This window comes from Cajanus cajan, chromosome 11, assembly GCF_000230855.2.
Source record: "Cajanus cajan strain Asha chromosome 11, NIPB_CcT2T_4, whole genome shotgun sequence".
NCBI classification, from domain to species: Eukaryota; Viridiplantae; Streptophyta; class Magnoliopsida; order Fabales; family Fabaceae; genus Cajanus; species Cajanus cajan.
Genome location: NC_138527.1, coordinates 46984362 through 47054949, shown reverse-complemented (window position 1 = coordinate 47054949; position 70588 = coordinate 46984362). Strand labels below are relative to the sequence as shown.

The 70588-nt window shown below is 30.3% G+C and overlaps 9 protein-coding genes, 1 long non-coding RNA gene and 2 other non-coding genes across 16 annotated transcripts in view; 3 read left to right on the top strand and 9 right to left on the bottom strand.

Moving 5' to 3' along the window:
• The window catches only part of LOC109797532 (cathecol O-methyltransferase 1), a 9945-nt gene extending 8140 nt beyond the window's left edge, over positions 1 to 1805 (top strand). The window contains exon 5 of the mRNA XM_083066639.1: positions 1 to 1805. This exon is cut by the window's left edge and continues 1965 nt beyond it. The gene's annotated coding sequence lies outside the window, so the exon portion shown is untranslated.
• A 6385-nt stretch (positions 1806 to 8190) lies between these two features.
• LOC109797150 (cathecol O-methyltransferase 1) lies at positions 8191 to 10064 on the bottom strand. Its single transcript, XM_020357084.3, has 4 exons — positions 9603 to 10064; positions 9218 to 9528; positions 9067 to 9131; positions 8191 to 8806 (listed from the first exon to the last, which is right to left on the bottom strand). Exons 1-4 carry the CDS (start codon positions 10028 to 10030, stop codon positions 8510 to 8512), a joined length of 1101 nt encoding a protein of 366 aa, XP_020212673.1. The 5' UTR covers positions 10031 to 10064; the 3' UTR covers positions 8191 to 8509.
• Positions 10065 to 15949: 5885 nt separating this feature from the next.
• Positions 15950 to 17474, bottom strand: LOC109797581 (protein CURVATURE THYLAKOID 1B, chloroplastic). Its single transcript, XM_020357661.3, has 6 exons — positions 17180 to 17474; positions 16979 to 17103; positions 16789 to 16875; positions 16584 to 16646; positions 16288 to 16325; positions 15950 to 16208 (listed from the first exon to the last, which is right to left on the bottom strand). The coding sequence occupies exons 1-6, from the start codon at positions 17346 to 17348 to the stop codon at positions 16151 to 16153; spliced, it is 540 nt and encodes a 179-aa protein (XP_020213250.1). The 5' UTR covers positions 17349 to 17474; the 3' UTR covers positions 15950 to 16150.
• Positions 17475 to 21119: 3645 nt separating this feature from the next.
• LOC109797565 (basic helix-loop-helix (bHLH) DNA-binding superfamily protein) lies at positions 21120 to 24653 on the bottom strand. Of its 2 annotated transcripts, none has more exons than XM_020357638.3 (4): positions 24489 to 24653; positions 22483 to 23013; positions 21854 to 22210; positions 21120 to 21590 (listed from the first exon to the last, which is right to left on the bottom strand). In XM_020357638.3, exons 2-4 carry the CDS (start codon positions 22912 to 22914, stop codon positions 21507 to 21509), a joined length of 873 nt encoding a protein of 290 aa, XP_020213227.1. In that variant the 5' UTR covers positions 22915 to 23013; positions 24489 to 24653; the 3' UTR covers positions 21120 to 21506. The 2 variants fall into 2 exon arrangements, with proteins under 2 accessions (XP_020213227.1, XP_020213226.1); XM_020357637.3 differs by lacking the exon at positions 24489 to 24653 and adding an exon at positions 23283 to 23527.
• Positions 24654 to 25290: 637 nt separating this feature from the next.
• LOC114916689 (uncharacterized) lies at positions 25291 to 31721 on the bottom strand. Of its 2 annotated transcripts, none has more exons than XR_014430854.1 (5): positions 29866 to 31721; positions 27812 to 27943; positions 27591 to 27664; positions 27383 to 27441; positions 25291 to 27146 (listed from the first exon to the last, which is right to left on the bottom strand). It is a non-coding gene; the product is annotated as an uncharacterized LOC114916689 (long non-coding RNA). The 2 variants fall into 2 exon arrangements; XR_014430853.1 differs by having other exon boundaries at positions 25291 to 27095.
• A 1212-nt stretch (positions 31722 to 32933) lies between these two features.
• Positions 32934 to 34299, bottom strand: LOC109797280 (NDR1/HIN1-like protein 12). The gene has a single exon (XM_020357265.3). The coding sequence runs from the start codon at positions 33950 to 33952 to the stop codon at positions 33359 to 33361; it is 594 nt and encodes a 197-aa protein (XP_020212854.1). The 5' UTR covers positions 33953 to 34299; the 3' UTR covers positions 32934 to 33358.
• Positions 34300 to 35478: 1179 nt separating this feature from the next.
• LOC109797049 (two-component response regulator-like APRR9) lies at positions 35479 to 40718 on the bottom strand. 2 transcript variants are annotated; one of them, XM_020356947.3, is made up of 9 exons: positions 40571 to 40718; positions 40292 to 40483; positions 39017 to 39178; positions 38791 to 38921; positions 38517 to 38663; positions 38023 to 38134; positions 37548 to 37941; positions 36221 to 36974; positions 35479 to 35928 (listed from the first exon to the last, which is right to left on the bottom strand). In XM_020356947.3, the coding sequence occupies exons 2-9, from the start codon at positions 40452 to 40454 to the stop codon at positions 35815 to 35817; spliced, it is 1977 nt and encodes a 658-aa protein (XP_020212536.1). In that variant the 5' UTR covers positions 40455 to 40483; positions 40571 to 40718; the 3' UTR covers positions 35479 to 35814. The 2 variants fall into 2 exon arrangements, with proteins under 2 accessions (XP_020212536.1, XP_020212535.1); XM_020356946.3 differs by having other exon boundaries at positions 40292 to 40486; positions 40571 to 40712.
• A 5364-nt stretch (positions 40719 to 46082) lies between these two features.
• LOC109797377 (conserved oligomeric Golgi complex subunit 4) lies at positions 46083 to 58204 on the top strand. Of its 2 annotated transcripts, none has more exons than XM_020357399.3 (5): positions 46083 to 47537; positions 52175 to 52183; positions 54297 to 54902; positions 55227 to 56193; positions 57239 to 58204. In XM_020357399.3, the coding sequence occupies exons 1-5, from the start codon at positions 46153 to 46155 to the stop codon at positions 57866 to 57868; spliced, it is 3597 nt and encodes a 1198-aa protein (XP_020212988.1). In that variant the 5' UTR covers positions 46083 to 46152; the 3' UTR covers positions 57869 to 58204. The 2 variants fall into 2 exon arrangements, with proteins under 2 accessions (XP_020212988.1, XP_082922761.1); XM_083066635.1 differs by lacking the exon at positions 52175 to 52183 and adding an exon at positions 53883 to 53889 and having other exon boundaries at positions 46084 to 47488; positions 54264 to 54902.
• LOC109797376 (RNA-binding (RRM/RBD/RNP motifs) family protein) lies at positions 48893 to 51121 on the bottom strand. The gene is made up of 4 exons (XM_020357398.3): positions 50743 to 51121; positions 49764 to 49865; positions 49370 to 49675; positions 48893 to 49285 (listed from the first exon to the last, which is right to left on the bottom strand). Exons 1-4 carry the CDS (start codon positions 51031 to 51033, stop codon positions 49232 to 49234), a joined length of 753 nt encoding a protein of 250 aa, XP_020212987.1. The 5' UTR covers positions 51034 to 51121; the 3' UTR covers positions 48893 to 49231.
• A 1181-nt stretch (positions 58205 to 59385) lies between the features above and the next one.
• Positions 59386 to 62809, bottom strand: LOC109798020 (pyruvate dehydrogenase E1 alpha). Its single transcript, XM_020358207.3, has 3 exons — positions 62377 to 62809; positions 61059 to 61839; positions 59386 to 59976 (listed from the first exon to the last, which is right to left on the bottom strand). Exons 1-3 carry the CDS (start codon positions 62596 to 62598, stop codon positions 59699 to 59701), a joined length of 1281 nt encoding a protein of 426 aa, XP_020213796.1. The 5' UTR covers positions 62599 to 62809; the 3' UTR covers positions 59386 to 59698.
• A 2843-nt stretch (positions 62810 to 65652) lies between these two features.
• TRNAC-GCA (transfer RNA cysteine (anticodon GCA)) lies at positions 65653 to 65724 on the top strand. The gene has a single exon. It is a non-coding gene; the product is annotated as a tRNA-Cys (tRNA).
• Positions 65725 to 67282: 1558 nt separating this feature from the next.
• TRNAC-GCA (transfer RNA cysteine (anticodon GCA)) lies at positions 67283 to 67354 on the bottom strand. Its single transcript has one exon. It is a non-coding gene; the product is annotated as a tRNA-Cys (tRNA).
• Positions 67355 to 70588: the final 3234 nt, after the last annotated feature.

Below are 70588 nucleotides of genomic sequence, written 5' to 3'. Positions count from 1 at the left end.
TTGTTGAATACTTGTTTTGTATGTGATCAATTTTGGATTGAGGTTTGCTTAATGTTTATGGTGTGTGTACTTTAGACATTTTCAAGTCATATTAGAGCTTTAGTTCATGATTAGTTGCATACGGGTTTCAATGTTGATCATAGACTGAGCTGAGTGTGATAATCTGTGGATGCCAACCGAGTGAGGTCTGAGCCTAAATACTGATGAGAGAAACTACACTTATGTTGCATGATAGACTTTGCTTGAGTTTCCCGGGTGGTTTGCTAGTGTAGTGTATTTACATGATCAAGGCATTTCTATATTTTGATAACCATCTAAGCCAAAAAGCCATATTTATTTTTCTTTTGACCCATATCTTCCTAAGCTTAAACACTCAACCTTCCACTTATCCCAACTTTGAAAAATTAACCTTAAATCCTTGTTTTGGTTAAGAGAGTATATTGATGACATCAAATAAGTTTGGGGGAGTTGAAGAATGAAGAAACTTGAGAAAGAAGAAGTATGTGGTCAGTAAAAAAAAAAAAAAAAAAAAAAAAAAAATATTTGAAATAAGATGCAAAAGTGTACAGATGCATCATATAAAGGCTAATGGCTGGAATTGGTTGAGGGCATGTGCTTAATTGTTGTAATGGGGTATGGAGAGGGACATCATTGAAAAATCTTATTTGCTCTCTTAAGCTATAGCACCTTCAATCCTTGAAAAACCATAAAACTGCTACCGCTTGACCCTGCTTGACCCAGATTGCCCTAATAAAGACCTTGTGATAAGTGTCTGCATTTGTTTTACCACTGGTTTCATTTGGAAACGAAGAGCAAAGTTGAATTATGTGGCGTGAGTAGTAGACTAGAGAGAAACACTCACCCTGATACACTAGTGTGCATAGAGAGAAACATTTTCCTAGTGAGGATGCATACACAGATAGTCATTAGCTTTTCTCAGTTCTTTGATCTCTTTTGAAACTTTTGTTTGCACATTGTCATGTTCCATTGCAATAATTGTGGCTGAAAATTCGTTTAAGGTTCATGCTTGTGAAATGAAATTGTAAGTGAACCAAGAATAAGGAATTTGACACACATGCATTGCTTGTTATCTGCTTGATTAATTACCTTTTGCTTGAGGACAAGCAAGGTTCTAAGTTTGGGGGAGTTGTTAAGTCTCAATTTTACCTCTTTTTGGATGAGACTTATACAAGATTTAATGATCAAATTCTTCCATTCTTTGTATCATTGCATATAATTGTTCTCATTTTGGTTTCTTTTGTATATGCAGGTATTCAAGTAGAGAATTGAGGAAAAAAAGGGTTAAAGGAGTGGAAAACAAAAGAATTAAGGAGCAGAGCAGGCAACCGCGCCAGGCGCCGTATTAATCTCGCCGGGCGGGCATAAAATAGAGTACTCTCAGCCTTTGGGAACCTCGCGCCGGGCGCAATTTATAATTGCGCCGGGCTCAATTCAAGGCCGAGAGCACATTGAGCATCAGGGGAAGCCCGCGCCGGGCGCGAAGTGTAACGCGCCAGGCGCAATAACCCTAATTTGTCTCCTCGGGCTGCATAAAAGGAAAATGTCGAGGGTTTTCTCCCTCATTCGCCCAGGGGCGCCTCCAGGAGCTCTGCAGGAGGGATTCTCAGGCTTCGGAAGCCTCCCACGGTGGATCATTCCTTCGGTTCTTCCTTTCCTCTTCCATCTCTATTTTAGTTTTCCCCTCTTTGTTTTGAGAGGTTCTATCCATTGTATTGGGGTTTTGATGTAACCAACAAACTCTATTGTAATCCCTTTGTGTTTAATGTTATATATGTTTTGTTTCATTCCTTGTTGTGTATGATTCTATGCTTAATGCTTGCTTTGGCTTGATCACCCTTTGCATGATTTAAGGTTTCATTGAGTATTGGGAAATATCCTTGAAACTAGTTCTGAACATATGCCTAGTGGGAATTGTACCTAGGGATAGGGCTTGACTCATTAGTAGTCTTAAAACCCTAACCGGTAATGCGGGTGGAGGTATTGAGTACTCAAGGGATTGATATTCAATATTTTGCACCTAGGCTCTTTCTCTAAGGAATTAGGTCTGAGTAAATTTATGGTTGACTGAACAATGGTTGTAACAAGAGACATAGGATTCACTAGTGTTTGTTTGGTGAAATCAAACCCCCACAACTTCAAGTGTCCATTTTACCATTTCTCACCCCAATTCATTTCTAATTCATTTATTTGTGTTTTAACAATTCCAGTAGTTTTGTTCTTAAATTCATATTCATATTTATTGGGATTGTTCTCAAGTCACAAGTAGCCAATGAATGCTTAGTTTACCTTCTAATCCCTGTGGATACGATATTTTTACTACTTGTACGGCCGGTATACTTGCCGTGTTTGAGTCCGTTGAGGGAAGTAACCTAATCTATAATTATAAATAAAAGTACTTCAACGGAAATCTCAACAGTTGATTGATTTAAAACTAGAGAAAAAGTTTTTTTTTAAGTTATATATTATATTGTGAGAATATTGTGCTGTGATACTTTAAGAGCTTAATTTTGTTATAAAAATTTCTTGGAAAGTTAGTCTTAGAAGTGGATAATTGAGTCTTCTCTAGGCCTTAATTGACGTAGTATGTAGGTAAGGTCTAGGCATATCAATTACTAGTAACTACTATTGATTTGTATGTGATAAGGTTAAAATATACATGTATAAAATGACCCAGTTAAAATAAGGTACAAGGTCAAGGCTAAAATTTCTAACTAAGTACTAAAGCAGATTAATTTCATAAGTAGTTTAGTTACGTTAACTAATGTCATGGTTGTTGAAATTTTGTAACAAGTACACTTAGTTTGCTATAGAATAAATGAAAGTACAAATTGTTGATCCAAAGGGCTTGAAAAATATTTATAACTTTTAATATCCTAATTAAAACTGCTACTTTAAAATTTACCATAATATCTTGAGTCGACTTTGATATAATGATAAAGATACCATCCTTTGTGATTCATGTGATGGAGTAAGGTTGAGGTTGCTTTGCATTCAAATGGAGTTTTCTTATAAAAAAAATAACCACTTATCATATTTTAGAAAGTCAAATTTGTATTGGACGTGAGAGAAATTTTAAACAAAAGAAGCCTAAATAGTCCATATTGCATTTGGAAAAAATTGGATGCATAGATCTCACAGAAATTCATGTATCTAATGCGTCTATGGATCACATAGTTCGTGGACCATAATATAATGGTCTCTCTAGACTTTTCCTTGTGAAGTGAACTAATCGTGGACCATAATATAATGGTCTCTCTAGACTTTTCCTTGTGAAGTGAACTAACCATGAGACAACATCGCTCTATAAAAAAGACATCTTGGAAAGTTTTAAGAATAAAATAAAACTTTAGAATAAAATAATCGATCGTTAAGAAAAAGAAAAAAACTATCGTTTTATATTTGCAGTAATTTCTCATGACATAAACTTACTAATAAGTGGCAAACCCTTTAATCTTACATGTTTACAACTTTATTTTTATGATAGTAAGTCAATATAAGTTGTAAAAAAAAATCTCAAAGAAAAAATATCTATTTGAATCGATATTTTTAAAATTAGATTAGTCATCAAACTAATTAAGATATTAATTTAAGATTTAATAGTTTAATTGTGATAGGATTGATATTAATAAAATAATAATAATATTTAAATAATAGATAAAATAATGTTACATAAATATAATATCATAATTTTATAAAATTAAAACTAAAATAAGATATTATTTTATATATTTTTATTGTTTAAAGTGCATGTAAAAGTTTAAATATAATATTTAAGTTTAAATTTTAATAAAATATAACAATATATATTAACAATTTTACATTTAGAGTAGAAAATTCTTAAATTAATATAATATAAAATACAAAATGTCATGATATGTAAATTATAAATTAACATAAATGACTAAATTATATCTTTATAAGAAAATTATTAAAAATAAAAAATAACATAACTTACTCTAATTTATTATTTTTAGTATATGTATATATATCATAAAAATATTTTCTTGTGTTTTGTTTTTATTTACACTCTTACAGTTTTTTTTTTGTTCTAGATCTTTGGTTGTTCCAATTTTATGTATTTGTTTTAAAAAAAAAAAAAAAGAATTGTACTAATTGGTCTGATTGTAGATGGTGGTGGGTTTCGGATCCCGTGGATTTTGTTTGTGTTATTTTTAATTTTCTTCTATTTTCTTGTTTTGTTCTGTTTTGGGTGCATGTATGATTTTCTTCAATGATTAGAATTGCATAAGCAAATAAGTATGTTGATTTTTTGTTGTGCACTATGTGGGATTTTATGCTAAAGAGGTGTTTTTGGTGATGAAGAGGATGGCGGTAACGGAGAGAGAGAGGGTATTTTTGTTTAGGTATTATTAGGGATGGCAACGAGGCGGGTCGGGTACGGGTTTCATGATACTCGTCCCCGTCCTCGCGAGTTAAACTCATCCCCGTCCCGTCCCCATACTCGTCGGGTATAGATTTTCATTCTCATTTCCGTCCCCGTTGGGTATTGGGTATACCCGTACCCGTACCCGTACTCGTAAAATTTTTTATTTTTTATTTTTTGTAAAAAAATGATTTTTTAAAATGATTTTTTTAATATTATAATTATAATTAGATTATTTTTTTATCTCATATTATAATAAATAATCACACTTTAAAAAATATTAAATTTTTTTAATATAATTAAATTGAAAGTGAATATTAAATTAAAAATGAAAACGGGGACGGGTAAGTACATACCCGTACCCGTACCCGATTTAATATATCGGGTTTTACTCGTACCCGTACCCGTACCCAGTCAAACCGAGTATTCCCCGTCAAAATCGGGATGGGTTCAGATATTACTCGCGGGTACGGATATATTTGCCATCCTAGATATTATAGGAAGGTTACCATTTTTTGTGACTGAGGAATTTTTTTCATTGTCGGAGTGGATTGACGACGTGTATGTTTGAAAACACGTTTAATATAACATTAATAATATTTTATATTTTTTAAAGCAAAAAACGTAGAAGTAAAAGACAAGTTATTTGAGGTTAAATGTATGATTATTAGAGTTAAACTCTAATCCAAACATACTGAATGTCAAATAAATCACAACGTTCAAAAATCACCATAACCAATAAAACTTAACACTGTATCACTTTTCATAACAACTCTCATTATCATTCATTAAACATCTAAATATTGGATATGAATGTAAGTTTAATTCACAAAATTTCAAGCATTTAATTTAAGTTTATTTATACTATTACTTGAAAATGGATAAACCACCTAAAGGGATACTTTTATTTAATATCTCATTAGTGTTTCATACATGTTACTTGCTTTGTCAAAGGAGGTATATATAGTCCGTACATAAAATTAAAAGAAGGTATATATGCATAGCTTTTTAAAATTGATGAAAGATACCGATGCATAAAACTAAAGGAAGTTGGTTCAATTTGGGAGTCAAAGAAAGCATGATTACCACTAACCGAATCTCAGAAAAACCAGTGTAATTGTTCTTAAAATATTTGAACCCGGGCCTCCAAGCCCTTTTAAGCATGGGATATATAATAAAAAATTGAATGATTGAATTGAATTTACAGATTTATCCTTGAATAAAGAAAAAGTGTGCATTTGACTGTTAGGCGTTTTGAAGTGTACGGCTCTTCATTTCCTTGACGAAAATAATTAAAATGAGACTGTGTTGGCCTCTCTTGAATGTAAGATTCCGACAGAGGTATCCTAACCCATCATCCACTCTCTGGTTGCATAACAATGTCCTCACAATTACCCAAACACCCCACCACTCATACAAAACCACACAGAGGCTTGACTGCTGCTCATTTTAACCTCTTTATTTTTAACAAATTATAAATTAAAACATTTTATTTTTATATTATTAATTTATTAAAATATTATCTATACAGTAAATTTCACTCTAGAAGCACTCATGACTCATGAGAGAATATTGGCACCTTCTCAGAATTTGGCAAAGATGTTGAAATGTTGATTGCAAAGTCATGAAAATTGAAAAGTACAACGAACCTACCTATTGGCTGCCTCTGCCATTGCGTGGCACAATTAAAGTTATTCTAACGTTGGCCATGCCCATGATATGCTTCTTCTGTTTTAAATTTCTTGTGTTCAACATTGACAGGTCGTACATTGAATTCTAATGAAGTTGCCCAATAATTAAGGCTGCTTTGCTTTTTCTATTGCATCAGTTGAACTTCATAAAACGTCTTTGTTGGCAGAAATTTTTCCTTAGCTTTTTTATTTTTATTTTTTATATCTCTCTCAATAATTAGAGATTAACAGTTTTAAAAGCATAAAAATCATATCCTCAGTTTTTTTACTGGGCTTGCATGAGAAATTTTAACATAGTAAAAAAGTCCAATAACCTAAAAAAATTGAACCTCTGAAATTCGAGAAACGCGAGTGCAAATGACATATGAAGAATAGACCTGTGAATTGTGATCTCTATCTCTACAACTGTATTCGAATAGCAATAAAAATGTATTTTCTTGACCGATGAGTGGATGAGATCATCATTCATCAATCTCTAGTTTAAGCAGTGGTGTGGTGTGGAAGGCATTCAACTTTTTCAACTCAAGAAAATAGACAAATATATAGAACCCAACAACAGTTGGGGCAGGGCACCATGCATATCAAAATTTGCCCACGATGAATTAATAAAAATTAGGGCCTTCATCATGTCATACACGATGATTTCAATAATATTAAATCAAATTAATTAAATTAATTTGGACCCATTTAATTAATCATTTTTAAAAATTTTAACCAAACTAATTATTATAATTAACTTGATTTTTAAATTTATCATTTTCAATCCAAATTGATTTAATGTCATACACGATTATTTCAATAATATTAATCAAATTAATTAAATTAATTTGGAACCATTTAATTAATTATTTTTAAAAATTTTAACCAACCTAATTATTATAATTAACTTGATTTTTAAATTTACCATTTTTCAATATAAATTGATTTAATAATTAAAGATGAAAATATATCAGACTTTAAATAGTAGTTTATAGTTTGTTCTATTTAAAGATTAGCACATTTATTAAAAATATCAGTTCTTTTTTTATTATGCAAATTAAAAATAAGACTTGTTTGTGTATTTAAAAATAAATTTATTGATTTATTTAAAATTAAATTTATTAATTTTTTTTTATTCGTCCCTGAAGTATTCTCAATAGGCGTGACTAATCTCCTCGTTACGTTGGAGGCACCTCAAAGAGTGTGATAGCTGGCCTCAAGATTTAACGCGGCTGCATACACAAGGCAGGATTCGAACCCCTGACCTTGCTTAAGCTGGATCAACCTCTACCGCAGAACTACACGTTTGGGGTTAATTAAATTTATTAATTTGTCAATTAATATAAAATAAATTTTTAAACATGTTAATAAGTTCAAATAAACTTTTTAAAAAGTCGGTTCAAAACTTATAAAAAATCTTATCATAATTCAATTATTTGATTCAAATTAACTCGATCTTAGTTAATTTGATTAATCCAAAGAATTCAAAACTGAAACTAAATTAACTTAATTAAGCTTAATTGATTTAAATTTAAAATTTATCTTGAATCTAAACCAATCCAAAATACCTTCATCCATTAAATACTAGTAAAAAAATATTTCTAAAATGAGATTAGTTAAGATACTAGTTGAAGGTTTAATAGTTCAACTATGATTGAACCATAGTTGAACCAATATTTATAAAATAATAATTATTAAATAATACATAAAATAATATAAAAATTTAATAATAGTAAAAATTTAAATAATGCATAATTTTATGCATTTTTAATATTTAAGGTATATACTAATATTCAAATCAAATATATTTTAATATTTATTAATAATAACATGTTTATATTTAGAATAGTAAAAAATGATAAATAATTTAAGTTGATTTTATTTTTTTAATAAAAAATTAAAAATTAAACTAATGTTATAAAAAAAATTCGTTAACCCGCTATATCTTGACTTTTTATTTATTCATTCTTGACCAATTTTCTATTTCTTTGACTCTCTTTTTTTTTTTTTGGTAAATAATGGATTCCGTAGGTGAACAGGAAAATGGATTCGATATAATTTCAAGCTTACCTTTAAATATTAAAAAAGAAAGGAAAACAAAAAGAGCAAATAGCATTACTCAACAAACGGACTAGTGCCCTTAAGATATATTCAATAATTTCAGGACAATCTCTATAATAACATGATTAACTTAGATTTTCCAGTATATCTAGTTTTCCTTGTTCTACTTTCACACTCTTAATTAACATACTATAGGATGCTAGCTAGAATGCTTATGTGTACGAGTAACCTTTATTAAAAAAAAAAAAAAAAAAAGGAAAGAAATTACGTGTAAACGAAGTTTCTAAATTTCTAATCCCCAACACTCTGCATACATGTGCATTAATATAAGAAGAACAATTTTATTTTGGGGAGCTAGCTAGGTAGCTAGTAGCTACTTGTAGAACTCCATAACCCAGTAGCCACATACACAGCATATGAATGTGACCCCGCTAAATCCAGATCCTTCTGCTAATTCAATGAATTCTTGGCGGGTCCTCTCTTTTCCTCCTGGATTTTGGGTCATCATTACGAGGTCAGATCCCAAAGCTCCCTTCGCAGTAGCTGTTGTCTCGGGCACAATCGACACAATTGAGTCCACCACTATAACCTTTCCATCTTCTGGAATAGCCGAGTAGCAATTCTTCAACAGCTTCAAGCAATGTTCATCACTCCAATCGTGAAGTATCCACTGAAATATTTGCACCACACACTTGAGTCTTAAACTCCTAATAGTAATACGTAATATACTTTTCTTGGTAAAGAAAGACTAAATGTTATTTGTTATAAATTAATGTGTTTTTAATTACTCATTTGATATTAACTATTTAAATATTACAGTTAGTTAATTTTCACTCTTTCAAGTCAGCAGAGATTGGAATTTCTAGGATATGATATAGTTATATTTAGATGGATATATAACTCGTGGAAAAGTTAATTTAATAAGCTGACCTTCATAAAAATGGCATCTCCAGAAGGAACGCTCAGAAACATATCTCCTCCCACAAACTCGACACCTAAAGGATTAGATATTAATTAGTAGAGAGTATTGGTTTGTATATGCAGAATTTATATATATATTGATGAAAAAATAAATTAATACCAGCATAGTCGGGGGCATGTTGTACGACATGAGGCAAGTCAAAATTAATAGCCTGAATATGAGGGTATTTGGATGTGATCAATTTGAGATTGACCCCAAGTCCTCCACCAACGTCCACCAGCTTCGTGACATGCTCAAAACCTTTGTATAATTCAAGAATCCTCTTCATAATTTGAGTGGTGATGCCTGTCATCCCTTTGTTGAAAACATCATTAAACCTGGGGTCCACGCTTGGATATTCAAAGGCATGCATGCCATGAGCCCTATCGAATGCCACACCCCCTTCTAGTATTGATCCTTTTAATTCGCTCCTGAGACAAAAATAAAAAAAACAAATAAATACTTTGTACTAAAAACATGTTTATATAAAAGACGACGTACTAACCAACTTTTGTAGAAGACCTCATCGAGAAGCAATGTGAGGGAGGATCCCAATGATACACCGTGAGGATCAGTAACAAGATATTTGGAGCCACGGGCGAGGGAGAAGAGCCTCTGATGTGGTGGTTGTTGAGAAACAGAGCAAGATAACAAAGAGTGACTAACCAAAAGGCAAAGAAGACGATCGAGCATTGCAGGAGCTTGGGGGTTGTTGCTCCCAATCTCAAGTGCAATCTCTTTTGCAGAGAGTTTGGCACCTTCACCGGCTTTGCCCAGGATGTCAAATATGCCAAGCTCGAACGAAGTCCTCAAAGCCATTGGAACCACAAACGCAACCATCTTTTCCATGCAAAACGCAAGCTCATCATCTTCTTCTTCATACTCGCGTCTCCCATTGGCATGTTTTGTGTTTGATTCTATCGGAGGAGCCATCACAGTTCCAAATGCAATGAAACTTTTAGCTCATTATGTCACCTTTTATAGAGGGGGACTTTTTTTTTAAATTCATTATTTTAACTACAAAGATCAAATATATGATGGAGGCCTGGTGCTACAAACTGGTTTTTGGTAGATAAATAGGTAATAGTCATTATATTTATTGTTATAATACTAATGGATGGATACATATATATATGATTAAAATATTTTTTTTTAATTTAATAAAAATACATTTATATTTATATATATATATATATATATATAATTATTTTAGTGTATATATTATTGTTGACAATTTTGATCTTTAAAAAATTATATAATAATAATTAATAAAAGTGAAAAGGTATTTTGATATAATTTTTTTTAATCTCTTAATAACCGTTCACTATTTTCACCAACATATGTTTATTCAAAGAAAAATACAGTGCATTAATTATTATTTAAAGAACATGCATTCTAATTACTAGTTAATTCAGAAAAAAAATAAGTATTAATTAAGAAAAAAAATAATATAGAGTTTGTATTCTAATTGGTTTACAAATATATGAATATTAATTAGAAAAAAAGTAGTATAATGATGGTTTTAGAAAGAATATATATATATATATATATATATATATATATATATATATATATATGTGTGTGTGTGTGTGTGTGTGTGTGTGTATATGTGTATGTATGTGTGTGTGAGCGTGTATGTATTAATAATATTAATAGAGTTAATCACTTATACATTGTTAATATAAATTTTTTTACACTAGCAATCAATTATATCTTTTAATTGTGTCACGTCACTGTTAAAAGTAAATGTATTTACAATGACATGACACAATTAAAAAATATAATTAGTTGTCAGTGTAAAAAAACTTTACACTAGCAATGTATATAGGTGATTAACTCATATTAATAATCATGAATTAATACTATAAGTTAAAAAATAAAAATAAGTTACTTAAATAATAATTTCTTAATAATTTAAAATAGTATAAAATAATATTAAAAAAATAATTAAATATAATGAATTAAAGATAAAAATATTATACTTATATATGTACGAATATAAGTTTAGATATATTTATCCTATATTGTTTAATTAAAATACAAGAAATTAAAATAATTTTAGAAATTTTCATTTTAATTAATATTTTAAAATAAGAAATAAATAGTTATTTAAAAATATTTAGTTGTGAAAAAAATTATTTAGTTTTTGTATGGATTCAAAAAAGAGAAAATAACATTTGAATAAAAAAGATAAAGATAAAAATTAAAAGAGTTAAAAGAGTAATTAATACTTCCACTAAACCTATATATAAGCAATAAAATGTTTATAAAGTTTTTTACTCAAATATAAGTAAACAACAACCAAATCAACTTTTTTAATTTAATACTCTTAATCCAAAAATACACTCAAGACAATAAATGAGAATATTATCTTTAATTAATGTGATTAAAGATATTTTAATTATATATTTTATATAAAATTTTAAAAATTAAATATATTTAACTACCTTCCTTAATCTATATAAAATTATTATTATTTATTTATATATAAGTCTAGAGGACGTAGATTATAAGACTTAATTGTAATATTAATACATTAATGATATTCAATAATATATTAAATGATGTGAATACCATTAAATAATGATGGAGAGGGTACTAAAATGTGTTATTTATAACATGCATCAAAGTAACAGTTTTAAGTAATTAAGTGTTATAAATAAGAATGTAGTAGTAATATATTCTTCATATCTTTTCCTTACGATCTCTATTAAATATATACTCCAGTTTCATTTTTGTATTTTACGAAGAGAAATTTAGGGAGTTTGATTTTTGTAGTGAAACTTTATATATTTGATTCAATTGTTGAAATCTTGCTTACCAATAAGATCCCAAATTGTATGTGTAAGAGAAGAAGATAGAAATATTATGAATGTGTATTCGAGGGATTAAGCATTGTGAGAAAGTATTTTTCAAAGTTTTAATTTGTAATATTAAAGATTTAAAGTAGATGAAATAATATATATATAGAGAGAGGAGCATCATTTTACTTCAGAAATAAGTCTACCTAAATTTACTCTGTTTAATAACTCATGTTCTACATCAAATTTTAACGATCTAACCGTTTAATTTGAAGTTCTTAATACATAGATCAAATCTATAAATTTTTAGAAAATTTAAAAATTATTTGATACTTCGTTTCATTAATTCAAATAATAATTTTTAAATTTTCTAAAAATTTACAAATTTGTTCTGTATATTAAGAACTTCAAATTGAACAGTTTGATTGTTGAAATTTGATATAAAACATAAATTATTAAATGAGTAAATTTAGATAGACTTATTACTCGATTAAAAGAATCCTTATATATATATATATATATATATATATATATATATATATATATATATATTAATTTATATTTATATATTAAGTTTACTTAGACTGAATGAAGGGGTTTGGTGAGAAGTCACTATCCCGTTCTTGTGGAATATGGGGGTCGTTGAGAAATAATAACACGAATTTTGACTCACTTTCATAAAAGTAATCTTCGCATACAGCATATTCTACGCAAACCGCATACTTGCTTTTGGCTTTTGCACAATTGCGCGTCAGAGATCATCTCCTTTGGATTCTTTTACCTCAGGCTTTAACTAAAATAATAATAATATGTTAAAATAAGATTAGGTCACAGTATTTAAATAGTTCAACCGGTATCGTTTATTATTTTTTTAAAGATGTAACAGTATATTATTGCATGATTTAACAAACCTTCCTCATTATTGCAAGCTATTCCTTGGTCAACTCTCTCAAATTTATTATATGATAAATTTGTTGATTTTGAAGGAAATGTTTGATTTAAGAGAATTTTTTTTTACATGAAAAAAAATTCACATTCAAAAATCATGATGCAAGAATTATGAATTTTGAAATCATGATTATTAGAAATAATTAAAAGGTTGAATATAATTTGATATTAATATTTATAAATAAAAAAAATTATATTTTTAAAATTTAGAAATACTTTTTTTATAATTTTTATTGTTATATAGTCATTTTAACTACTTGTTTATTCAATAAAAGATTAAGTGATCATCACAAATCTTGCCTATAACTATTAGTGATATCATATTAGTATATGATACCTCTAAAATGTTTCATAAATTCTTAAAATAGATGTTATTTATATATCTTAAAATCGTTGTTAAGGACAAAAAATAATGATTTTCGATTTTAGACAAATAATATATATATATATATATATATATATATATATATATTTCAAGAATGATATTAAAATTTACTCATTTTACAAGGATAAAAATAAAATTTACTAATCTTGATAAAAAAAAATATTTACAAATTTTATAAGGATGAAAAATAAAGAATTTTTTTTACAAAGACCAAAATTAAATCTTATTCATTTTATATAGAGACTAAAAATATATTTAAATTTACGGTAAAAATGAGTTTTGATTTTGATCCCTGTAATTTTTTTATATATATTTTTCATCCCTCTAAAATTTAAAAATATTATTTTTAGTTCTTGTAAAATAAAATTTGGTCTTGTAAAATGAGTGAATTTATGTTTTTACTTCTCATAAAATATTTTTTTTTAATTTTCATCCTCTAAAATCTAAAATTATTATTTTTAGTCCCTAACGATGATTTTAAGGTATATAAATAATATCTATTTTAAAGAACTACAAAAAAAAAATTAAAAATGTTACACACCAACATGATATCACTATAGTAATTATAGTTAACTATTTACATAAACCAAAAGTAGTTAAAATGATTAAATAAGAACATAAAACATCTTTGTAAAAAAACAAAAAAAAATGAATAAAAAATAAATATAATAATTGAGAGTTATTAATAGATTGTGATAGGTTGTAAAGACTTAATTATAATATTAATAATTAAAACTTTAAAAGACATTAAATGTTGTATCAATTAGATAAACATCACTGTATATTATTAAAAAAATAGTAGTAAAATTAATATGTTATGATGTATATATATTAGATAAACATCACTATATATAATGTTATGCATTTAAACTAATTAATTGAAAGGCTGTTTTTAAAATAAAATGTAATTAGTTGACATTATTAATAAAAATTAGTTATCATAAATATTTCTGTTGATTTAAATAAACTAGTTATTTGTTTCTTGTAGGAAGTAATATTTATTTCTTGATTATAAAATTTATCTATTTAGACTCCACGATACAATTAATTATCTCCCTAGCTAGTTGAAATGATTTTTAATGGCTCATATATATATATATATATATATATATATATATATATATATATATATATATATATATATATATATATGAGGATCAAATTATTTAAAGAATAATTATTAGTAAAATTAATCTACTTAATAATTCATGGTGTATGTTAAATTTTAACGATTTTATTATTAAATTAAAAATTCTTAATATATAGATTAAGTTAACCATTTATAAAAAAATTATATAATATTTTGTTATATAAATTTAAATTAATGTATAAATAATTTTATGATTATTCATTGATTTGAAAAAATAAAGCAAAATATAAAATAATTTTTTAATTTTTTTTATAAATTTGTAGACTTAATCTATACATTAAATTTTTTTAAATTTAATATAGTTGATCATTAAAATTTAATATACACTATAAATTATTAAATGAAGTAACTTTATCAAGAATTACTCTTAGAATAATTTCATCATACCTTTCTGAATTTAAGGTTATTTATATATATATATATATATATATATATATATATATATACTTATTTTCAAAATAGCTAAAAACAAATGTCTCTAATATGTGACATTACACTCGAAAAGACTCATTGGAAGTTAAAAGTTACTATAATTCATTTGTGAACATTAACAAAGTTCAAATATTGTTATGAAATTAACAACATTGAAATGCTTTTGATCGATGAAAAAATTTGTTTTTTTATCATATAATATAATTTATATTGTATTTTATTAATATATTTTATAATTTAATTTAAATTCTTTAAATAACTTGATTTTTATCCTAATTTTTTTAGAGTGAAAAGATTCATGCATGTATCAAGAAAAAAAAATCTGCTAATGCATTTGTAATGAAACTTGATTCATAGCCACTCAATTCGGTAATCATGTTTTGGAGGCAAAAGTCATTTCCCGAAGCAAAGTTGGAAAAAAAGGATTTTTATTCCAAAATTATCATTAATATCTTCTGATTACGCATGACAATCTAACTCGTCTTCGTGGGTACCCGTCCCGATTTAGATGAGAAAAACCTGTATTTACCAGATTCGAGTTCGAATTTTTCCCGCTTGATAAATTCGAGGAAAGGAGCGGGGACGAGGATGTCAATAACATATAATTCTACATTTTAAATATCTCCATTTTTCTCTCTCAATTATACAAATTATTAATGTGTAATTTATTTTGTTGTCTAGGTACCGTTTTTCATTAAAAAAAAATAAAAAGAAGGAAAGATGAGAAACTTTGGCACAGTGTAGGAGTTATTTATTTAGCCGAGAATTCGGTGTTCCCGTATGTAAAAAATCCTTTAGATCCACAGCGGATACAGTAACGCGAGCGAGAACCAGGGAAACAAGTTCTTCCTAGTTCTTAGGTAGATCGAAGGCTCTATCGCTGGATATCTATCTTTAAAATTAATCAGGCATATTTTGTAGTATCTTCACGGTGTAATGAATGAATGTCTACTATCATCAGCATTTTCACCGATATTAGAATGCGATAATATTGGAGTTTGAGATCCTCACTCCAATTATATTTTAGCAAGTTCTCACGAAAAATGAAATGGATTAATATTTACAATGATAATTGTTATCCTTCAAATTCATGAATTCAGTTCCATGCACGTGTTTTTTTCTTAACTTCGAAACCATACAGGGATAATCTTGAAGTAGATTGATATATTTAAAAAGTTACATTTATTTTCATGCTAGATTACATTACATGGGACAAAGTATGGTCAGAAGCATATTGCGACAAAATGAAGCACGGTTGCATCTTCAACAAAATGCTGCAAGACATTTCTCTTAATTTGTGTGAACGTACAGCATCTAAGCAGCAATTCCTCACTCATTTAGCTGCTCCCAATTATTTCGCTACATGTTTCTTTTACCTTTCGTATAAAAGCTTCCCTGTAATATTGTAAGCAAATTATGGAAATTAATCATGAAGTTGATTCATTATAAATTATTCAACAGAAAGCGGCTCTACCTCTCTGGCTTGAAAACTAGGTTCTTGTAAGCAAACCACTGCAAAGAAAGACAAAGAATATGAATAAATAGATGTTCTTATACCCGAGAAATACAAGGAATATATATTTTAAGAAAAAATAAAATCAACTACTATTGTTGATTGCCTCACAAACGTAGTTTAAATATATATACTATATCATAAGAGTTAAAATATAATAAGAAGGGGATAGTAACAAGCAAGGGAAACTATGATGAGCATGAGCATGAAATTAACATGCAACTCGTGAAGCCAGTAGCGAAATTTAATGGACTTACCCCAGTGTAGCCAATGCCTACAACCTCAAGAACCCCAGGAATTAAAGGAAGCCTATCAATGGCCTGTTATAAGTGACAATGACAATCATTGCTTAGGTTAAGGCAACTTAATTACCACAAAGTATTGTTAGTAGTTTCAAAAGAGTTATAATTAATGGTAATACGATGATGAGAGAATGCAATGTGAGATTTAAAAATAACCTACTGAGATCATCCCAGCTGAGCCCACCAAAGCAACCACACCAGCTACGGCCAGTGAACTCACTGCATATTTATCTTCAACTTTGTCCCACTACGTAGCCAACATTAGCCAAGTCATCAACACAGTAATATATAACAACATTACCCTTTTAACCAACAGAGAAACATTGCTGGAAAGAATTTGAGATCCTTACAGCTTCTTGAATAGTCTTCACAATCTCTGGCGGCTCAGCAACGGTGTAATCAGTTGTAGCAATTTCTGCTGCGGGTGCCTCTCTCGTGGTAGCCATTCCCAAAACATTGCGAGCAATCTTGCGACCTGAAACCAAAATAAGTTTCTGTTAAAAATAATATAAGAGTTTAAACAGCTTTTATGAAATTTGTGATTGACTTACAGAAGGCAGTGGTTTTCCAAGTACGAGTCTGAGGCTGAAGTGGTGGAGGAGGCAGAGTGGGAAGGGTGACACATTGTGGGGAAGAAGCTGGTGATTGTCTTGGAGCCTTGGCATCAACAAGAGTGGATGAAGAGGATATAGAGAGAGTGGAGGAGGAGGTTGAGGCCATTGCTACTATCTAGTGAATCTCTGCAAGTTGTACTTTTACTGGATTCTGAGGCCAACAGGGAAAGAATATAGATTATGTTGTTAAAGATATTTGCTGTGTGTTCTAGTTTTTTTTGGCATGTCAATGTCAATGGTGTTTGATAATCTGCCAATGGAGGTCCTTCTGCCACAGTTTGAAGTGCTGAACCACTCATTTCCTTTCATTATGGATAGTGTGATGACATGGCAGGAAGATAGGGCTTTTATGGTCTTTCATTGGATAGAACATAGGAGGTTCATGGTTGGTCTTATTGAAATGAAAACCTTACTAATATTATTTCTTACGAGGGTGAAAGCATGCAAAAGTATATTCAGCTTTGTAACTATTTTGTGGGTAACAAAATATCTGATATAGGCTCGGTTAGTTATGGTTGGAAAACGTTTTGGAATGACCTGAGGAAAAATAATGAATTCACGAATTATTTTGATAATGGGTAGGGTAATCACAAATTCACAACCAACCATTTTGTTTGAGATGGTGAAGAGAATCCGTAAAGGGCAAGGTACACTGCTATTGCAGGCCCTTGTCAAAAAATAAAAAGGCCCAAGATGCTATCAGTTGACACTTCTAACCACCCCAAGAAATGGACTGGAGTTTATGGACCCAAAGACAAGGCCTACAACTCAAACTTGGAAGAAAAAAAAAAACTCGTACTGTAGGCAGTTGGAAAAGGCAAATCATACATGTAACATCGAGTGAATCATAAATTTTGTCTATGAAATTGTAATGATTTGTCACATTAATTCTTAAAATTAATCAATTAAAAAAATATCCATAAAATTATACATTATTAATCAATTTAGTCTCTAAAATTATGAGAGACGAACAAATTGATTCTTTAAATAAACAAAATGACTAAATAGTCTCTAAAATATAAATCATCAATCAATATTTCAATATTTATTTTAAACTATTTTAACAATATTAATAATGAAAATAACATTTTATTTTAAATACTTAAGTTATTTATTCACTTTAGTTGGGAAAGTGACAAGAAAAAATACAAGAATGACACATAATTTTCTTTCATTTATGCTTTTATTTTTATTTTACAATTAATATATCTTTATAGATATTTAAACAAAGAATGTTAACTAGGTTAGAATAACTGAAAACATAATTTGCTCACAAATTATGAATTTTTTGTTCATTCATATATTCAAATATTTAATTAAAAAAATATATGTTTAGACAAAACTTTACAAATAAAATACTTTACCAAAATATATAATTTTTTAATAAATAATATATTTTTAAATAATAATATAAATGATAAAAAAATAATAATATAAGTGAGTTTTAAATATATTTTTAGTCTTTATAAAATAAGTAAGTTTTAATTTTAATTCTTAGGTTTTTTCTATATTTTTAAATTTTTTAAGTTTATAAACATTATTTTTAGTCTTTGTAATATAATTAAGTTTTAAATGCATTTTTAGTGTCTATAAAATAGATGAGTTTCAATTTTGGTTCCCGAAAAAAAAGAATTCTCTAATTTTTATTTTTTTAAAATTTGTAAATATTATGTTTAGTCTTTGGAATATAGTTTTGGTCCTTGTAAAATGAATAATTTTTTATTTTAGTCCTATAAAGTATTTTATTTATTTTAATCTCTCTTAAATATGAAATCATTATTATTGATCCATAACAATGGTTTTGACACTTAAGATCACTTATCATTTTAATAGAAAAATAAGTAGTTAAAATAATTATATAATAATACATATTAATCAAAAATAAAACTTACTTAAATGTATTTCAAATAGTTAAGTAATAACTATTATATTGAAATGTAATCAATTATTTATAATATATAATTACATACTTAAAATTTAATTAATTATCTTTCTTTTAATTTTTTTTATTTGAATGATTTATTTTATTTAACAATTCAACTATTTACAAAATATTGAACAGAAACAAATTTATTTTTCTCTTCAGATAATATGTTTGTCTCTTAATATATATAAGTCTATAAAAAGATTGATAAAATAAGTTTTTATTATACAATGATTTTTTTAAAAATATATTGATATTTAATTTAATATTTGGGTGCCAGATGTGTTGGACATAAATTTAATATATTAGTAATTTTTTTTATAAATGAGTTTATTTCATAATTAATAAAATTAAATAGAATTTTCATACATATACACCTTTTAGATAATAAAATATAAAATCTAATCAAAATATAAAAGGAAAATTCAAAATGTAAAAAAAAAGAGAGGTTAAAATAAAATAAAATAAAATTAGACAATACAAAATTTGAGTTCAAATTAGAAGGTGAATTGAAGTATGTTAACAAATACAATAATGTAAAACAATAATATATTTTAGGTAATGCAAAACTTTCTTTTCCTTCTAGGCTTTCAATATTTCACCATAGAGAAGATCATACTACCATAAATTATATTTATTTTGCTTATATAAAATGTTATATTTGTTAATTAGGACTAATTGAAGTGTAGTTGTAAATTGAAAGAATTGTTCTTCCAACTCAACAATTTCAATTTATTGAAAGGGCTCATGTTAGAATAAAAGAGATTTGTTGAACTATATTTTTAGGATAAAAGAATGAAGGACGAGAGAAAAAGATAGAAAAAAAGTCCAAATAATTGGTAGGAGAAGGAGGAATAAGTCTCATCTGGTTTAGAAAATGGAATAAAAAAATTGAAAAGGATTAAAAAAATAAATATTACAAAAGAAGAAGAATATCCAAAATTAAAAATAATTATTTTTAATGAGTAAATTAAATGACATAATTATATTCAAATTTAACGTATAAAATTAATTACAATTGAATATAGACGTTTCAGTGTAATATGTAAATATTGTATAATATTCATTTTTCTTCTTTTATTTTGATATATTTGTTTGTTTTTAATTATTTTCAGCAATAGTTTTGATATATATATTTTTTAATTATTTAAAATAGTAGATTATTTTCTAATATTATTTTTATATAAAATGTTTATGAGGAAATTATTGAAGGGAATAATTATTTACAACAAATTTATTGAAAAAAGACTTATTAGAAAAAAATTATTAGAAAGAAGTTAACTGAAGAAAGTTTTGGAGGAAGAAACTATCCCCTTTTATATATATTATAGATATTATGCTAACGTCACTTTTTTTTAATTGATATTAAAAATTAATAATAAAATTAATACCTACATTTAATATAAAATCATTATCGATATAATTTTTAAAGTAATTACCATAAAAGTGACCCATTTTCCTTAACATTACATTGTAAAACTGAATATATGTAACATTTTTCTCTTTTCTAATTAGCATGTTAACAAAAGTAAAGGAGACCTGATGAGAGGAGTTTTGATATTATCAATTTGAATCAATTACTGATCAAGTATCTTTTATAAATGTTTCATTTGTTTTTACATTATACCGTAACACAAACCATATAAATATTCAATTATGAATGAAGGAAGCATTAAAGCATATTACCAACTCTCAACGGGTACACAATTACACAACTATAGTTTCGCTTTTAACTGGCGTCAGAACAACTTAATGACTTGATTGATCTGTAACTCAAATAATCTCTGGTTCAAACGATGCAATCTGGTCTTTGAAGCTTGAACTTGAAGCCCTTCCTTGCTTGAATTGCTTTTATTATTCAGTTGTCAATTTTTTGGAGCCCATCATCAAATTTGAATGATGCTGTCATGAACTCAAGGCCAAAAAGAAGCAAGCAAAAAGTGTGCACAAATATAATCATGAAACCTCTTTCATATTATAGTATATACGGACACCACGCAATGTCAACATTTATGAAAACAGTAGCACTAGCATCATCCTTTATATGTAATGATAGCATGCCAAAGTGGTACTTCCTTCTTCTCATGGAAACGTGCTAAATGCTAATCCATTACTACTATTCCTAAGATAAACAAATAAGAACATACATCGTACAATATTAAGAACTAATTTGGGCAGCAAGTATAAAATGGTATACCCATTTCTCATGTACCCACTAACATCATCACATGGTATGGAGACAATAACGTACTGGTTGGCGGTTGCCCTCTGTTCCCCGTTTCCCAGCCATTTTGCCATCTGTCTTGCAAACTTTCTTTCTTTATTCCCAAATATTTAACTTCAGCTATCATTAATGGATCTAAACATGTGATCAACTGCTTCTGCAATTTCACTTGCTGAGACTACTTTAGTGTCTTCTTCAATCTACATCACCCCGCATCGTTTCGCAATTAAAAACACCAAATCCGTTATTCTAAACAAAAAGAGTCTAAAAAGCTAGCTGGTAATACAGCATGACGAATATGACTGTGGTAATCTGTTAGAAAGTTAACTTAGACTATTGGAAATAGGGAACCTACGTTTTGCTTAGGTTGCAAGTCAGAAAAAAAAAAAAAAAAAAAAAAGTACACTGACTTGATTCCACTTTAGCATTTGACCACAAAAATTTTAAAAATACGAAGTAATACCTTGAGATTGAAGGAGTAGAGAACTGTAGCCTCCGAGGATGTTATGTTAAGATGCAGAATAGTTAGCTTAAGATCCTCAAAGGCAACAATAGCCTTTATCAATTGCCCATGTCTCCTTAAGCACTGAATTTTCAAGTTCACATGAGCTTGAATCACAGTCACCTCTACTGCTACTGACTCTGACTTCTTTTCTGCCTTAAACTCATCCCCACACTTTACTTGTTCTTCAAACATTCCGGTGGTGGAGCCAACCTCTTCGTTCTTTCTCACCCTCTTTTGGGCCTCCAGGGATTGAAGTAACTGCTCCAATTCCTTCACAAAATCTATTGCACCTCCAATGATTGACGCATGGTCACCCTATCCCACGGAAAACTTCAAACATCAGCATATCTAAAGCACAAAAAGTGTAATATTGACTTCAGAAACACCTTTTTATCTCACTTTTTTTTTTATTTTGTAAAAAGTTTGTGAAAAGAACGTCCAAGAAAGTAGTATTAGGGCATCTTTGCAAAAAAGTTTACAAACATAATTTCAATCAATGTGACATAAAGATAGATTGGATTTTTGACATGAAAAAAGCTAAAGAAGTGAATTTGAGGAAATGGGGTTGGCTCCATTTGTGAACCTACCCTCTGAATATAGGAAAGGGGCATGAGTGATTTGAGCACACAGAGATGGTCATTCATTTGGCGTCGCCTGTTGCGTTCCACTGCAATGTGAGTCATGCGCTGCTTCTCAACTTCTTCCTTGTTTTTTCTTTGTCTCGTTCTCCTTCTCTTTCTCCTTTCCCTTGCAGCAACCTCAGTTTTAGCATCTTTGTTGCGGTCTTCACCTTTATTGCACTCATTACTCACTTTCTCAACACCCCAAGCTGAATGCACATGTTGAAGTTCATTGCTTGACTGCGCTTCCACCACATCATGGGTAACGCAACTCTCAACTTCCACCAATCTCATCCCTTCCCTTGGCTTCTTCAGTCTCATTAGTGTCTCAAAGCCCGGTTCCTTGAAAGGGATAAATTGTGATGATTCTGCACTCTGAAGCATCTGCAGGAATGGCATGTTATCCTCTAAGCTTGAGACCAGAGATTGTTCATCTTCCTCAAGTTTCAAGCTCTCTTCACCAACCAAACAATTTACTTCCAAATCCTCACCAAAGAACTGCAAGTCACACCATTTCATTAGTTAAATATTTCGTTTTCACAACCCAACCTTTTCCAAAAGAAGCAACAGAGATATGCTTCCGCTAATAATGGAGAAAAAGTAGGAAATAAAAGAGGAACGAGAATATATAGAATATGGACAGAGGGGAACCAGGGCAGATTCATGCATTTGCAGGAAATAACACAACGTATTTAATGCAAGCAAAGGGTGGATGTGAAACAAAGACATTATTATAATAATATAGCAAATAATAAAGAATTACATACACAGGAACTAATGGGGCCTTGAAACCGCTCCATTCAAGCTGAGCAGATATCTAAGTATAACTTAAATATTCTTTCCTCTTGCAAGAGTGACCAACATTCCCTAGTTATAATACTAACAAAGGAATAGTAATAAATGTAATCCCAACATATATATCCACCCCAGCAATATATTCCTTTGTTTAATAGCTAGTATAGAGTTAAGAACTTAATATGCTCTCCTCTTACAAAGTGTAATAAATGCTTGCCCTTGTGCTTGGAACAACTTAACTGGGAGGGATGTGGTAAGAAATGAAAGGTGGAAAATTCTCATGTGGGTAAGAAGATACTTATAAAATAAAAGGATAGTGCATATGAAAGTGTAAAAGTGAGAGTTGGTGAGAGGTTGCACTTGCAGCATCAGCAGGGAGAGAGAAACAAGGGGATGATTGTCTGGTTTAGTTACAGGGTCCCAACCATTATTGGTGGTGGCAGTTTTGTCCACACAAATTTGTGGCACTTTCTCTCACAACACACCGGCTAAAAGCGAGTACGGCACAGCAAGGAAGAGAAAGGTTGGCTTTGGAAAGGGCTTCTATGGATTGTATCAACTCTTCTGGTCTTATGGTAGGTCACTCATGTCTCAAAACAAAACTCAAATTGAGTTTTATTTAGGAAAGGCTTAGGCACTGTTTAAGAATTAATTTCAATAACAACCTTTTATATATTATTAATTTATTAACTATATATAGTGTTCTGATTAGGAAGATCCTTATTTTTATTTGGATTCCATTACTTATTTACACTCTACAACCACTTGACAATTTACATTTTAAATTGCACATGGGCTGCAGCACACAAGTACGAAGGCAAGCTCCAGTACAGCAACAAGATAAGGGTGCAGCTGAACTGTTTCATACCATTGCAGCAACCAAGATGACAAGAACATTTTGGACAATTATACTATCTCTCGCATCCAACATATATAACTGATTAATAACCTTATTACCTCATCATAAGCCAAGCCCAGCTACGTCCAAGTCTGAACTTGTCTTTTATTAATGTAATTTACTGTGTCAACTAATTGATTTCATTATCAATGCATCGAATGCACAGCATTTTCATTCATTCTTCTTGTATGTATAGTTGAGTTGATTAAATTAAAACATGCATAGCTGAAACATTAACAAATTGAATTATGAGAAAAAGTGATGAGAAGAGAAGCTTTACGTTTTGATTTGATGTGGCTCAGTTGTCAATAATAGAATCCAAAACGCTGTGGCAGTGGCAGACTGGTAGGGACTTTTTTCTGTCTCCCCCCACTCCCGAGTCCTGAGTCCTGAGTCCTGAGTCCTGGCCCTAGCCCAACAAAAATCTATTTCAGGTAACATGTACATAGCATGCCTATGCGGTCACACTAAGAAACAAAAGCTGCATATGATTTGATGGGGTAGATATTTGGATGAGTATTTTTTTTAAATTCATAAGAGTCGAATTTCATAACAAAATATTTATAATATTTACGCACCTTATTCAATCAAATAGTTTAAACCTGTTATATTTGGATGAATATTTACAAACTTCATTTCGGATAATTTTACAACTATTTTTAGTTAAAAATGAGGTTAGAGTGATTCGTAAGATCAAATGAGTTATATTTAAGTGCACCTAATGTAAAACATCCTTTTTAATATTAATGACAAGCAATTAAGACCAAGTCCATAAATCGATAAAATAAAAAAAAAGGTTATTTTTATTTCATTTTATTTTATTTATGAAACTTTTAATATCATTCATAACTAATTTTAAATATTTTGTTATTGATTTTTAGGTATTAATATTTAGAATGTAAAATAAATTTTAGACACACATGACACATCTCTTACACCTGCTTTTATAATTTCACTAAAAAAAATTATTTAATCTTGCAAAGTTACAAAAAAAAAAATGAATGATACTGAGAATCACAAAAAAAAATCCTCAGAAATTTTTTTTTTCATAAAATAAAATGGATCAATTAAAATTTGACACGTAATATACTTTTTTAGAAAAAGGTGCAATTTTTAAAAATAGAAAAAATATTATAAATTAAATGTATATGAAAAAAAGGAATGTAGTTTTACTTTAAAATTTACATGAAACTAATATTTTAAATTTCACATTATAAGGGTCAAATTCAATATGTAAATATTATAATTATAATTAACTATTATAAAAATGTGAAAAAATATTATGTCAAATAATTTAGATAAAGATCAACTAAAACTTCGTAGGCCTTACAGTTTATCGTTCCCCAATCCATTGGGCCAGGTGTAATAAAAAGCCCGCCTATCTAAGGCACCACTTGTTTTTTAATTTAACATTAAAAAAAAAAAGGATTGTTACATTCACCAATCGTTTATGCATGTTACATAATAATATGTAGGCAGATGATAAACACACCTCCACTCTCGTATAAACACACCCCTTTTTTAAAAAAAATATATATAATGTCTAAATTACCCTTAAAAAAAATAAAATTCCTAAACTTACACCTCCTTTCCCCGTATTCCCGTTCTCCGCACCCCCTTCCCCGCACTCCACACCCTCCTTCCCCGCACCCTACAACCCACACTCCCCTTCCACTTGTGATTTGTGGCGGTTATTTTAGCAGTTTCTGGCGGTTAAAAACCGCCACAAATTGCATTACCGCGTCATTAATAACCGCCTAAAAAAATTCAATCTCTTTGTGGCGGTTTGAAACCCTCACAAAATGCATTTTTATTTGACATGTTCTGACGGTCGGAAACCGCCACAAAATTGCAGTTCTATTTGACTTGTTTGTCATTTTGCGGCGGTTTTACACCGCCACAAAATTCATTTTAATTCTGTCCAATTCAAAGTTTCTGACGATTTTAAAACCGCCACAAAAATACTATTATTTTTACTTGTTTACATTTGATGGCTATTTTAGATTACAAAAAATATTTTTTTTTTTTAAATCGTCAAAAATACACTTTATTTTACAATAAAAAAATCTATAGAAAACTTTCTTGCAAAAAAAAATGGCAGCAAACTTTCTTGTGAAAAAATAAATTCTTAAAAATTTTGCAAAAAATATTCTACAAATTTTAAAATCCACAAAATTTTTGCAAGAAATTTTCCACGAAAATTAAGATTTTATAGGTAAATTTTCTGCAAAATTTCAAATTCGCAAATAAATTTCCTAGGAAAAATTGCAGGTAATTTTTTATAATTTTTTTTTAATATTCTAATGCTATTAAAATAAGCATTTGTTAAAGAAAATCCCAACCAGTATCTGTTTCCTATCAGTTTTAGTGCTGAAAATAACATTTCTATTTTTCAAATTTGAATCAGCAAAACTGCAAGTGAAGCAGTTTTGACTGTTAAAGAATGAAAAACAAAAGTAACAAGCACCATTCATTTCAACATTATATATCTGCAAGTGAAGCGTTTGATTTTTATTTTTCACCAAACATAAAGCATAGCCGTTTGAAGGCCGCTGCATGAAGGGACCACAACATGCATGACCTGTCTACACCAACTATCACATGATTCAAAGCACATAGACATTGCCGTCTAAACTCAAATTTATGTGTTTATTGATCAACTTAAAATATTAATTCATTTATCAAGTGGAGCCTAAAAATTGGCTAGTATTGTTTCACTCTAAACAACACAAGATAGCAAAGCAATATACACTCACCCTTCCACCATCTCTCTAAGCTCAACCTATCTAAGAATCATCTCTGTCCTTGCATCTGAGAAAAATGGCACGCATTAGCAAGAGCAGAGCATTGTTCTTCTTTATGGCCTTCTTTGTGGGGCTTCTGTTTGCTGCTGGGGTAAAAGCGCAGAGCAGTGAAGCACCAGCACCAGCACCAGCACCTACAATGGATCCATAAATACAAAATAAATATTAAATATCAATACATAAATTCACGAGTTAACACGATACTCATTTCAAATTACGTCATAAACATTTGATGGTACTGCATCAAATGTTATATGAAAGAAGATTTTCACAAAATTCTAAAGTAATTCACACAAAAGAACTTGGCATTTGATGATTTTCTTAAATTAGAAGCAGGACTATAATTTGGAAGTTAAGGAGGGAAACATACCTCTAACAGATAATTAAAAGCATCTAAACATCCAAACTATCACAAGGCACTTCATGGTACTGCATTATAAACTTAGATAATTAGAACATTATCTTTGAGTACTACATAAACATGTTGAATCTAAAAAGTAAAAGAAATTAAAAAGAAAAAAATTGCGGATGTGTAACAGCAATAATAAAAATCATAACCCTGGTTTCCAGAATCATACTTTTTGCGGGAACTAGAATTTAGCAATGTATTGTATGCATGTGTTATCCTCATAAATCTCTCCTGTGCCTTATCCTGTGAAAAGAAACTTCAGAATACATAAACAAGCACTGCGGTTTCCAATCTTCTGATGGTTAATTATTACGTTAATTGAAAATATAGTAAAAAAACTCAAAATCAATGTGAGTGGTCACTAACATAAACCCAAAAGGGGATACTTACATCATTTGAGCACTTTCAGCATAGTGCATACAACAAGCTTTTACAAATTCTTTGTCCTTGTGATCAAATTTCATTTTTATTTTCCAGTCTGTTTTGTGTCTTTTGGGTGGAGCAGGAGACATGACGTCACCACTACAATAATTAAAGCAAAAACACAAGAAAATTCAAGATTGGAAGACAATAAGCCAATTACAAGTGCAAATACATGGGGGGTGATAAATTGTTTTATCACTATCTGATATCTGACATTCAGTTAATTAACCACCATAGATCCACATTTTTTTATACTTTTGAGAACTAGTGTATATGTAAAAAAGACTCTGTGATTTCCTAAGCAGGAGAGTCAATAATCAGGCTACATATCAATCTATCCAAAGAGAAGTATCCAACTAGTAAAAGAGAAACACTCACCAAACAGGAATACGCATATGGCTTCAACTTAAAGGATAGTAGACACAAAAATTGCACCCTTCTCTGTTTTCTCCAATAAAGAGCAATGCAAGTGTGTCAACACTAGATGTTTCCCTTTCCCTATCACTAGATGTTTATTTTTAGTAGAGAAGCTTTCAAAAGCCCTTCTAAACTATATCCAAATAGGCTCTTAGTGTCTTTGTTTTTGTGCTTCTAGCTTTATGCAATTACAATTACTTGTCTTTTTTAACATATTATGTGGCATAGGGGAGTGTTGGTGAAGGTGGGAGTGGGGGTGTCATTTGCATTCAGTTGTCTATAAATTGATGATGTGGTTCTATATGGTAGTGTATTTCCATTCATTTCAATGCCTGGTCGTTAAATTTTTCAATTCAACTCACATGTTGGAAATATATTGAAAGTTAAAATTATATTATTTATTTTATATAGACTTGGTGCTTTTTAACTGTGTATCTTAGCAAAAGTAATAAAGACAGAAAGCCGAGTATGTTATATTTTAGGCATTTTTTTTTCACATACATATGTACTTGGTGCTTTTCAACTGTGTATTTTAGAAACTAGCAGGAATAATAATGAGAGAAAGCTCAGTATTTTGAATTTTAGGTATTTTTATCAAGAAAAGTTTGCTTTGGGTTGTCGACTTGGGATCAATATGAAACTAAAACACAATGAATTAAAAAGAGTTTTTTTTTTGTGCTACTCAAAGACAAACCGGTAGGTAACCACCAACAAAGGTGTATGTTAGGAAGAAGTTACATGAGCAGCAGGGGATCTATTCTACAAGTAAGGATGACAACTTGCAAGAAATGTGAATAAGTAAATCCTATGTGTGATGAGTCTCATGATGGAGGGAGAGTAAACAACACAGCAGTGTGGGATAACTAGGAATTGAGGGAAAGAGAGGAGGGATGAAAGAAGTGATTATAAGCAGTGGGGAGAGAACCAGGCCCCTTGAATGTGTGGCTTCTAGTGTGTTTTCTTTTTAATTTCTGCTAGTTTTGTATACACATATCAGAGCCCAGTGATTTGATATCAAGTTGATGTCAGCTTACACGACTTGATACATATCTCAGTTTGCATGGTTCTGATCTGGTGCCTATCACAAAAATTATGTGATGCATTGATGCTCCATAGGTATATACATGGATAAAATTAATATTATGGTTTTCAATAACAAAATCTGTCATGAGTGATTAGATATCATGACTGTTCAAAACAAAATAACAACAAAACTGAGCCTATTTTATGTAGTAGCAATTGGCGGTGTTTTTGTGTATGACTTATTTGCATCTTGATCTAGGTATCACTGAACTATCTATTCTACCTGTAAGACAATTTTTTACAAGCAGGTTACTGCTTTAACTGAGCCTAACATCTCCGTTCCAGTATAAATTGAAATTACGATCCCTTTACTCGTCATTGACCCCAATCAAAAGATCTATAAATTGAGAAATGAAATGCGAATTGAAAACAGGCGTACAAAAATCTGCCCTCTGTTTAAAGTGATTTAAATGAATTATGCTCTGAAATTCCTCATAAGAGGATCGACGTAACCAAAATCAGCATCAAGGGAACTAAATCCAAAATTTCACAGTTCAGAGCAAAGGATAGATAGAACAAACCAGATCGGAAGGCCGTAAGCGGAGAGGGCGGATACGACGGAAGATTTCAGAGCGTACGGTGGCGCTTGGCGGAGCTAGGGAGGAGTCCGACCTGGTTTAGAGCTGAGAGAAGTGTTACAGTGAGCGGTGTGCGGAGGTTACGTTTACGGAGGTGCAGAGGTTACGGAGGTGACTTACTTGAGAAGTGTTGTGCGGCGGTGATGAGGAAAAATAGTGTTGTGCGGCGGTGATGAGAAAAAATAGTGTTGTGCGAGGAAGGGGGTGTAGGGTGCGGGGAACGGGGTACGGGGAAGGGAGGTGTAAGTTTAGAAATAAAAAAAATTTTAAGGGTAATTTAGACATTTTATATAATTTTTTTTAAAAAGGGGGCGTGTTTATACGAGAGTGGAGGTGTGTTAATCATCTGCCTAATATGTATTCATCCATTTTTTTTTATTGGCTCTTGGACCCAAGTTATTTAGGATTTTCGACTATATTCGTTCATGATGCGAGTAATTGTCTACTTATTTTAAAGATCAGTATTCACTATTCAGTATGTATGAAAAATCTCCAAAATTTTAATTTTTTTATTTACTTGCATTTACTCCTTCATTTTATTTAAAATTTTATACATTTTATAGTTTTTACTTTTAAAAATATAAAATGTAAAATTATAAAAATATTCATAGTGTAGTATATGTATTAATCTCAAATAAAGGAAAACAAAACATACATTAATAAAATGGCAATTACGTAACTTTCTTATATATAAAGATATAGATTCAAATGTTCTTTATTCTTAATCTTGCAAATTTAGATAATAAGCACATTTAATATATTTTATAATCATGTTCAAATGTTGCATATTTTGATTATAATATATTTTCATCGTATATATTAATAATATTAGCGCGATGTCTTTAGATTTATATGAAAATATAAGAGATAACATAAAAAATTTAAAAGATTAGTTAGAGTAATATGTGATTAAGATTTTATTAAATTGCAGTAAAATAAAGATTTTATCAAAATATTAACTTTTTATTGATATATTGTTAATTCGATTATATTAGTACTTAAAACCCTTAAACAAACTCTTGAGTATGGTAAATGAAAAAAAAAACTTTAAAGTTAAGTGATATTTTACATCAATAATACTATATCGAATAGGTTTCAGATTATTTGGTTGAAGACACTTCGATCCTCACTTAATTAATTATGAAAGGTTCTTAGCTATATATTGAGTAGGTCCAAACATTAGCAAGTAGGTACATCTATTTTGTTTCTCCAATTGATTTATCCTCTTATGTCAACCCTTTCTCCCGACCAGTTGATTATTGTAAAGCTTGATGGTGGACTTAAAAATTTGCAATTTTTGAAAAGTAAACATGTATAAAATGTCGACAAAACTATCTTGATTTACCGATGTTTTCAATATAAGGTATATATTAGTCAATATCAATACTTCTTATAATGCTCTATCAAGACACCTTCTCTTGATGAGTTAGGAGCCATAGTTTTGACATCATACTTAGCTATATAAAGTTTATTTCTTCCATAGGAAGAATAATGACCATTCACGCTTATAAGAAAATGGAAAGGGAATACTACACAACTAGCTTGAAAAGAACTTCCCTGGTAAATCAAATTAAGACCAAGCAACGACATATTTGGATGCTCAAACACCCCTCCTCCTCGGTGGAGAAACAAGTAAACTTAATGGAGTTGGATCCGAGGGTTAGTGGAGTTGAATGTTTTTTAATGTCTCGTCGACTAACAATAACATTTTCTTTCCTATATATGCACCTAAAAAGGATATATTCATTCTTGAAATTACGTATAGTCATATATACATTTCAAATATTTATTAACTTTGACATTGAAATCCTTTTTATATGTATAACCACAAATTTAAATATCGAAAATTACTTTTTGTACAATTATTAAAAAAAATCATTAAGTTTTCAATTGAGGTAAGTAAATCATATCACTATTTACAAATTTTACCTCCTTTTATTATACTATATTAGGGTTTCATTAATTTCGGAGTATTTATCTTTTGTAAAACATGGTCAATACCTCTCAACACGAAAATTAGTATCGTAAATCATAAGAATGTCTGTAAAAATAGTACCGAATAAAGCAATTAAACTTGTGGTAAAAAGAATATTGAATTGAAACTAACAGCTTTCCTAAAAAATAACCTTGGAAAGATATACCCTCTTTGAACCCTCGAATAACAATTCATCTGTGGAGCGCATTTCTAAGTGAGAGCTATGTTTACTGTTTGCATGCAAAAGTGATTATTCCCTTTACCCATTTCGGGTGGGTAAGGTTCTTCATTCCACTAAACAAATCAACCAAAGCGTCCTTCATAGAATACAGAATCCAATACCTTCAGCACAACCTTCGCTCTCAAATCAAACTTCAACAGAGGAAACTTCAAAGATGCGATGCCCACCATTCAGTGTCTCAAAATTTGTGCCACTGTTGATTTATCTCTTTATTTTTATATTTATTTAAAAATTGAGATAATGTTAATTATTACTTTCTTAATGTTACAGTACATTATAAAAAAGAGAAATGATAATTTATAACAGTAAATAAGCTTTTTAATATGTATCTTTAACGTTAACAACAGACAGACAGAGACAGATATCTTATATGATTGAGAGAAATAGTAATAGAAGTATTAGAAAACTGTATTTTTTTATTAATGTATTATTTTATTTAAAGTAGATAAATAAAAATTAATTAATTATCATCAATTATTTGATTGTCTCAGGAGCCATATGGACCCATTCCAATTTCTAAAACTCCACTTAACCCAGTTATCCGTTCTTAATTAGGACCAACCACATCTAAACAACGGAACATAGCACTGCATACACAATTCGTGAGTGGACTACTTTACTGCATTAGCTTAACCAATTTTTAAGGTGTAGCAATCGATGCAAATGCTAAAGTGAGGGACCAAATAAGTTGTGTAAAGCCGGCTTTTCGTGGGATTATGGAAAAAATTGAAAATTTTAAGTATAATTAAAAAAAATAAAGTTTACTTTTGTATATAGTAAAATGGATGAACTAAATTAGATTCAAGCATGCAAGACTTGCTCAATTATTGAATTGCAATTTATAGGCTTTACAACTTTACCTGATGTTTCACAAACATGGAGTCCCCAATCCATTGCTGAACACACCAACAACAGTAGCAAAACTCAACTGAGGAAAATAAAGTTGTAAACTCCACACCCAAAACAAAGAATTTGGAGTCAGGGGAAGAAACAGACTCTGTAATTCTGGTCCCTAAATGTTATAGTAACATAACCTCAAATACTGCAACTTGGAAACTCTTTCAATCTCTACCTTCTCTAACACACCGAATTCAAAAGGCAAACCCCTTAGTCCTAAGTTTATATATCGGTTAGAAAGGGAATAAAAAAAATAAAAGTAGTAGATATTACACATTATTACACTGAATTGTAGAGAGAAAGAAGATAGTGATAAATGATAATCAGACATCGACGTCGCAAGGTGTAACTCCGAGGAGAGGAACTTGACCCACCAAACCTTTCTTCAAACCCATAACTATGTCGCACTTCACGTAGAGTCCATAATGCGCAGTTTTTATGGCCCCAGCCTTCCACCTCAGCCTTCCCTGAAATATAAGCTTGAGACCCACCACCCCGTAAGCCTCGTCCACCGTCAACCCGTTCGAAACCTCCAGGGACACGGGCACCGGCGTGCCTCCGATCACCGGAGCCACCGAGACGGAGCTGTGCTTGCCCTGGTGGAGCGGCGGCAGCAGGACCTGCGGCGTGATGGCCTGGTTCCGGTAGGAGACGAAGGCGGAGAACCTGTCGTAGTAAAGGGAGACGCGCCTGTTGGGGTTCCTTATGAGGACGGAGAACTGCATGGTGGTGGACATGAGCGGCGGGGTGGTGGCGTTGAGGCCGTAGATGGCGGCGCCGACCACCGTGAAGCGGGGCTTGTGGGGGCGGTAGACGAGCCAGAGGACGAGGAGAGTGATGCCAGCTAGAAGGAGGAAGATGGTGATGCCTGTGCACACTGCACGTCGAGGTCCACTCGATCCTTGCTCCTTCGACATTTTCGCTATTCAGAGAGTGTGTGAAGTGAGAGTATGGACTTTAAGATGCGTAAGTTTACTTCATATTTTTACATTTATACATACAAGTGTGTCTCTGGTGTGGGATCTCAACTTTATATAACATTTATTTGTATAACCAAAGCAACTCTCTTTACTACAGTGCTCACTCTTTCTCTTTTCCACATTAACAGTTTCACTAACTCTGAGATTTACTGTAAAACAACCAACTCTCACTAAAGACTAAAGATGCTTTAATAGATCACAAAAGTCGCAAAGGAGAGCTGGAATTGGATCACTTGCTCTTTGAGCACAGGACTCTAGTTTCTCAACAATAATATTCATAAACCTACATAATAAATACTTTTGTATCTCTTTCACCTCATTTTTCCTTTTTATTTCTCTTATTGTTACGTTGCATTTCATATCTTTCACTTTTTCTCTTTTCTTTTTCGAAAGGTCTGTAAACTTAGTCAGCGTATAATATATATATATATGTATATGTAAGGAAAAATGTGTTTATTTTGAAAGGAAAACATGAATTATTAAATAAAATAAATTTAATAGATACAAACAAGGTTGTCTTTTCAATAAAAATGAAATTTTATAATAATGATTCCCAAATAAAAAGTAAATACAAGTTTCAAATAAATTGCGTTCAATAATAAAAAGGTTTATATATATATATATATATATAATATATATATATATATATATAATATATATATATATAATTACTACTATATCCTATAATTAGCTATCCCTCAACCCCAAAGCCCGAAACTAAAGATAAACTAACATACTAATTGATTTGTGACAAATACCGATAATCTTGAGAATAACTGAATCAAGTGCTTCATTTAATTTCTTCAAAGATAAGCTACACAAATAACTTTCATGCTGCTTATGTCAGCTGATCCCAATAGTCAAACCTATAATGAAAATCAAATGTGGAGCCAGCAAAGTTATCCGCTTTCTAATACAGTTTGTGTTTAAAAACAAAAAGAATAATTTCCTTTTCTTATATTAGCATGCGGTGGTGCTTTTAATTTTTGTTCTCGAAAATAAATGAAGCACCAAAAGAGAACAAAAGTAGAGGAGGAGGAGGGGGAACGGAAAGAAAGCTAAAGGAGATGTGGCTCAATTTGACTCCTTTTGCCGACATATGGATAAGCTTAACTTGAAAAATGAACAGTTTCTGCATGCAATGAGAGAGAGATGAGATAATAAGCGATTATGTGTTTGCACTTCAATTTTACACACGTTTGGTTACGTTTGGACCATGCCTCGTCAGATCCTACAGCTAACTAAACATGCTGGGTGTCCCACAACTGGTATGCACGCGTGTCATTCAATTCACACACATCATACATGGTCACTATTAATGCTCTAGGGCGAAAACAGGTGCCCTGTTTTCATCTAGGATTACTCTTCTATATGGATGGATTTGCAACCGGAACAAGTGTTCTCCAAGTTCCAACGAGCCAAGAAAATGCTTTCTAAAGAGTACGTCTATAAAGATCATTCGATTGCAAAACCATAGATACTTTACCGAGATAAAAGGTATTTCAACCTTCTAAGATAGAATCACACTGCCTATATAACGGTAGCCCTATACTAGCATTCAATCATGAAAACATATACACGAGGTAAAATCAAAACTTTAGATCAATCCTACTAAATAGTTACAATCCTAAATTCTAAGAGATAGCCAATATAACAAGCCAGAAGAAAATACTATCAATGCTAATAGGAAAATATTTCACCAGACACTAGACCCTAGAGTTAATCCTTGTGGAGTGAGGCAAATCAGTTTTGGAAGTCAGACTGAAATTCAATGATCAGGGTAATTTGAAACAACAATTTCAGGAACCACCACCCGCATCTGCTACTGGATGATCATTGTGTACTTGGCGAACAAACTGCCCTTTCACCCGAGGACGCTGCTCTGCCAGTCTCTTCCGGCTTTGATATCGCACCTGTGCAAGAAATTTGAGTAATAAGCATCTGAAAGGATCTTCCCAATGTGTCAGTCTAAGTAATCAGATTCAAGATGGTGAGATTTTTAGTTGAATTATGATGTATGAGTTTCCAAATTGGCAAAAACCGCCAATAACATCAATGATAAATTAATGAAGTTTCAAATCCTAAATTCTGATAATTTCAGGAATAAATGGAAGCAAGTAATTGCATGTTGCCCCCGCTATACATTTACCATTAATATTTTTAGATTAGCTCTTTTCAGAAGCAATAATTCCAGGGTCGCAATACCTTTTTCTCATAGCATCTGTCTTTCCGCTTCAGCCGAAACTTTGTTAGAGCTGCTTCACGTTGGCTGGTGCGATGAGAATCTGTCCCTAAGAATCCATCATAACTACGGTGACCACTATCAATAAAACTTTCATGGCTGTCCCCAACTACCTTAGCTGAAGTAGCATTTCCGTCTCTTTTGCAACCTATGCTTCTGTATACACCATTACTATTATGATTTGATGTATCAGCACACTGACCAGCAGCAGAAGAGTCATGTGTCTCACAATCCAAATTGCTTTGATCGTTTACATTTTGATCAGAAACATGGGTTGCATCGTCTGACCAGTGATGACGTTCTGAATTGTGACTTAGAGTATTTGACTGGGAGGAAGTACTTGTGGGAAATGGAGAACTCTCTTTCTGGCACACTGATTTTGGAGTCCGTATGGGATGATTGACAACTGATTGTGCATAAAGCATAGAAGGGAAAACATTACTGTTTTCCATAGACTTGTGATCAGAAGTAACCCCAGTAGCAGGAAACGATCCAAGTTGACTGTTTTGTAATTTTGGATCAGCTTGTCCAGACTGACCAATGACCAGAGTGATGAATTTCTCCTGATTTTGATTTTTTCCTCCGTATTGAAGAGAAGTATATGCATTTTCGGATAATTTATGGGATTCATGAGAATTCTGACTGGCATTTGTTAATTTATCAGAGATAGTAGATGGTGTTGGAAAAAGGGGCTGCAACAACTTACTACTACTGTACCTGCAAATAGGAATTTTATGACATATTATCAGAAATTCTCCAATATATTTTTGAAAAGCTCATTAGGAAACATGCTATGGAATGCACGAATTGATACTAATTTCTTGACCAAGTAAAAAAGGTCCAATTATGCACAGGTCCACACCCTCCCGGCCTCCCCCACAAAATATTCAAACTTTCAAATCTTGGGAAATATTATTCAAATTGCTTAAGACTGAGGATAAAACTAGATATCTGGTGTCTATCTAGAAGCTCGACCAAATTTACCATCATTCAGTGCTTCCACAGACTATAAATGCATGCTCTCAAAATGATTTTAGTCCATATGATTATGATATCAACATTAATCCATCTTTTAACACCACTAGTCCTACATGTAGAACAGCATAATAAACAAAATTGGGAAAGGAACTAGAAATAACATGCCCAAAGCAAAATTATATAAACCGAAGGTAAACTTCATTTTGCTGAATAAAGTTTGATACATTGTTGGAACAAGGAAAGTTTTGTTCAACACCTATCTTCAGTACTTAGTTAAGAATTAAAAAAATCACAACCAAATAGTGAACTCACCGAGAAAAAGCAGACACGTTAGAATGATTCAATATTTGCCTTTCCTCAGATGCAGCTTTACATGAGCTTCCAGGAAAATCTTGTCTTAAAGAAAGTTCCAATTGTGTATCGAAATCAAACTTGGCAGTGTTACCACTACATTTTTCATCAGTTCTGTTTGGAAGATTCTTGAATGTAGCAATCAAATCAATAGCACCAGTAGAAGGATCTACCAGTTCATCACTGCATTCATGTATATCTGTATTAATCTGAGGATTGGCTTTGCTCAACTCTATTCTTAGAACTTCATCTTGATTTTTCTTTTCATGAAAATCGTAGCCTCGACCAACCCTTAAACCTGTTGGTTTAAAAGTTCTGTTGCACCTTGCAGCTTCTGATATAAATATTGATTTCTCTGCAATACCATGCTAACTGTCACTAACAAAATAAGGACAAAAAATATAAACAAAGTACAAAATAAAAGAAAGTTGCATACCTCCAGCTTCGTCATTATATTTATCTGAATCCCTTTCACATTTGGTAGAGTTTTCATGGTTCACTGTGTCAATATTGCTCAAATTTGAAGAGCTCTTTAGCTGCGATATATCCTACATATTTTCCATGTATGTACTCTCAGCTTCCAAAAATCGTGATGTACAAGTGCTTGGCGCAGCAGTTTGCAAAACATGCAGTTTCTATGTGAAATTTCATGAAGCTAGCCTAATCTAGAAATGAAAACTTCCCAAGTTGGGAGAATAGTGGCTTCATATATGCATTGTGGAAGGGATCCCAGTTTTATGTCTTTGTGTGTTACTCAGGCCAAGCAATGAAAGTGAGGATAGAACTTCAGAAATGAAATCGGCACACTTAAAAAGTTAACTGCTGTTTCACATCTAGCACACTGAAATCTAAGAAATTGACCCTTCTAAATATCTTATTGCAGCATATTATTTCAGTGAAATTTTAGGTGCTGGGGAAGGAAAAACTTACTTGAGCCTCACTTGTTTCCTCGCTGCATTCGTTATTTTTTGGTGTAGAAGCCACAGAACCACTTGAATCAGTGCTTGCAGCATCGTTTTCTGCAGCAACACCAAGTTCAATCTGTGGCAGTGTTAAATTCTGCGGAGGCCCGCTAATCTGTATAAAAATATAAAAATGAAACAAAAAAAGAAAAATAAATAAGTCAAATTGTAAGCCCACACTAATATTTAAAAAAAAAAAGTATAAAAATGTTGCCATAATATAATTGAAGAATATGACGTACAGCATGCCTTCTCCATACATGCTGCCACAAGTTTCTTAGCTCATTCTTGCGGACAGGTTTTATAAGAAAATCAGAAGCCCCTTTTAACATGCACTTGAACACCATGCTAACTGAATCATGAGAAGACATCACTGCAAAAGCATGAGAAGTTGAGAACAAGTCTGAGTCCGGTAGCCATATCTAACTATTAATAATTAAGGCCACACAGTGCCGAGTTAACACATACTTATGACGGGAATGTTTTTGCAAATGTCATGCTCCATGATTAAAGTAAGAAGTGAAAATCCAGATATTGATGGCAAATCGACTTCTGTTAATATGAGATCTATATCAGATGCTTTGTCCTTCAATGTCTCCCATGCTTTTAAGCCATCACGAACTGTGGCAACTGCACGTAAAAATTACCATTAAGAAGTTCATAAGCATCTGGAGATTAAAGGTAAAGTAATCTTCCACACACTAGCTTGGAAGGAATTAACTTGCACGGTGCCCACACTACACTAACATATACCAAACACCACACATTTTCATGCAGGAAAGCTGCCCTCATTTTGCTGAAAATACTATTATATTTATTAGTGAAATTGAGACATTCCGTACCTATAGTTGTTTAAAAGTGTTTAAGACTTACTGATGTTTATTAAATCAACTAGTGTTACGTCTAGTTCTCAAACTTTAAGATTAAGATTTTAGGTTTGAGTCTTAGATATGTAGGAATAATTATTTGAACATTTAGGGGTAAAATAGTTTAAAAATTGTGTACATGGAAATAGGGAATCCCTTCTATACCTATTTTATATAGGTATAGATTTAATTAAAAATTACCATATTTAGTGTGTAAGTCGTGATTAGTTTATTTTGCACTTAAATTAAGCTTTAAAGCCAAAAGTTCTGTATTGAGCATTTTGAAGATTGATTTTCTCGTAACAAAGTAAAGGTGGATCTTGTTCTCCAGAAGCCAAATTATGCGTGGATTACTTGATGGAAAACGTTAACACGAAGCTGTAAGTGGATCAAACCAGATTGATAACGAGTTAGATCAAACCTCTAAACCAATAAGTTCAAAAACCGACGCAAAACCAGCAACCTACTCCAGCCGTTCCTTTCCTCTGATTAACGAATGTTGTTATCTTGATCCTTGACCCTCGAAAACATCACTGTTGGGGTTTTTATCCAATTGTTGTTGTGATGTTGACTTACTATTTTTGTGATGAAGCAACTCAATCACGTTAGCGATACACACCTCAATGTTTTCTTCCATGATTCTACATTACATGCATGAATAACAAAAATGCAGTTCAATGCAGTAGGGTCTCAAAACCAGGAATCTGTGTCTTCCTCGTTGAAGGATCGGTGAATTTTTCAAAACGTTGGTATTGGAATTATCTAGTCGAGTAGACATTAAGCACGTTTTAAGAGGAAAGAAAGGTGGTTTTTATTTTCTTGAGAAACACAATTTAAAGAATAAATTTTGAAAAAAGAAAAAGAAAAAGAAAAGAACCTTTGTAACTGCATTTACGGAGAAGTGCAGCAATGATCTGTCGTGTGGAATCATCAGCTTCGACAAGCAACACCCTAAGCACCATCCGAGGCAGAAAGCGTTCCCACCGAACCGCCGAGGCATTGTTGCTCTGTTCCCCCTGCGTCTGCATCACTTCACCCATTCTCAAACAAGTTGTTGCTGCTGCTGCTGCTGCTGCATTAATCAAAGCGTATGAAACAAGAAAGCCCTAATTGGACGCCAGAAAGAAGAAGAAAAAGAAGAAGAAGAAAAATCCACCTCATGCTTAGTCTTAAGTTGAGCAGTGAAAATATCTGAAAAGTCCGCTAAATTGAGTGGAGGCAAAGAGAGAGAGAGAACTTGGCAATTTTCAAACCGCCTTCAATACTCGAAGCCTCGCCTCACAAGTCACAACCGCGAAAATCCTACAAAATATCTTCTCACACAACTTCCATTCACGTGGCCTGTCTTTCGCCTGATGACGTGTCCCATTCTCCACCATTGGTTTCTGATTTTCCCCTCTCCCAGTGGGATCCACCCTTTAGACACGTGCCTACTTCTCATTCCCATACCTTCCTACTTCATTCACAAAAATAAAGATAAAAAGAAAATGTTTAATTTACAAATATGAATAATATCATACGCCATGACACCTCAACACTGTCACATGACTTTAACAAGGCGAGATATTTTTTGCCACGTCAGCTATGCGCTACCACATTTGACATTTGGGTGCCCCTGGTGGCCACTGTGACACGTGGAACCTCCCTGATTCTGTGGCTCTCATGACCTGAGCCACCACCACCGCATCTTTTTCTTTCAATTATTTCCTCTCGCTTGCTTTTACATTTCTCTTTGCCACCACTTGTTTTTCCTTTTTCCCCCAACTTCTAACTGTCCCAAACGTATCCCACTCTTCTACCGCACTCACTTCACACACAAATGTGCAAATCGTTTCCTGCCAATATTTCATTAGTGGTCCCCCAATTGTTTGGTAAAAAACTTTTGAGAAATTCTATGGTACCCATCTTATTTGAGAGGGTACCGGTACAGTTTTTTATATTTTATATTTTTAGTAATTTATTTAAATAATATTTATAATATTTTATCCTTTCAATTTTTAAATTATTTAGTCATTTTATTTTTATTTTATATATTCTAATTTATTTGTAATAATATTATTATATATTTAAATAGTTTAATTTTAATAATTTTTTAAGTATATTTTTATCTTTTCACTTAAAATTTTTGAATTTTTATATTTTAATTTTAATAATTTTTTAAGTATATTTTTTGTCTTTTTTCTTAAATTTTTGAATTTCTATATTGTAATTTTAATAACTTTTTATTTCTACTATTTATTAATTTTTTTTTTCTTTAATATTTTATAATATTATTGAAAACTTATAATTTTAATCTTTATAATTTTATCTTACTTTTTATTTTATAAGTATAATTTAGATTATTTATTTTATAATTAAATTAATTTTTTTTAAAAAAATTTATGAATTTACATAGAAAAATGTATTGAAACCCTTCCATCTTTGAGGGTACCGTAGCAACTCCCAAAACTTTTTCCATATAATAATCATAAGAAGACGCTTACATTTCTTAATCTACTTTAATATATATGACAAATTTGTAAATCTTTTTATATTTATGTATTTTAAAGTTAATTTTATTAATATTATTTAAATTATATTAATTATGGGTTTATGTATGATTTGAATATGATATTCAATTATCTTGCCTATGTCAGTTGGATATAGTGTATGATTATACTTCATATTGGATTATATTATCTGTGATATTGAATTATAACTTACTATTTGATTATGCTGTTTGTGCTACCTGTTTGTGACTTTGATTTTTTCCATATTTGATTGTTTATTTAGTTATTGCATTAATGTATGAAAAAGATAAAATGATAATTTTACATATTATATATTTTTACAAAAAATTTAACTTAATAAAATACAACTTTTAACTATTAATTTATCACTATTTTTTAACTAATTCTACTATATCAATCAATTATAAATTTTATTTTATTTTTTTTAGATATTTTTTATCAAATCAATTCATATATATAATTAGTCAAGAACTTCCAAATGAGAGCATCTCTGCCATTGCCTTTTGATTGAATTCTTTTAGAATATTTATAGCCTCTAAATTTGAACAGATAGAAAGAATCCTTCTCCTATCTCACTCACTTGTTTGATTATCTAGAAGGTCATACGCCATCATCCCTTCATTCCCCTAACATCGTTGTAATTATGCAACAAACCATCATGTAAAGTTGGAACCCACTTGTCTTTCTGTATTTCCGCTTTACTTCCATCACCAATTCTCCAAATACCACCTTCCTCAGGACCTCAACCAGCCACTTTGAGGACAAAATAATTTTTTCCAAATTCTATACGCGTGTTTGCTTCAGCTTTTAAACGTGAAAATTCATGTTTGTGGGAAGCACAAATATTGAAACTTTCACGTAAATTTATTTATAAACGTAAAGAGAGAAAGAAAAATTACGTTTATAAATCGAAACCAAACACGCACCAAGTGTAACTTTGCTTTTAACTTTTGGTTGCAACGAAAGCTAATTCATTAGAAAAATATCTTGCTCTCAAAACTCTAACCATGAGAGAATCATCAAAATGAGCTATTATCCACCACTGATTAGGCAAAAGTGCTGAGTTGAAAGTTGTAAGTGTTCTATACCAAATACCTCCCCTTCTTTTTTGTTTTGCTATCCTCTTTCTTTCAACTTAACCAACAAATCTTTTGTTGGTCAACATTTTTACCTTAATAAAAAATTTCAACAAGACCAACCTAGCTACGTAAACAATGGGACAATCGAAAACAACCCATAACATGTGTACATAGATTGGACCACAATTTTATTCAAGACCTCTCTGATTCTAGAAGTTTTTTCCTTTCACTATTGAACTTTTTCCAAAGAATATCTCGAGCAAAATTAAAAACGTGAGATCTTGATCTTCCTATCAGAAAAGGGAGGCCCAGATATGTCTTTCCACTGCCGTCTCAACAAGCCTTTCAAGTTCATTTAAATATTATTTTACTCGAGTAATAGGTGGGTTAAGCTTCAAGAGGGAAAAACTAACAATACAATCTCTGAAATAGTATCCCCATTCATTTTGTTATCCATAAATTAACAAAATGGATATTTTAACATATCAGATAAATATTCATTTTATATAAATAAACTTAATAATAAATGAATATTTTAAAAAATATAAGTTATATTATAATTAAAATTGTAATAAATATTTTAAGATATAACTTATATTCTAAATCTATGATAAATAATTTATATTGTGATATAAAATATTTTAATTATTGATATTTATAAATAAAAATAATAAAAAAACATTAGAATCAGTTTAAAAATAAACACAAAAACTTAAAATTAAAAAGATACGAAGTTGAGAAAAATTTTAAAAATACTTTTCATCGAATAAATTATCAAAAAAACGCCCTCATTCAATATAAATATTTTAATTTAACACTTGTCGCTTTAATCTTTAAAATATTATATAAGAAATTTTTCTCTTATTTTTTTAACCTTATTTCTTATTTTAGAGTAGAGATATTTAATTTTAAAAATATAAAATTTTAATTTTACCGTCAATTTATATTTGTTGACTATTAATTTTAACATCAATTTGTGAACTAACATTACTTAAATAACATGATATTTATTAAAAAAAAATAGACATACAAATAAAGTTTAATAATAAAATAAATATTGATCACTCATGAAAATAAATATAAATGAATTTTTTTTTGTTATTTTTTTATTTTTAAATGTCATGTTACTAAACATAGTGATTACAAATCATAGATCAACATTAATATTTAATGACCAATTAATATCAAATTTATATTAAGAGAAAAATTAGTATTTTACAAAAAAGGGAAATAAGGGAGCGTTTGTTAAGAGAGAAAAAATTTATATCCAGGGATAATGATTCTTGAAAATTATAAATCTTAAGATTTATGATTTTTAGGAATAATTAAAATTTGTTTGATTACTCATAAAAGTTATTGAAAATATTCATACAAAATTTCAGGTAATTAAATATTTTCATGTTTGGTTACAATATTATATTTCTGACTATATAAACATTTTTTATAAAAATAGCCTTTATTAAAATAAATTCATTAGATATATTTATTTACTCAAATTTTATTAAAATATGACATTAAACTATTTTAAAATTTTGAAAACTTATAGTTAAAATTATTTAAATACAAAATTCAACAAAAGAAATAAACAAAGAAAAATGTTACATAATAAATATGAAAGATAAAAATATATATTTTATTTTTATTCAAATAAATAAATAAGTGTTAACAAATATCAAGAAATAAAATGAACTTTAATAATATTATTAAGATTGACAATGTCAAAAAATAATAAGATACAAGAAAGAGAATATAGAGATATGAGAGAAAGAGAATGAGAGAGGAATAAAGGGATAAAGGAAAATATAAAGAAAAGTTTTTTATTTTAAAAAAGGATATTGTTGTTTGTTTATATGCATAAAATTTTTATTCTAACTCGGGAAAGTTAGATTTTCACCTTGCATGAGAAATTTTATGAAAAAATAAGATAAAAATGATTTTTAACAAACTATATTTTTGAGACTTTTTTTTAAATACTTATCAAACATGAGAAAACAAGATTTTCAATTTAACATTCTAAAAAAATAAAAATATTTTACATACCAAACACCTTTTAAGTGTCTTTATTCTAAGACTAAATTATAAATGGATATTCATCTAATTACGTAATTAACATGCATAAATCAATTTAATATATTTTTTAATATTTAGAATAATGTTAATTTTTTTTTTAATTTTTACAATTTTACTTATTTTTCCTTTAAATCATTATAATTTAAAATAAACTTATTTAGTATATATACTTATATTTTCAAACATTTTTAGTTTTTATAGATTAAGATAGAATTTTTTAGTCCATATACTTATTATTTTTTAATCATTTTAGTTTCTATAGTTATTATTTTTAGGTTTATATCCCTATCGTTAATACAAAATAAATAATGTTATAAAAATAATAACAATAGAGACTAATTTTTTTTAAATAAAAAATATAAAAATTATAAATATTTATTTTAAATTATAGGGGTTAAAAATGAAATTATAAAAAAAATATTTTAATTTTTAAAAATTATATATCATAATATTTAATTATTTTATGCGAGTAATTTTTAAATTTTAATACCTGATATATTGTATAATTTTCTTATTTTACTCTTTAAGGATCATTTAAAAAATAGAATAATATTTTAGGATGAATTTAAGGAAGGTTTAAATATGTTTTTAGTTCCTCAAATTTAAAACAAATTTATTTTTTTGTCTTTCAAATTAAAAATTATTAGTTTTAGTCTCTATAATTTTCAAAAATTTTGTTTTAATCCCTCATATCACTAATAATATATCTTAGAGTAAAAATTTAAGATGATTATGTATTGTCAACCGGATTTAATATAATGTTTTCACTAATAGGTATATTAATAAGTAGATTTTATACAATAATATTTGATAAATTTTTTAACAAAATTTAAATATAAGAATTAAAATAAAAAAAATTAAAATTATATGAACTAAAAATAATAATTTTAAATTTAAAAAATAAAAAATAAATTTATCCTAAATTTGTAAACTAAAAATATAAAAATATATTTAAGCTTTATGGAATTATTAGAAAAATATTATTGTAAAGCTGGTGACTCGTGACCAGTGATTAGTGAGGAAAAGAAGCAGTGCGTTGTTCTTGCCTTCCCTTTCCAGCTTCCTTTGTCCCCGAAGAGATGCACAGAGCATTTGTTCGATCCAAAACCCTAATCCCCGTTGCTTCCCATCGCATCTTCTTCTCACCAGCAGTGCCCCTGCACTTGCAAAACCAAAAGCAACAACACGCTTTCCACTCCTCCAATAACGACACTGGGAAAACCCCATCATTCGGGTCACCAACAAGAGTCCAGAAACTAATAGCTTCCCAATCAGACCCTCTTCTCGCCAAAGAAATCTTCGACATAGCCTCTCGCCAACCCAACTTCCGCCACACTTACTCCACCTACCTCATTCTCCTCCTCAAATTCGGTCGCTCCAAACACTTCTCTCTCCTCGACGATCTCCTCCGTCGCCTCAAATCCGATTCTCACCCCATCACCCCCACCCTCTTCTCCTACCTCATTAAAATCTACGCCCAAGCCAATTTACCCGACAAAGCCCTCAAAACCTTCTACACCATTCTCCACTTCAATTGCAAGCCTTTAACCAAACACCTTAACCGCATTCTCCAAACCCTCGTTGTTCACCGCGTCTACCTTCGCCCTGCCTTCAACCTCTTCAAGGATGCTCACCGTTACGGCGTCCAACCCGACACGAAATCCTACAATATTCTCATGCGTGCATTCTGTCTTAACGGGGACATTAGCATTGCCTACTCCCTCTTCAACAAAATGTTCAAGAGAGACCTTGTTCCGGATATCGAGTCTTACCGCATTTTGATGCAAGCCTTGTGTAGGAAGAGTCAAGTCAATGGAGCAGTTGACCTTTTTGAGGACATGTTGAACAAAGGCTTTGTTCCGGATTCTTTGACTTATACCACTTTGTTGAATAGTTTGTGCAGGAAGAAGAAGCTCAGGGAGGCTTACAAGCTTCTTTGTAGGATGAAGGTCAAAGGGTGCAACCCTGACATTGTTCATTATAACACTGTTATATTGGGGTTCTGTAGAGAAGGGCGTGCTCACGATGCTTGCAAGGTTATTGCTGACATGCGGGCCAATGGGTGCTTGCCTAATCTCGTGTCTTATCGTACTTTGGTGAGTGGTTTGTGTCACATGGGAATGCTTGATGAGGCTGGTAAGTATGTGGAGGAAATGCTGTCCAAAGGCTTTTCTCCTCATTTTGCTGTTGTTCATGCCTTGGTGAAGGGGTTTTGCAATGTTGGTAGGGTTGAGGAGGCTTGTGGAGTTCTCACCAAATCACTTGAACATGGGGAAGCTCCTCATGTGGATACTTGGATGGTCATAATGCCTGTAGTATGTGAAGTGGATGATGGTGTGAGAATTGGTGAAGCTTTGGAGGAAGTTCTAAAGATTGAAATAAAAGGGCATACTAGAATTGTGGATGCTGGCATTGGTTTGGAGAACTACTTGATTAGGAAGATACAATCAAATTCAAGAACATTGTAAAACGTCTGTGGGACTTACACCTTACAAGCATGCGTTAGTCATCCATGTCGGATCTTTGAGGTCTGTTAGTTACTCTCCAAGTTGTGCACCCTACATACCATTGCCTCTGACTGTTTGCCCAAGAAGCTTACATGCTTTTCTATAGTAATCAAGGTTATTAATGACGGTGTTACATGTCAATCATAATTATGCAACTTGTCTGGAATATAGAGGAAAATAATTCTTGATCTGAGGACAGCTGGGAGATCCAACAATTGTCCGGTCCTTGGAACGCCAGAAGCAGGGACGGAGACAGCTGCTCAAACTAACGCTGTTATTTTCTGTAAGCTATTCAAGTATTCGACTTGGAAGTCTTACATACATGTCCAAACATCACTAGTTTGACATCTTAATCTCTAGAAATCGTGCTTCTTTAGTTCGACTCCTGTCATTCTTGTCATTTTCATTCAATCCTTTTCAGATGAGTAAATCTCCCTTCCCAATAATTACAGATTTAAATATGTATAGATAGATATATGCAATAGAAAGAAGAAATTTCCTTATATCAGCTTTGATATATTTTATCCTTTGATTTATGGTTGATTCCATATTTTCTTAGTGTTTTTAAATTTTTGGTCACTGTTTTTCATTTGAGTTCTTAATGCAAGAGATATGGAATTGTGAGTACCTCATATTGGAGGATAGAGTCACATCTAATTGTATCTCTTGCATGTCATCTGAATAGTTGTAATGTATGTTTTTCATAACAATCTGAACATATAAATTTGGGATAATTTTTCATAAACTTCAGCTATATTTACTATTTAGGAATAAAACATCAAATCTATGAATCTTTGTTCTCATCACTTAAATATATCGGATATTACGTAAAATATTAGAGATATTAATTTGGATAAAAGTTTTTAATAAGGAATAAGACTTCCTATAAATTAATAGATTCAAATTACTAAAACAAGAATTAGACTATATTAGATTGAGCTATTAGGTTTGATGAAGAGGAGAAGGAATCACCCACCAAGTAGTTTTTAAATTATTATTTCTTTTATTTTATGTAATTGTTATTTTCTATGTTATTTTTTTTATTATGTCTTTAATTTGTTTGATCACGTGAGTATATGACTTAAAGATATTTTTAATTCTTTAAATTAAAAGTTAGTTTGTTTAGTTCGTGTAATTCTTATACTTAAATTTTATTAGAAAATTTGTTAATTATTGTTGTATAAAATCTATTTATTAGTATTTGTGTTAGTGAAAACATATTAAACTCAATGCGATGTTACATAATTGTTTTAATCTGTCATTTTTAAATATATTATTAGTGACTTTATAAACTAAAATAAAATTTTAAAAATTTACAAAGACTAAAAACAAATCTATTAAAAGAAGTTCCTTATCGGACCGACATTCTTAACCTCAAGTTGAATATTTTGTTGTCACTCACAAAATCATGTTTTTCAACTTTCAAATACAGATAGATACTGCTGACAGCAATTTGAAATACAACTAAGTGTACAAATCCAGATTTTGATGGAATTCTCACAGTTGGTCAACTCTCTTGATGGCATTTTCTAGTTCAGGAAGGTTCTCGCATCAATCTCAGTTATACATACCACCACAACAGAGAGCTTCCTCCCAAGACAGCCAAAATTGCAGCAATCCCTACAAAAAAATCTGCGCATCTAGTTAGATCTCAGTCCTCTCTCTCTACACCCTCTCTAATCACTAGCGTACGGCCACAAAACTCCTGCAACAAAGATCAGACTAGGTATCAAACACAAGCAATGAAATAAGAAGCACAACAATAGAAAGTGGCAGATGCAGATTTTACTGTTCCGTTGAGGGACATTGCTGTATCACGTTCTCTCTCTGAAAGATAAGAGACAAACGCATAGAACCTGCGCTTCCCTTGTCTCAAATCATGCAACACCCTTACACTAGCCACGTTACCAAATCTACCGAAAAGTTGTCTCAAGTCTTCAGGCCTAGCAGCCTTGGAAAGATTCCCAACATACAACTTATGAGGACCTTCATAGTATATAACTCTCTTGGGTGATGAGTTCATTGTATCAAGATTCCTCCTGTTAGGATTCATCTCAGCAGAAAATCTAACCCGCATTTCGCGCCCACCAACATCCTTCAGTTGTGAAAAAACAAAATTTCAGATCAAACAGGAAGAACTCATTGATCAAATAGATAAAGGAACCGGTTTCACAGTCACTAACCGATCCATCCAATGCAGCAATTGCATTCTTTGCGGAGTTAATAGATGCCATTGTGACATAAGCACTCCCTCTACTTTCACCCGTCTCCTCACTCCGGCAAATCTGCATAAAAGCAATCAAGCATAATATACACAAGACCTTGTGATGATTCCACCATTGCTGATTCAGATTGTAACAATGAAAAGAGACAATTGAACTTGCTAGTTAATAAATGAATGAATGAACGGAAGATGATATCAACCTCTGCAGGTATATATATAGTATAATAATAGAACAATATTTTTATATTAAATTTACTTTTTTGAATATAAAATAACAGAACAATGTTTTGATATTAAATTAAATTAGCTAGTTTGAAAATGAAACAGCGTGTGCTTAATTTTTATTTTATTTTTGAAAAACTCTACTGTACCCTTAAAAGTTTAAAGGATTTTGAAACATTTTTTTTTTAAATACGAGAATACTTGGTTATTTAAAATAATTTGATTATATTTATTTTTTATTTAAATATATATATTTTCATAAAATTCTTAATATAAATATATATATGTATATATTATATGAAACATTTAAATTTATTCAAAATATTTTTCATATATTATGAATCATGATAAATTGAAAATTTTCATATTTATATGTAAATTTTGATCAACAAATTAAATAAAAAATTTACAAAATCTTTCTCTATTTCAACAAATAAAATTTTATTATTATTTTAAGTTATTTGGATTTCTGCATAATGATTTAAAGTATTTACCTTAATATTTAATGAAAAATAAATAAATTATTTGTTTATCAATAACATAGAGAAGAAGAAAAAAGTGAAAATAAAAAAAAATACATTTTAAATAATTTTTATTGATTTTAAAAATTAAAAAATATTGTAATAACTCTCCTTTTTTTTTTTAACAAAATTGAAAAGTTTCAAGACAAGATAGATTATAGTAGGATGTTAATTGTTAAATAAGCAAAAAAAAACCTCTGCAGACAGAACAGTTCCGTGAGGGTTGAAGATATGAAGCAGTTGTTCTGTGTCACAGCTTCTTGGAAGGTTGCAGACGTAGACTTCGGTGGGTCTTGGCTGCTTCCATGTTTCTTCCTCCACCGTTTCTTCATCCACCGGCGCCGCCAAGGCAGTGAAAGCCCTAGCCTTAGAGGTGCACCCTGCGACAAAAGACAGACAAGAGGAAAGGAATGGTTTGGGAGGTCGGAATTGAGGGTTTTGGTTGAGTAAAGATGAAGAAGTGAATGCGAGAGAAAGAGCTGCCATGTTTAGCCTCGAAGTCCTACAGTCATAGTAGAGTTAAGCTAGTCTAGTGTTTAGTAGTAGAAACCCAATCCATTTAATCACGCAAATCGGAGCTACAACTTTATTGAATTGTTTATCTTCGTTAAAATATTATTTTAATCCATATAATTTTACGTATTTTATTATTTAATTTTTATAATTTAAAATATGTTTTTTTTTTATTTTTATAATTTAAAATACTTTTTTAATATTTATATTTATAGTTTTTTAATTTTTTTTTGTCTCTTGCTAACTTTTATGTAATGTTGTTTTTCTTAGTTGACAAAAATATTATTTTAATTTTGTGTATATAATATTAAATTTATATTATCAAAATTATTCTAAATTAAGTTTTAATATTTTGTGTCTCGTTTATATTTTTATTTTTTATTTATGACGTATATTATTTAGACATATTTTTTTATTCTCTTAAAATTAAAAACCTCTATTATATTAACGACAATGTTATAAAAAAATTTAATGATAAAAATTAAAAAAATATACTTTAAGTTATAAGAACTAAAAATAATAAAAAAAGATAAATATTGAAACTAAAAATATTTATTTTAAAGTATAAAAATTAAAAGATAAAATAAATAAAATTATATGTACTAAAAAATATTTTAACATTTTTTTATCTATAAAAATTACAATTAAAGAAGTTTGAACTTAAAACTTTATTTATATTTCAATATTTTGTTTATTACTAATAGACACTTTTATAAGCTTTGTGGTGAATGTTGACTTCTGTTTTTTTTTTTTTAATAGAATACTAACTTCTTTTGTCTTTGTAAGGTTTATAATATATACATTTTTTTATAAGTACATCTTATTCTAAAAAAAATAAATTCTTAGAATATTTTTAAATTTTTAATTTCCTAATTTTTTAATCTTATGTCTCTGAAGTTTAATTTAGTACTTTTTTTTTTCACACATCATCTTCCATTTTTCTTTTAATTTTTACATGCAATATTTTACTTTTCTTTCATTCTCAACCTATTTTGATATATAATTTTTTTTTTATTTTTACATTACTCTCTTTCCTCCTTCCTTTTTTAGTATTCACACTATTATTGTCTTTTTCCCCTCTTTTAATTTGTACACACACGAGATGTAGAATTAGTATCATAGTGTGGAGAAAAGATAGACACTAGAAAGAGGTCTAATAATATTAATTGAAAACTCGCATTTTTCAAGTAGTGAAGTAATATGCTAACAGTTAAGAGACAAGGTATTTTTATATATTGGTTGTCTCAGTCACCGAGACTACGTTCAATTATCAATTTAACCAGATTAAATTTCATTATCTTAAACAAGATACAAGTATTTATTCAACAAGTCACATTTCACGTTTGGCTCAAACCTAAATGTTCTTTAAATTGCCTCTTTTAAACAATCTATCTAAGTATTGTTTTCACACAAAACCTCTTCAGGTTTCAAAATCAAGTATTTTTTTTACAGTCAAGTCTCTCTAAGCTAAAACAATAAGTGTTTTTTTACAAATAAGTTTCTCCACACTCAAACCCAATAACTCAAAGTTACTAAGGTTTACAAAGTTGTTTCATCTTCCTATCAAGACTTGATACAACAATTAGGTACAGAGACTTTTACAAAAAAAATATATGTTTATTATAAAACTTAGTTCTTCTATGTGTATATGCCTCTATCTTCTTCTTGTTTATGAAACTTTTTATATAATAGTTTGGATGAAGATAATCATCGCAAAATCTTGAAGATTCCTAACAAGTTTGCTTTGTCTATCTTCTTTATAGGTTTATTGAGGTGAGAAATGTTCGTTAATGCATTAAATACTTTTTACCAAGTTGTCACTTCTTATATGATAAATGAAGCTACTTATCATCTTTAGAACACTAAACAAACTATTTGTAGTGTGTCAGTGAGAAAGCATGACTTCTTTTTCTTTAACAAATTTGTGAGTTCTAAACAACTTTCACAGTTTGATTTGTTACGGAAACGTAGACATGCAATGAGTAGTCGTTTGTCTTTATAAATGATAGACATTTAAGATTATATAAGGACATACTGTATGCTTCGTCTGATGGCACATTGTCTGCCTAACGATTTGCATCTTATGTTTCATTTGATGATAATTTTTCAAAAACATTATCTTAGAAAAATGTTTTGTTTGTTATCATTAAAACTTTAAAATTTTTAGAGATTTAAGATTGTCTTTTGATTTAACATACAATATTATAAGTGCATGTGATTTCCTCGATAGTGTGAAGGTGTTGAGCTAGATATGCATTTTTTCTTTGAACATTTCATCTCCTTTTACACTTTTAAAAAGCACAATATTAAATTTAGTGTTCCAAATAATTTTAGTGTTCTAAAAAAACTTTTCAGAATACTAAAACTAGTGTTCCAAAAAGCATTTTTTTGGAATTATGTTTTTAACATACTTTCAAAAAGTATTTTTTCATAATATTAAATTTACTATTTTATAAACAATTTTTTTTAATTATGTAAAATAACATACTTTTAAAAAGTACATTTCAAAAGCGTGTTATTTTTCATAATTCTTAAAAATTCTTATTGAAATAGTAAATTTAATGTTTTGAAAAATATGTAAAAACATAATTCAAAAAAATACTTTTTAAATACTAATTTTATTATTTCAAAAAATACTTTTCAGAATATTGAAATTAATGTTTCAAAAAGTGTTTTGTAATATTAAAGTTAATGTTAGAAAAATATTTTTTAAAATATTAAATTTAATGTTTAGATTTATGAAAGTGCAAAAGGATTTAGATGTGAGATTTCTACAACATGTTATCACATACCAATTTATGTATTTAAAAATAAAAAAACAGAGAGAAAGTAATATAAAAATTAAAATAATTAAAAAAAAATTCAAAAGATGTATCCATAACACACATGATCAATTGAAGCATTGGATATTAGATTAAAATTTGAATGAAAAAATTGAGTTTAATATTGAATGCTTTTGATCATGTGTGTTGTGGATACTATCTTTTGAAATTTTCTTTTTATTAAGCTTTATATTTTACCGTCTAATTTGGGGAGGAAATGAAATGCCCCGAAACGTAGCCTTATTAATTGATTAATTAACTATCGCGTAAATTCAGAGTTAAACAAAAACTTCCCCCTGTTGCTGTTACCATTGTTGTTTCAGATCTCATCTGATCTGAATCTGAACGCGAGAGTAGGCTGCGTGCGATTGATGGTGTGAGAAAGATGGGCGCTACTCCTGAATCCAACGGGAGTGCACCGGACGAAGATAACGGCAGCGCCGCCGGTGGCTCAATAGATTTCGGCACGGCGGAGGCTGTGGAGTACGTGCGCTCCCTCACCGACGTCGGCGCCATGACGCGCCTCCTCCATGAATGCATCGCGCACCAGAGAGCGGTGGACGTGGAACTCGACGAGCTTCTCTCCCAGCGCACCGACCTCGACCGCCACCTCCTCCAACTCCAGCGCTCCTCTGACGTCCTCGACATCGTCAACTCCGACGCCGACTACATGCTCTCCAACGTCACCTCCACCTCTGACCTCGCCGACCAGGTCAGCCGCAAGGTCCGCGAGCTCGACCTGGCGCAGTCGCGCGTCCGCTCCACGCTCCTCCGTATCGACGCCATCGTCGACCGCGCCAACTCACTCGAAGGCGTCCACCGCGCCCTCGACGCTGAGGACTACGAGTCCGCCGCGCGCTACGTCCAGACCTTCCTCCAGATCGACGCGCAGTACAAGGATTCCGGCTCCGATCAGCTCCAGAGGGATCGCCTCTTAGCCGCTAAGAGGCAGTTGGAAGGAATCGTACGGAAGAAGCTCTCCGCCGCCGTCGATCAGCGCGACCACCCCGCCATTCTCAGGTTCAGTGACGATTTTAGAAATTTTAACTTACAGGAGCAATGCTCTTATTGTTATGCTAGCAATTTATAATTATAATTATAATTATACATATACATCATAGATATGAGTAAATTGTATGCACCTACGGTGGAAAATTTTTATACTGTTATAATCACAATTTGGCCAGCTGAGGGAGATTAGTGTTTGATCGTGAGTTTGAGACACTGTGGATATGTTCATGGACCAAAAACAATGTCATGTATTTAAATTTTTCTATACTAACATAGTAACATTACATATAAATTTAACTCGATAATGTATTAAGAATAGTTATCACTGCTCAGGTTCATTCGGCTCTTCACCCCGCTGGGTGTGGAGGAGGAGGGTTTGCAGGTGTACGTTGGGTACTTGAAGAAGGTGATTGCGATGAGGTCGAGAATGGAGTTTGAGCAATTGGTGGATACGATGGACCAGCGGGATGTGAATTTTGTTGGGTGTTTGACCAATTTGTTTAAGGACATTGTGCTGGCTATTGAGGAGAATAGTGAGATCTTGAGTGGTCTTTGTGGGGAGGATGGTATTGTGTATGCCATCTGTGAGCTTCAGGAGGAGTGTGATTCTCGCGGTTCTGCGATTTTGAACAAGTACATGGAGTATAGGAAGTTGGCTAAGTTGTCATCTGAGATAAATGCACACAACACCAATTTGCTTGCTGTTGGAGGAGGTCCTGAGGGTCCAGACCCAAGAGAGGTTGAGCTTTATTTGGAAGAGATTCTCTCCCTTATGCAGCTTGGTGAAGATTACACTGAGTTCATGATTTCAAAGATCAAAGGACTTACTTCTGTTGATCCTGAATTGCTGCCTCGTGCCACCAAGGCTTTCCGGAGTGGCAGTTTCAGCAAGGTGGCGCAGGATTTAACTGGCTTTTATGTCATTTTGGAGGGATTTTTCATGGTGGAGAATGTCAGGAAAGCAATAAGGATTGATGAACAAGTGCCTGATAGCCTTACCACTTCTATGGTGGATGATGTGTTTTATGTCTTGCAGAGTTGCCTGCGGAGGGCAATATCCACTTCCAATATCAGTTCTGTTGTTGCAGTTTTGAGTGGTGCCAGTAGTTTGCTTGGTAATGAGTATCATGAAGCCTTGCAGCACAAAATAAGAGAGCCAAACCTTGGTGCAAAATTGTTCTTTGGTGGCGTTGGTGTGCAAAAGACCGGGACTGAAATTGCAACAGCTTTGAATAATATGGACGTTAGCAGTGAATATGTTCTCAAGCTAAAACATGAAATTGAAGAACAGTGTGCTGAGGTGAGTTGTATATTTTTAGTTCCTTACAGTTATACTTTATGATGAAATTCATTAAATTGAAGCAATAAGTATGGCTGGCGCACATCTACCTTATGCATGGTGTGCCCAGGTTTCCCTTACTGGGTAATTTGAGATTCCTAGGGTAGAGATTAATCATAAGAGAATTTGTTTTTTTTATTGAAAATTGTAATAAAAACTGATAGAGCAATTGTTTCTGTGTTATTTAATTTGTGCAGGATGTAGTTCTGAAATTGTAGTAACATGGGTTAGAGTTTTATGAGCCATGTACACATAAGTCTTAGATAAAATATGTAAAGATGGCAGAATATAATGCAACAATTTCAAGATTCTCATTTTGGCAACTTCAAAATCACATATAGAGGATGTTACTGTCTTCAAAACGTTGTGAATCTTGTGATAGATGCATGATCAAGCATGTAGCCATCCTTTTGTTAACATAGATCTGGAGATGATTGATTAGAGGAATGTGTTCAGTGTTCACTCAGAGTATGCTTTAGAAATGGTTATATTCATGATTTCACTTTATGAACTATGTACTTACATTACATGCCTAATGTCCTCTTGATTCAGCTATGACCCCAGATAGAACTCTGATTTATCTCATTATGAAACCAATAGACCATAGTGCAAAGTATCCATATAGCTCAGAACTGTGTTTCTTTGGTACTGATAGAGATTGATGTAATCTTGAAGTCTTGATGGGATTTGGAAGGATTCTTTCTATTCTACACTGTATGCTTCTTCTGTGGTGCAATTTTGTGATTAAATATGACATGTTTGTCCTTAGCCTCATTAACTGCTTCCCCCTTCACTTTTAAATGCAAGAATGTAGCTGCAACTGACTTACAGATTATTAATATTTGTTTAACAAACATTTCTCAATTTATATAGCTCTGTCAGTTTGGCCTTTGTGGATTCATAAACTATACGCCATTTTTTTCTTTTATGGCAGTTTGGCCATGTGATATATAATTATATATCATTTTAAAATTGTGGAATTAACTGACTAAATTACTTTATACAGGTGTTTCCTGCACCAGCTGATCGAGAAAAGGTAAAATCTTGTTTGACTGAGTTGTCAGATAGCAGTAATGCTTTCAAACAAGCCTTGAATGCTGGCATAGAACAACTTGTGGCAACCATTACACCTCGAATACGACCGGTATTAGATAGTGTAGGAACAATCAGCTACGAGCTTTCAGAGGCTGAGTATGCAGATAATGAGGTGAATGACCCATGGGTTCAGAGACTTCTCCATGCTGTTGAGACTAATGTGGCATGGCTGCAGCCACTAATGACTGCAAACAATTATGATACATTTGTTCATTTGGTTATTGATTTCCTTGTGAAAAGGCTAGAAGTCATTATGATGCAGAAAAGATTTAGTCAGCTAGGTGGTCTTCAGCTTGACAGAGACGCTAGAGCTTTGGTAAGCCATTTCAGTGTGATGACACAAAGAACTGTTAGGGACAAGTTTGCACGTCTTACTCAAATGGCAACAATTCTAAATTTAGAAAAGGTGTCTGAGATTCTAGATTTCTGGGGTGAGAACTCTGGACCTATGACCTGGAGATTAACTCCAGCAGAGGTTAGGCGCGTATTGGGTCTGCGAGTTGATTTTAAACCAGAAGCAATAGCTGCTCTGAAGTTGTAATATCCGTTTATATGGTCTCTTCACATTTTTTTGTTTATCCTTTTTTTATTTTTCATCTGATAAGTATTACAGCTTCATTCTTGTTACAATTTTGGTGTTTGGGGGAAGTTACCAAACAGTTACATAATGTGATTTGCTTTGCTAGCTTCAAAACCAAAAGAATAAGCAAGATACTTCTGATTTGCCACCCGAGGCCAAGATAACACTTGTGTTATACAGGAGCATCTTGTGTGAAACAATCATCGCTCCTCATTAGCCAGTTTCCAATTTTGAATCTTTGTATTTTTAATTTTGTAAATCATGATTGAGACTTTTAGTTCATGTTTGTTTGGTTAAGTTCGTTCATAGCTTTTTTACTACCAAACTCCTCTATCATGCATTTTGTTGCAAAATATACCAATGTTGCAATTATTTGGATAACTAGTTCTTGTTCAATCAGTAACGGTAACGCTGGCAAGGTCCAAAGTATCACTTGGTATACGACGCGGCTTTACATAATACTTCTAAAGCACAACAGGCATGCTTCAAAACATGATAGATGTCGTTAGTAAATTTGTCATCTAACTTATTAGTGCAGCTTTCACAAAACTTACTGATTAGAGAATTAATTGAAGTTGTATAACTAATTCAATTTATTAATGAATCAGTCACAACAAGCAAATGTAGTTAATGCTGAATAACTTACTCAATTTGTTTCTATTAGCTATATTGCAGGTGATTTTAAAGGACATTTTTATTTTTGAAATTTCAGGATTAAAAATTTTTTAAATTTAAGTAAAAATAATTTAGAATATGAGAGACTAAAAATATATTTAAACTTTTTTACATTAACATTTTGGCATCAAAGGTTGTTAGATTTGTTGAAACTACTGATTATTGTTAGATTTTTTAAAATTATTTATTGCAATTTATAACCGAAACTTCCATTAAGAATAGTTTTCTAGTATTTTTTTTCCTGGTATATATACGTTGAATTAATAAAATTAATGTCTGTACGAAATCTCTATATAATTCATTGAAATCTTTACTGGTCACTGAAAGAAAGTTCAACTATATTCTGCCCGGTGCTATCAATGTACCATGAGGATTGAACCATGTTTCTTGCTATCCTAGATGGCATGCACGGCTTAATGACAACACATTGACGTTATTATTGGGTTTTTTATTTTAATATTTTTAAGGCAGGGTAGTGGGCACACATACTATTCAATACACAGTACATACGAATTCAATTAATTCCACTTAACATTTATTCTACTAAATTCAAATATAACATCAATTTGCAAGAAAGATATATTAGTTATCACTTGCCATTGCTAGGATTAAAAATACATTCAGTTATTCCAAATCAAATTATCACGAGCTCATGCCTCATGGATCTCAATGCAATCTTCTAAGCAAATCTACATGTTGTAATCATAAGAAATGGAGTGAAGGATTACTAATGGCTGAACCAAGAGGGCATGCGTAGTGTTAAAATCCATGCTTTGCAATGTAGAAAGGCCGAGATCCACATCTGAAAAATAATAGACAAGTCCACTAGAAGCATGGATGGCTCTCATATTTGCAACGACTCAATTAAAACGCAGGATTAAAATTTTACAGTGCATACAGGCTATAAAATGGATCAACCTTTGGAGATTGTAATTGTTGACACTAGTTCCATGAATAAAAATAAATATATGAAAAAACAAAATTTCAACCTAAAGAACAAATCCTCCTTTTTTTATGAAGGGCATTTTGTAACGTTTGATCTCTAGTAAGTATATGAAAAAGAACATGAATCCAAAACTGAAAACTCCAAGCAATAGATGTCAGACTTAAAAAACATTAGACATGAGCAGTGCCTTCAGTGAATTTTGGGTCCTCACATCGGTACTTGCCATCAGGTCCAATTCCAAAACCCTTTGGATCAGCAAAGACATTCTCCAGAAGCTGGCTGCGGGGTGGATGAGGGCTCGCATCTGCGAACTCAACAGCTTCCTCAACAACCTCATCAATCTTCTTCTCTATGGCCTTCAACTGTTGTTCACTGGCTAATTTGTTCTCAATCATGTATTTCTTCAGTGCAGAGATGGGATCCCTACCAGCATAATGTGCCTTCTCAGCTGCCAAAGCACATACAGACGATGGTGAATAATGATAAATTTATAATGAACTTGGCAGACACAAATACAATATGTAAAGAAAACTATGGTTAAATGTGGCTCATTTGATCATGGCCCTGACTAGTTGAAATTAGTAAAACAGTAGTGCCAATCAATGCTTTTGCTGTAAGAATAACGTAGTTAAATATGCTAGAAAACGAAGATTTATAGATATAACAAGACATTTAAAAGGGTAAGACATGCTAGAATTATGAGCCTCCATAGTAATTAAGCAACTAAAACTTACACAGGGTAATTTGAATTAGAACAACATGGAAAGTGATTTAATTGACATTCGTATCATTTAACAAATTGACAGGCAAAAGTGTACCTAGCTAAAACATAATCGAATATAAAACATCGGAAAAACCATAAGCATTCAAAACTTATATTTATGAAAAAATTTATAATTGTTAATCAAACCATTGGCTTTTATCCTTATTCTCACATTTCAACAGGGGCATTGTTGATTAGGCACCATGATGTTTTGCTCGTCATCAAATGCCAAAAAAAGTTACTTTTCAAAAATACAAAAACGATACAGTATAGTGTAGCTTAGGGATCAACATGTCTCGTAGTGAACCAACTCTCGACCAGTTTTTCTTTAGAATAATATATTGAGCTTACGAAAATTGTAGTTTAGGCTAGACAAATCTTCACTTACTAATTAAAACTTGATGTCTCTTCATTTTGACATGATTCTCAAGTTTATAATGCAGTTATAACTTGTACATATATCCAACACCAAACTATAAAGTGTTACATTACACCATAAACAGGTTTAGAGTGAACGACTAGTTCAATTCCTTCAAATCCACGATCTTACTCTCAATGTCAATCGTCAACATCTAGAGAAAAGTTCCCCTAAAACTACAAAGTTAATGCACGGTGAACTATACAGCAGAATAAATGTATAAGGATTATCTATAGTACAACTAAAGATACCATCAGAAATGCAGAGGAACAGCAACATAATTTAGTACAAAATTAACAACATAACTGAAGTAGATTCTAACAAAAGAAATCATAATGTAAACACTCACCAGGGTCACGAAGCTCATCAGGGTCAGCCAATGAATGTCCTCGAAATCTATAGGTCTCACATTCTACTAAGGTTGGCCCCTCTCCTCGTCTGGCTCTTTCAACAGCTTCCTTTGCCACCTCTCTGACCTTCAAAACGTCCATACCATCAACATGAACCCCAGGCATTCCAAATGCTGGCCCTTTCTTCCATATCTCAGGATCTGAAGTCGATCTGAGATGTGACATCCCAATAGCCCACAAATTATTTTCCACCACAAACACAATAGGCAATTTCCATAAAGCTGCCATGTTTAGGCATTCATAAAACTGTCCATTGTTACATGTTCCATCTCCAAAAAATGCCACTGTCACATGATCACAATCTGCCTCTTTCAACACCTCCCTTCTATACTTGCTGGAAAATGCTGCTCCTGTAGCCACAGGGATTCCTTCAGCAATGAAAGCAAACCCACCAATCAAATTATGCTCCTTTGAGAACATGTGCATAGATCCACCTTGACCTCGGGAGCATCCCGTAGCCTTCCCAAAGAGCTCACTCATTACAGCACGTGCTGGGACCCCCTTACTCAGTGCATGAACATGGTCCCGGTAGGTGCTAACTACAGAGTCTTCTTTCTTGAGAAGCTTAATGAACCCAGTTGACACAGCTTCTTGGCCATTGTACAAGTGGACAAAACCAAACATTTTTCCTCTATAATACATCTGGGCACACATGTCTTCAAAGGACCTGCCTAATATCATGTCTTCATAGAGCACCAAGCCTTCCTCTTTCGTAATAAGCTGCACACACAGATACAAACAAAACCAATAGTCTCAAACACTCATTTCCAAACCGCGGCAACATTTTCTAGAATCTGAAGCTAATTTGGGCAGGTGGCATAAGAAGATTTCTTCTTTTCTACAGTTCATATAATGTCTATACCACCAAATTGAGAAGTATCTACATATTTGAAACCAAATATTGAATCATCCAGCTCATAAACTAAGATTTTAATTTCTAAGCACTATCAGTGTAATAATCTTTACATTATCAATAAATCAGAAACATTCAAAGAGTGATTTTGAAGTAATTATGGTAAAAGCCAATAAAAGTACCATAAATGACAACTTGTGATTGGTTTACCGTATAAAAACCCTGTAAATGATTCATGGATATACTATTTTGCTCATACTAATGGAATACGTTGAATTAAGCGTAAAGATTTTTTTTTATTTAATTTTGAGAAACCCATTATGCAGGATCCATGGCATGCTGAACAAATGAAGAAAGGGACATATTATTATTATTAATATGGAAAAGGAAAAGAAAAGGGGTACCAGATTGGTGGTTGATTTGCGCTTTTTGTCCTTGACAACATCGGAGACAGAGACAACAGTGGAAGGAGAGCGAGGATTGAGCTTAATGGGGGCAATGAAGCGAAGCTTGTGAGTGGATCCAAGGAAGGGAGTGGATGCGTGGAAAGACATTGGGCTGCCAATGGATCTGTGAGTGTGATGCGGAGAGAGAGGTTGAACAAACTTGGGTGCGGAAAGAGACATTATGGTATTTTGGTTTGTGAAATCAAAGGAAAGAGGCTACTCTTATTTCCCTTTAAGGAATTGCAAAGAGAAAAATGGGAAGGCGGAGGAAACAAGAGAGGGAATGGGTGAGGAACGTGGAAATCACTGTCTCATTGCCATAAATCATAAACACAAACACTCTTCAAACCACAATCATATATATTCACGAGAGAGGGTCGCCACCAATTCACAACCAACTTTTCCTACAAATACTATAAATTTCAAATAATTGTTCAACCAATTCAACCGGCTCATAACTTCAATCTCACCTTCATCCTACAAAATCACACTTTCTTTGGATACATTAAGTATTTTATTAAAATTAATTTTAAAAATATTTTCATATTTGAGAAACTAAGTTTTTTACCATTATTTAACATGATTCTTTAATGATAGAGATTAAAATAATATTATTATGTATAAAGTTCTAATTTTAAATTTTGTTGTTATTGTTATTTAATAAAACTTGTATTTATGTCTCTTGAAATTTGTTTAAATGAAATATTTTTTTTAGTTTTTTAAAACTTATTCACCATTTTTAATTTAAAAAAATCATTCACCTTCTATAAAAAAAACGTCATTAATTATAATGAGAGAAAGGAAAAAAAATAAAATTAATTTATATTTTTTTATTCATATACATGTTTATCTTTCATTTCTAAATTATATATAATGTTAAGTCTTTTTATAAAATATTTTATTGTTTTTTTAATTTTGAAATTTTTACTTAAAATTAATATATTTTTTTTAAATCATAACACATGATATTTAAGATATAATTTGAGAGTTAAAATTAAGAGATAAAGTTTCATTCAATTATTGATACTTGCATTAATAATCCATTCTTTCTTAATAGTGTACAAATGATGTTATTTTATATAAGAGATTATATGTATCACTTAGATAAATTAATAAAAAATGTTAGTTTTTACTTAAAAAATAGAAGAGAGGTTTGTGGCCTTTTAAAAAATCTCGGGAAAATTGAGATCAATTTTCTCAATATTTAACATAATTTGTAATACTTAACGAATTATTTATATAAATTTTATATGTAGTAAATTACTTGGGAGAGAGAATAACATTTCTACCTTGAAAATGATGGACTATTACTTCTTATTTTTACTTCACATGTATTACTTGGACAAGAAGAATAAACTATTTTTCAGTAAATTATACTTTTTAGGGATGAACACCAACTTGAAACTCAACCCGAAATCGAAAAAATGAAAGGAAAAAAGGGTAAATGAGTGGATTTAAAGAGGGTTACTAATTTAAGTATATCAAAAACACGATTTAAAATTGTTGATTTCGATTGGGTTCAATTTAAATTTTTGGACTCATCAATACCCAAACTTAACCGTCCAAACAAAATAAAAGTTAAAGTAATTATCATTTAGGCCCAAAAACTAAACCTATTTTGGTTTATCTTTAACTTTTATTGTTAATCCACTAAAAACAATAGCTGAGAATGTAGTTTGTAACTTTTTTATTTTATTTTATGTACATAAAAAAGATTTATTATAATATTTAAATTATTTAAAATTTGAATAATTTTATTCTTCTTGACTCTAAATGAACTAAATAATATTTGAATGGTTGAATTTTTTAAAAAAAATGGTTACAAGAATTGAAAAAAAAAAAAGACAATAAATTAGATAAAAACTTTATTTGGGCCAATTAAATGATTCAAAGTCCAATACATTTTTATCTGTAGAAAAATGTCCGATAAAATCAAGACCCACTCAAACCAAAACTCACCTAAACTAATAAGTCGTTTGATCGGATTTGAATTTAAATAATGCAAACTGTGGATTATATCGATCCAAAACCAATCGTACCCGACCATTGATCACCCCTAATACTTTGTAGATATTTAAATTATATTATTTTTTCATTAGTCCTTTTTTCAAGACTTTTTATTTTAATATAAACAAGTTATAAGATTATTTTTTTCCCTTCTTTTCTTGATGACTTCCACCATTAACATTTTGAATAACTTGTGTTAAAAGAGATAATCTTTTAAAGTTTAAATACATATAGATGGAGATGTAGCCCTCTAAATAAATTTGTGTATCTTGTGTGATTAATCATTGATTTGTAGTTAAAAGATACATGAGATTCAAGTATGATAATTGGGTGAGGTTTATGGTTTAGGGTTTGTATCTTTGAATTTGTATCTTATATTTATCATTGTTCCTATATATGATAGATATTGGACTTTGTGTCTCATCCCAATCCCCGTCTCCGTCGAGTATCAAATATATTTATACTTATCTTGTATCTATTCATAAATTAATTAAATATTTTTATAAAAAATATTAAAAAAAATGAATTTCAATATACAATAATAGTTACAAAATTACATTAATTAAATTTTATCTAACATAAATTTAAAATAGAATAAAATTACATAAATATTAAATAGTTTTTTTAAAAAAATAAATTAAATTTGTAAAAAATATAAAACATAGATAAATATAAATACGAGTGCAAGACAAATAAATATATATTTATCGTCATCTTATATTTAATTTAATAACAGATATTATTCGTAGTTAATAAAATGGAATATTCTTTTGTGAAAGTTGCTAATCAGGAGAAACTAGATGTTGCATATATCCAGCATGCACCCTTTATTCTGCTGCCTGTATTTGTAGCTAAACTTTACAATAGCTTTTACAGACGAGAGATGAAAATTATGTATAAATTATTGTAAAAATAAATTGCAAAAAAGAGTGCATTGCATAAGAATAATATAACATTTTCTTTTATCCTTCTTCAAGTAGCAAAAAAAAAATAAGTTTCTTAGTCTGTAAACCAACATTTATCTTTAACATCGTCTTTTCACTGCATCTTTATTATCATTTGGAGATTCTTTCCAGTGATTCAGAGAGATTATTCTGTGAATTATGTCAGTAGTGAGGGATGGGAAATTACAAAAGGGAGGATTTTGAAGCAGAAAAGGAATCAAATGAAGTTGGCTCTCGATATCGTTTAAATATTTTTACTTGCAAAGGATGAATTAGGCAAATTGGGTCCATAGCTCAGTGGTAGAGCATTTGACTGCAGATCAAGAGGTCACCGGTTCGAGCCCGGTTGGGCCCTTTTGATGTTTCAAATATTTTATTTCTTATATTTTTAGCAATTCTGGTTTCGTAGTAGTTGAAGGTTTTTTTTTTTTATTAAAAAAACTCCGTTGTTAGGAATAGAATAAAATAACAATAAAAAAAATACGACGTATCTAAAAAAAAGTTACAAATAATTTTCTTTTCATTTGAGCAAATTAGAATAACATTGTCCTTGATTAATTTTTTTTTATATAAATATTGTCCTAATTCAAATTTTCCCATCATTTTTTCCCAATTTAAATGTTTTATTTCTTATACTTTTAGCAATTTTGGGTTCGTTAGTAGTTGAAGTTTTTTTTTTTTTTTTTAATAATCTCCTTGTTAGGAATAGAATAAAAAAAGGTACAACGTATCTAAACAAAAGAAAATTACAAATGATTTTCTTGTCATTTGAGAAAATTGGAATATATTGTCCTTGATTAAAAATTAATGATGTTGACCTAATTCAAATTTTTCCATCATTTTTTTCAATTTTATTTGAAGAGATTATTACTTTTGTTTCAGGGTAAATTTAGACACAATTTTACTCAATGTGAACTTGAACTAAGAGTTAGATTATTAAAATTTTATATTCATAATGACTTATTCTCATAGCAAATTGGTGTGTGTGTAAATGACATCTAAAAAACCATGTTATTAGAAATTGTTATCTCAATTGATTGTTAATTTTATAGATATAAAAAAAAATCATGTTTATTTGATAGCGTTGAACTACTTAAACTATTCATCTTTGTTGTAGTAGATTTCTCATAGATAAACGTGTGACTATGCATATAATTGAAATGTTGTGTATATGATGTGATGATTTTGATGTTGCTCGTATGTTGTTTGGTTTGGATGTTGGTGTATGATGAGATTGTTGTTTATCTTTTAAGGTAGTTGAATGCCATGTTGAATGCAGTTGTTGTGGTATTGAAATGTTGTAAGCCATGAGGTGATGTTGTGTGTATGTGGTTTACACAAGATTATTGATAATATAATTATTTTACTCTTATTTATTCTTTTGGTACACTAATTTATCTTTGCATATTTCTTAGTGGTTGAATTGTGATAATCATGTTTACATAAAAGCAAGATAGAATTTGGCTAAAAACTTTTGAAGTGTTAAGAGTCAAGCTAGCGGAGTAGCTTGACGTTACTTTTGACGGTGAATTTTTTGTAGTATTATTTAATCGACAATTTAGACTTATACATTACAATTTTTCTGGATTATTATATATATTACTGAGAAAAAAAACATTTTTAATTATTAAAAATTATATATTTTTCCAATTATTCAACAATAAGCAACGAAAAATATAAACACCTACCTAAAGTTAATATATAACAATTCCTAGATATACACTAGGTAATATATATATATATATATATATATATATATATATATGTTTGTATATGTATATATATAAACTTATGTGTGTGGAAAACAAAAATGAATATATTACTACTTTATGTATTTTAAAAGGGCATTAATATATATTTATGGAAAATAAAAATCAGTATATATTACTACCATCATATGAATATTAATTAAAAGGGCCCAACCGGGTTCGAACCGGTGACCTCTTGATCTGCAGTCAAATGCTCTACCACTGAGCTATGGACCCAATTTGCTTTATTAATATTTGTTACCAACAAATAAATAATAAAATATTATAAAACCAAATAAATATTTATTTATATTTTTAATAATATCTTTTAATTACAACTTAAACCCTCTTTATTAAATAATTTATTATTTTATTAAGTTCTGTTTTTTTATTTTTTCTTTGGATACTTTAATATGTGAAAAAAAATATTATCAATTTAATTTTTTTATTTTACCAAGAAAATTCCATAAACATAAATATACATGTAAGATATTTTTTGTTAAATGAAAAACTAATAAAAATGTTATCGTTAATTTCCAAGATATTATGATAAAGGTTATTTTAATTTTAATTACAATTTTGAAATGCATAAATTATTATTTATTTGATTTTATAATATTATATTATTTTATTTCCTGATAATCACTATATGTGACTTTTTTGTCACTTGCACATTCAATTTATATATGAGTTTATTCATACTAAAAGTTAAGTGTTTTAAAGTCATCTTTATCTTATGATATAATTTTTTTTATACTTTTTATACATCCTAAATAGGTCACCTCACAATTATTAAAAAAAAATCACATCATTATATATATATATATATATATATATATATATATATATATATATATATTTATAATTTAAATAACCCTTCTCTCAAATTAAGTCTCGTTTTCATTTTTACTTTTTTACACACATTAACAATTCTCACAATTACACATTATTTATTTGTTTTTACTTTATACTATTAATTTTTTTTTTGTTAACCCCATAAAATTTTCAAGCATAAGTGTTTAAATATGCACCACCAGCCTTGTCCCACGATTGCTTGTTAATAAGTATTGATGATTATTTGTTTTAGTATTGTTTTTCTTTATCGATGGAGATAGTGTAAATGGAATTAAATGAGTAATTGTTTTAAATCTTACTTTAGATATATTTTTTTTTTTTAAACATCATTTTTAGTAGTGTTTTAAAAATTGGATCGATCTGGCCGGTCGGACCGGTTGAACCAGGAATTGGTGGTTCAGCCAGTCCGAACCTTAAGTTGGATCGGTTATGCATTTGACCTGCTTTAAACCAGATTGAACCGGTCAATTTTTCGGTCCGACCAGTGAACCAATGAGTCAAACCAGTTCAGCAACAAATTTTTTTATTTTTTTTAAGGGACCACAAATTACAAAAATAACAATGAGAATTGAATCTGTTAATGGTAGAAAAAGAGTCTTATTAAACATAACAATGACTACTTGTTCTAATGTTTATTTGTAATATATGCAACTTAAATAACTTTTATAGCATATTATTAATTTTAAATTATATATTTAATAATATAATATCTATGTAAATATTACATATTTTATTTTGTGATATTAATTGCAAGTATATTATATATGTACATATTATTTATTTTTAATTTATATTAATATACAATTTACCATGTAATTTTTTTAATGTATTTCTTTATACAAAATAAGAATAAGATAATTTTAAATAAGATAAAAATTAAAATTTAAAATAGGATATGAATTTATTAAAATTTATAAGTATAAAATATATTTAAAATGAATATTTTTTTTAAAAATTAATAAAACTGAGTCATACGATTCAATTAGTGACCCACCGGTTCAATCTTTGATCCACTGATCCAGTACCCTAAAACCGGTCCGATTTTTAAAACTATGATTTTTATTATTCTTCTGGCAGTTCATGTTAGCGTGTCAATGTTACGCCAACATGTTAGCTGCTACTTCAAAATATCAATATTACGTGATCTCTAATAGGCCACATTAGCAAAAATTAACTAGTAAGTTAGAAAAGCACAAAACTGTGAAAGAATAATTTTTAAACTACGTTTTATATATTTTTTAGTCTTTAAAAGTATATCTTTTATTTTATGTATCATAAAATTGCTATTTTAAATCTTTTTATGTAACCAAGAAATGTACTTCGAACCCTCGACTCGACAATGCATAAAATTATAAACCAACGTCTGTTGGTTTTAAAGGAGGAGACTCGAGACCAACGTGTATAAACTTATAAACCAAACATGTTAGATACCAAGATGCAGAAAAAAGTTTGTCAAAAGAATTTATGATATTTTAAATAAAATATGATAAAGATATACTTAAAAGCTAAGTAAGTGACGATATTATCAAATATGTATAAGGGTAATATTCTTTTACCAAATGCCTCCTTGGTAAAGAAGAAAAGATAAGTGTAGAAAAGTAAATAAGAAATAAAGTAAAAATAATGAATATTTAATAAATAATAAATAAATGGAAAATAGATTAAAAGTTTATTTTTTATTATAACAAATAAAAAATTATTTTATTGTTGTTAAATTTATTATTATATTTATAAATAAAATTATTAAAAAATAATAAATATATTTTTATTATATATTTATTTATTTAAAAAGAATACATCTTCCGAAAGATTGTCCAAAATATATTCTAATCCAGTGTATCAGTTAATAATTTAAATATAATAAAAAAATTAGTGTGTATTCAGAGGATATTTAGGATATTTCGATTACAATGTTTGAAGGATATATTATTATTATTATTATTATTATTATTGGAAGCATAATTTTTATAAACTACTCTATGTAATTAATATGATAGATTTACTTTAAAATAATTATTTATTATTATTGTCGTTAAAAGTTTACATTTTTCATAAAATAACTACTTAAAATAATAAATATTTGTTATTATTATTTATTTATGTATATATAATTGAACTCTTATTTTAAAAAAAGTAATTTTTTTTGCACTTTTCCTTATTTTTAAACAAATAAATATAAAAACATCTAAAGATAAGTTTTATAATACTGTCAAATGAGATTATTTTACTAAAAAAAACAATTTAAAAAAAATACATATCATTAATAAAAATCTATTGAAATCAAATCAAATATACAACACTATTCTTAAAAAAAAACTATATAATCAGAAGATTATCAACATATTAATTCTACCATTAATAATATAGATAAAATTATCTTAAAATTGTGAACATCAACTAAAACAACCCTTTTATTAATAGTATACATTAAATCAATAATTTCAAATTTTCTAATTATATTAATTGACACAATAATGTAAAGTTTTCAAGTTAATCTAACTATAAACAATATATCTGTCAAAAAAGAACAAAAAAAAAATGAACCACTATATTGCAAAAGTGCAATTTAATAATTATCCCGTAATCCAAGGCAAAAGTTATTAAACGTTTAATCAC

Bases quoted from the DNA above. Each gene is read 5' to 3' on its own strand.
- LOC109797150 (XM_020357084.3), bottom strand. From the start codon at position 10,030: ATGGCTCCTCCGATAGAATCAAACACAAAACATGCCAATGGGAGACGC. The intron at 9,529-9,602 runs GTTAGTACGTCG...TTTTTGTCTCAG, and splicing joins GAGGTCTTCTACAAAAGTTG to GAGCGAATTAAAAGGATCAA. The intron at 8,807-9,066 runs GTCAGCTTATTA...CAAATATTTCAG, and splicing joins GAGATGCCATTTTTATGAAG to TGGATACTTCACGATTGGAG.
- LOC109797581 (XM_020357661.3), bottom strand. From the start codon at position 17,348: ATGGCCTCAACCTCCTCCTCCACTCTCTCTATATCCTCTTCATCCACT. The intron at 16,647-16,788 runs GTAGGTTATTTT...CACTTATAACAG, and splicing joins GCTCAGCTGGGATGATCTCA to GCCATTGATAGGCTTCCTTT. The intron at 16,209-16,287 runs GTAGAGCCGCTT...ACAATATTACAG, and splicing joins CTAGTTTTCAAGCCAGAGAG to GGAAGCTTTTATACGAAAGG.
- LOC109797565 (XM_020357637.3), bottom strand. From the start codon at position 23,315: ATGGAGCGGTTTCAAGGCCCCATTAGTTCCTGT. The intron at 23,014-23,282 runs GTATGTAATTCT...TGTGACTTGCAG, and splicing joins AAGGCCCCATTAGTTCCTGT to TTCTTTGGTGAGGATTTGGA. The intron at 21,591-21,853 runs GTATTACTTCGT...GGGGTGATGTAG, and splicing joins TCTACTCCTTCAATCTCAAG to ATTGAAGAAGACACTAAAGT.
- LOC109797280 (XM_020357265.3), bottom strand. From the start codon at position 33,952: ATGTCGAAGGAGCAAGGATCGAGTGGACCTCGACGTGCAGTGTGCACA.
- LOC109797049 (XM_020356947.3), bottom strand. From the start codon at position 40,454: ATGGGTGAAGTGATGCAGACGCAGGGGGAACAGAGCAACAATGCCTCG. The intron at 39,179-40,291 runs GTTCTTTTCTTT...TTTTACGTGCAG, and splicing joins CCGTAAATGCAGTTACAAAG to TTGCCACAGTTCGTGATGGC. The intron at 38,664-38,790 runs GTACGTCATATT...ATTTTTATACAG, and splicing joins ATGTATGGAGAAGGCATGCT to ATTAGCGGGCCTCCGCAGAA.
- LOC109797377 (XM_020357399.3), top strand. From the start codon at position 46,153: ATGCACAGAGCATTTGTTCGATCCAAAACCCTAATCCCCGTTGCTTCC. The intron at 54,903-55,226 runs GTTCAGTGACGA...ATCACTGCTCAG, and splicing joins GACCACCCCGCCATTCTCAG to GTTCATTCGGCTCTTCACCC. The intron at 56,194-57,238 runs GTGAGTTGTATA...TACTTTATACAG, and splicing joins TTGAAGAACAGTGTGCTGAG to GTGTTTCCTGCACCAGCTGA.
- LOC109797376 (XM_020357398.3), bottom strand. From the start codon at position 51,033: ATGGCAGCTCTTTCTCTCGCATTCACTTCTTCATCTTTACTCAACCAA. The intron at 49,866-50,742 runs GTTTTTTTTTGC...GCTTTTATGCAG, and splicing joins GAACTGTTCTGTCTGCAGAG to ATTTGCCGGAGTGAGGAGAC. The intron at 49,676-49,763 runs GTTAGTGACTGT...TCACAACTGAAG, and splicing joins TTGCTGCATTGGATGGATCG to GATGTTGGTGGGCGCGAAAT.
- LOC109798020 (XM_020358207.3), bottom strand. From the start codon at position 62,598: ATGTCTCTTTCCGCACCCAAGTTTGTTCAACCTCTCTCTCCGCATCAC. The intron at 61,840-62,376 runs GTACCCCTTTTC...CTGTGTGTGCAG, and splicing joins GCAAATCAACCACCAATCTG to CTTATTACGAAAGAGGAAGG. The intron at 59,977-61,058 runs GTGAGTGTTTAC...GTGCTTTGGCAG, and splicing joins TGATGAGCTTCGTGACCCTG to CTGAGAAGGCACATTATGCT.